We start from the raw sequence: 58,506 nt of genomic DNA, 5'->3' as shown, positions 1-58,506 counted from the left end.
TCAACTAAGTAAAGTTTGCCGTCTAGTACACCCTTAAAAGCTAGTGAACCATCACATCTTCTAAAGACAGACACATCTACATTTGTAAATAAACAATTATATCCCATATTACATAATTGACTAACAGATAGCAAATTATATCCAAGAGACTCTACTAAAAACACATTAGATATAGAGTGCTCATTTGAGATTGCAATTTTACCTAACCCTTTTACCTTGCCTTGATTCCCATCACCGAATATTATTGAATCTTGGGAATCTTTGTTTTTGACGTAGGAGGTGAACATCTTCTTCTCCCCCGTCATATGGTTTGTGCATCCGCTGTCAATGTTCCAGCTTGAACCCCCGGATGCATAAACCTGCAAGGCAAATTTAGGCTTGGGTCTTAGGTACCCAACTCATGTTGGGTCCTACAAGGTTAGTGCAAATATCTTTAGGGACCCAAATGCAAGTTTTGTCTCCCTTGCATCTTGCCCCTAATTTTCTAGCAACTATCTTCCTATCCTTTCTACAAATAGCAAAAGAAGCATTTAAAGCATGATATATTGTAGAAGGTTCATTTACTTTCCTAGGAACATTAACAACATTTCTCCTAGACATATTATGAACAACATTTCTCCTACCAACATTTCTATCATGCACATGAGAAGAACTAGAAGCAAACATGGCATGAGAATCAAAGGCATTATATGCATTACAACTCCTATAAGCATTTCTAGTTTGTCTCCTACCATGGTACATAAAAGCATGGTTCTTTTTAGCACTAGTTGCCATAGGGGCCTTCCCTTTCTCCTTGGCAGAGATGGGAGCCTTATGGCTTGTCAAGTCCTTGGCTTCCCTCTTGTAGCCAAGTCCATCCTTAATTGAGGGGTGTCTACCAATCGTGTAGGCATCCCTTGCAAATTTTAACTTGTCAAATTCATTCTTGCTAGTCTTAAGTTGGGCATTAAGACTAGCCAATTCCTCATTTAATTTTGAAATTGAAACTAAGTGATCACTACAAGCATCAATGTCAAAATCTTTACACCTATTACAGGTTTCAATAATTTCTACACAAGAATTAGATTTACTAGCTACTTCTAGTTTAGCACTTAAATCATCATTAACACTTCTTAAAGTAGCAATGGTTTCATGACAAGAAGATAATTCACTAGAGAGCATTTCATTCCTTTTAATTTCAAGAGCAAGAGATTTTTGTGCACTAACAAATTTATCATGCTCCTCATATAAAAGATCCTCTTGTTTTTCTAGTAATCTATTCTTGTCATTCAAAGCATCAATCAACTCATTAATCTTATCAATTTTAGATCTATCTAATCCCTTGAATAAGCATGAGTAATCTATCTCATCATCATCACTAGACTCATCCTCACTTGAAGAAACATAAGTACTAGTATCATGAGTGCTTACTTTCTTCTCTCTTGCCATGAGGCAAGTGTGACGCTCGTTTGGGAAGAGGGATGACTTGTTGAAGGCGGTGGCGGCGAGTCCCTCATTGTCGGAGTCGGAGGAGGAGCAATCCGAATCCCACTCCTTGCCTAGATGTGCCTCGCCCTTTGCCTTCTTGTATGCCTTCTTCTTCTCCCTCTTGCTCCCTTGGTCCTGTTCACTATCATTGTCGGGACAGTTAGCAATAAAATGACCAAGCTTACCGCATTTGAAGCATGAGCGCTTCCCCTTGGCTTTGGTCTTGCTTGGCTGTCCCTTGTGACCCTTAAGCGCCGTCTTGAATCTTTTGATGATGAGGGCCATCTCTTCATCATTAAGTCCGGCCGCCTCAATTTGTGCCACCTTGCTAGGTAGCGCCTCCTTGCTTCTTGTTGCTTTGAGAGCAAGAGGTTGTGGCTCGTTGATCGGTCCATTCAAGGCGTCGTCCACGTACCTCGCCTCCTTGATCATCATTCGCCCGCTGACGAATTTTCCTAGGACTTCCTCGGGCGACATTTTGGTGTACCTGGGATTCTCACGAATATTATTCACCAAATGAGGATCAAGAACGGTAAAGGACCTTAGCATCAGTCGGACGACGTCGTGGTCCGTCCATCGCGTGCTTCCGTAGCTCCTTATCTTGTTGATAAGGGTCTTGAGCCGGTTGTAAGTTTGAGTTGGCTCCTCGCCCCTGATCATCGCGAACCTTCCAAGCTCGCCCTCCACCAACTCCATTTTGGTGAGCAAGGTGACGTCGTTCCCCTCATGAGAGATCTTGAGGGTGTCCCAGATCTGCTTGGCATTGTCCAAGCCGCTCACCTTGTGATACTCGTCCCTGCACAAAGAGGCTAGCAACACAGTAGTAGCTTGTGCATTTTTATGAATCTGTTCATTAATAAACACAGGGCTATCCGAGCTATCAAATTTCATTCCACTTTCCACAATCTCCCAAATGCTTGGATGGAGAGAAAACAGGTGAGTACGCATTTTGTGGCTCCAAAATCCGTAGTCCTCTCCATCAAAGTGAGGAGGCTTGCCAAGTGGAATGGGGAGCAATTGAGCATTTGAGCTATGCGGAATGCGCGAATAATCGAAAGAAAAGTTTGAGTTAACCGTCTTTCGTCTGTCGTAGTCGTCGTTGTCCTTTTGGGAGGAGGAAGATTCATCGCTGTCGTAGTAGACAATTTCCTTGATGCGCCTTGTCTTCTTCTTCCTCCCGTCTTTTCTTTTGTGGCCCGAGCCTGAGTCGGTGGGCCTGTCATCATTGGGCTCGTTGACGAAGGACTCCTTCTCCTTGTCGTTGATCACCATCCCCTTGCCCTTAGGATCCATCTCTTCGGGCGGTTAGTCCCTTTCTTGAAGAGAACGGCTCTGATACCAATTGAGAGCACCTAGAGGGGGGTGAATAGGTGATCCTGTAACACTTCAAAACTTAAGCCACAAAACTTGGTTAATTGTTAGCACAATAATTGCCAAGTGGCTATAGAGGAATCCTCAACAAAACACAATAACCAACAAAGATCAATCACAGAGATGGCACAGTGGTTATCCCGTGGTTCGGCCAAGACCAACGCTTGCCTACTCCACGTTGTGGCGTCCCAACGGACGAGGGTTGCAATCAACCCCTCTCAAGCGGTCCAAAGACCCACTTGAATACCACGGTGTTTTGCTTGCTTTATCTCAATCCCGTTTGCGAGGAATCTCCACAACTTGGAGCCTCTCGCCCTTACACTTGAAATTCACAAAGAACACGGAGCAAGGGAGGGATTAGCAACACACACAAGACACAAGAATCAAAGTGTCAACACGCACACAAGTCGCAACAAGAGCTCGCAACACGACTCAATGAGTTCACAACTCCACTAGAGCTCTATATGCTATCACAATGAAACGAATGCACGAAATCGATGTCTTGGTGCTTAGAAATGATTAGGAGATGCTTGGTGTACTCCTCCATGCGCCTAGGGGTCCCTTTTATAGCCCCAAGGCAGCTAGGAGCCGTTGGGAGCAATCTGGGAAGGCAATTCTTGCCTTCTGTCGTCTGGCGCACCGGACAGTCCGGTGCACACCGGACATGTCCGGTGCCCGATTTCTTTCCATAAACAGCGCAGTCGACCGTTGGCAGCCTGGGAGCCGTTGGTGCACTTGACATGTCCGGTGCACACCGGACAGTCCGGTGCCATCTTCTAGCCGTTGGCTCGGCCACGTGTCCCGTGCAGATTGCGCGGCCGACCGTTGGCCCGGCCGACCGTTGGCTCACCGGACAGTCCGGTGCACACCGGATAGTCCGGTGAATTTTAGCCGTACGCCGTTGATGGTTTCCCGAGAGCGACGAGTTCGCCTGTGAGCGGCCCACCGGACAGTCCGGTGCACACCGGACAGTCCGGTGAATTTTAGCCGTACACCGCCGTCGAAGTCCCGAGAGCAGCCACTTTGCCCAAGCCAGCCTGGCGCACCGGACACTGTCCGGTGCACCACCGGACAGTCCGGTGCACCCAGACTGGGCAGACTTTGGCTGCTCGAGCCATCTCTTCTCCAACTCGATTTTTTCTGTTTCCAGCACTTAGACACAATACATTAGTCCATAAAACAATGTACTAAGTCTGAGAAACATACCTTTATCCTTGATTTGTACTTTGTCCACCATTTTACAATTAGGCACCTGTGTTGGGCACTAAATCACCAAAATACTTAGAAATGGCCCAAGGGCACATTTCCCTTTCATGTATGTATTGTGTTGATGCGAGTAGACGAGCAAGCCACTGTGGAATCTGAGGTTCAGCAAGTAGAGATAGCTGAGCAGGAGCTCATTGAAGGCAAGTTGTGCCCTTGATCACTTACTTTTCCCAGCCATGTTCTTATTAATTTTAATGATCTGCATAGGTTAATTTTGATGGGATCCTTTAGGTTACCCCAGTTTTGGTATCTTTATACCTTGTTCACCACTGAAATATTTTTGGGTAGTACTTGCTATTGCTTTATGTGAATTGGGTATGGACATACACTATCCATGATTATTCTATTATTATCTTGTTACTAATACTGTTCATGTTAAGATCATTAAATTAATGGGAACATGGAGTGACCACCCGGGAAAACAGTGCTACCACAAGGGTTTAATGGGACGCCCTTGGCTGATTAACTAGGAAAGCTAGTGGAGGTCTACCTTACCCGAAAGGGGCAAGGGCAGTAGGGGAGTGGTCAGTGTAGGGAGGTCCTTGGTTGATTTTGCTGCGATGGCGGTCAGGCAAGAACCCTGCATTGGAGCTTCCTATAAACTATAGCGGGTTTTCTGAAGCTAGTGGAACTTTGTAAAGGCCTCGTAGTGTTACCCTGCCTCGCCTCCTCGGTAGAGGTGTATGAGATTGGCCGTCTCTTGGCAGATGGGTAACATGACTTGTGGGTAAAGATGCGCAACCTCTGCAGAGTGTAAAACTAGTATACTAGCCGTGCTCACGGTCATGAGCGGCTCGGACCCTCACATGATTAATTATGGAACTTAAATTTAATTGGACATTTGCATCGCATTTGGGATTATTTTACTATTACTTTTCTTTATTATTACTAAGGTTTGGTATTTACTTACGCCTAGTAATTGCTAATAAAATTTTGACCAACTTATAAAAGCAATGCTCAGCTTCAGCCTCTATTTTATTGATGAGTCTTACACTTCATGAACTCCCACCTTTGGTGAGTTCATGCCACATTATTCCCCACGACTTGTTGAGCTATGAACGTATGTGAGCTCACTCTTGCTGTCTCACACCCCCCACAGGAGAAGAACAGGTGGTCGAAGAGGAGCCGCGTAACACTGAGGCATTCGATCTGATCTAGGTGGCGTTTCTCAGTTGACATTGGCGCCGACGATCCTTAGTTCATTTTATATTTATTCTTTTATTTTGTAATAAGTCTTCCGCTATGTAATAAATACTCTGATGTTTTGTGACATTTATCTCTATACACTCTGTTATTATATATGTTGTCTTCTTGGCGCATGTATGAGATGCACCCGGCTTTGTTCCTTAAATCCGGGTGTGACACATTTCTTCTCGGCAAGTGCCAGGGCACTCTTTTAATTGACATATCCGTTGATGCAAACAACAAGCTAGTTCCCCTAGCATTTGCTCTGGTTGAGAAAGAGAACAAAGACAGTTGGGGTTGGTTCCTGCGACTGGTCCGGATACATGTGGTTGGCCCAGGACGGGAAGTTGGTGTAATATCAGATCGGCACCAGGGAATACTCAACGCGGTCCGTGAGCAGATCGATGGGTACCCTCCTTTGCATCACAGGTGGTGTACTCGACACCTTGCTGAGAATCTTCTGCGTAAGGATGATGTCAAGGATAACTTTGAGCTTTTCCAGGAGACATGTCGCCAGCTGGAAGACAAGTTCTTTAGAGAAAATTTAGAAAAGCTCAAAGTCACAACAAATGCCGAAGGCAGAGATTGGTTGAATGGATTGATGCCGGATTTGGAGAAGTGGACGAGAGCTCACAACTTAGGTGGATGGAGATATGAGTTCCAGTGTAGTAACATGACCGAGTCATTCAACAAATTATTGTTGGGCATACGTGGTATGCCGGTCACTGCTATAGTAACATTTACCTTTTACAAGCTTGTGGCATGGTTTAATGATAGACACACCCATGCAGTTGGATTGCAGAATGAGGGAGAGAGATGGGCTCCAAAACCTAAGACCTTTCTAGAGAAGGCAAAGGAAAGGGCAAACACACACACTGTTGATTGTTTTGACTTACAGTCAGGGACATATGAGGTATTCCTTCAAGCTGGTACTACTTCCGACGGCGAGTCACAAGAGTCGAGGAAGCATGTGGTTGTCCTTAATGACTTGTCATGTACTTGTGGCGCACCCAGGCAGTACCATTTTCCATGTTCTCATCTAATCGCAGCTGCTCGAGCTCGCAACTTTGACTTAGAGAGGAGGATACCTCAAGAGTTTACTATTGATAAACTAGTGTTGACTTGGATTCCAAGATTTATTCCTTATCGTGACGCCGGTGAGTGGCCTCCGTACGATGGCCCAAAGTATGTCGCCGATCCAAGCAGTCGTTGGACCAATCGTGGATCCAGGAAGAGGACGAGGCACAAGATGGTTATGGATCAGGTTGGTGGTAGGAGTAGAAGGGGAAGGAGAACACCATTTCTTACCGACCCTGAGCAGTATGAGTGTGGCAAGTGCGGTAGACTTGGTCATAATTCACGCACTTGTCGTTGGCAGATTAGCGAGGTTTGTATTGTTTAGTTTAATGATACTACCTTAATTTTATTTAATAAGATTATATTACTTACTAACATTAATTTCATTTTGTAGGATGGCACAATTCCACCTCCTCGACCCGTTCTACGACGAGAGCCACCGGGGGCGCCTTCTGTCGGAAGGCCAGGTATTGAATTGTAATTTTTTTTGTAGAATTGTTGTTGTACAAATGGTGTTTCTAATATAATATTTTTCCGTGTAGGACCTAACAACGCTTCGTTCTAGTACACACAATGGGTTCCTAGACATGGTGTTCGATGACAGGTACACTAATTACCTCAGACAAGCAGGTCTAGATGTAATATCGTACCAGTTACGACGCGGGTTGCCTACTATTGACTCGGCGGCCATTACTGCACTTGTGGACAGGTATTGTTAGGATTTTGTAAAATTATTCTTCAATCATTGAGCTCGTTTACACTATTTTTTTTAATTATGTAGGTGGCGGCCAGAGACACATAGTTTTCATCTTCCTTTTGGTGAGATGACAGTCACATTATATTAGAGGATACACAGAAGATACTTGGACTCGATGTTGGTGGCAGAGCAGTGACAGGCCAATGTGACTCTGACGGTTGGAGGGCTAGAGTTGAGGCTTTTCTTGGTAGAGAGCTTCCTGCTGAGGGCGTTGAAAGGACTGCTGGAGTAGGCATCACATGGCTCCGTCAGTCTTTTGGTGTGTGCCCTGCTGATGCTGATGAGGGTACATTCCAGTTCTATTGTCGAGCTTGGATCCTGCACATGTTTGGTTGTGTTCTCTTCCCAGACGCCACAGGAGACTGCGCGTCATGGATGTACATCCCATGTCTAACCGACTGGGATACAGCTGGACACTACAGTTGGGGCTCCGCTGTGCTTTCTTTTTTGTACCGGCAGCTTTGTGAGGCTTGCCATCGTACATCCTCCTCTTCGTCTATAGGCGGTTGTGTCTACCTCCTGCAGATATGGATGTGGTATGTCTTCAGAATTTTATTTAATAAGGCTATATTACTTACTAACATTAATTTAATTTTATAGGTTTCGCATACCAGTTGGTCGACCACGTGTTTTCCAGCCAAGACCCTGGCCATGGATGATTTATGGACATGTATAAATTGTATGTGTGATGCAAATTATGTTGTACAGGGTAACACATTGCGACGGTCGGTAGAGGACATTGATCGCCAACTTTTGATTGTGGGCGACAACAGCATGCACAGCTTCTTGCAGGTAAGCCCACATGCATCGTTTATAGCCTTTAGCTTGTTATGAATATGTTGTAAACTAATATGTCTTTGGTATGCAGCGTTTATCTAGGCGCCTACGTGGAGCTGCTGCTCGCTGTGGCTGCAGGACTAATGTTGCACATGACGTTCATGTACCATCGTGTACCGACACAGCAACGCCCTCCACAGGTCTTGGTGCTGGATTCGACTACGATCACGACGAGATAGGACCTTCACAGCTTTAGGGGGCTCCTTTGACACAGCCATTACAACCACAAGATCGTAGGCGACACCGCTCTCCACAACGTTACACTCCAGGCACCGACGCTTTAGGCAAGGGTAAGACTAGGAGACGTTGAATTGGTTTGGACTCTATGGACTTTTTATGTAACGTATGAATTATATGGACTTGTAATGGATTTATTTGGCCTCTACGGGCTGGTATGACATTTTAATGGACTTGTATGAATTCTATGGACTTGTAATGCACTTGTTTAGACTTTTATGAGCTTGTTTGGAATTTTTTACAATTGTATGCACTTGTATGTTATGCTTGTCTATGTGTATATGTTGGATTGTCAAAAAACAGAGAAAACTCTGCCGAAATTTTGTAAAATCTGTGATTATGTCATGTAGCCTTTACAGAACTATTACATAGCCTTTTCAGAAGCATCAACTTTCGGACTAGCATCTAAACTTTTCAGATCCATTTCGTAGCCTTTTCAGGACTAGATATAGCCTTTTCAGGACTGCATATATAGCCTTTTCAGAATCAACAATATCCTACATTATCGTAGGACATGTAGCCTTTGAAGATCCAGAACATAGCCTTTTCAAAGTTTTTGTACATATCTGTTATCATAATCCATTACACTACCTTTCCTTTCGCCTATATATACACGATCCTTTGTACATTTGCTTCATTGTGCAATACAATGGCTTTAGGGTCTTCTAGGGGCAAGGGTGCAGGAAATGAGAGACGAAAGGATGGAGGGAAGTTAACTCCAATGTGTTTCGATGGCCCTCTTGGTCCAGATTTTTTTGAAGAGGCGGTTTTTAAATTTCCAGTTCAAAGTAAAAAAAGATTTCAACAAAGAGGTTAGACTTAGGTCCTACGATAATAGGAGAGAAGATTGGCCGAAGTGCATGCATGGTGAGGATTGCTTCGTGCAGATGTTCGTTGAGGGTGGAATTGATGGAGGCCGTCGTTTCTTCAGATGTCCTTATGCATATATAAAAATTAATTTCTAATCCTTTGTTCTAGATACTTTTGTTGTTCAGTGAAACTAACTATAAACATTTATGCAGCATTCATTGGTCAAGGAGAATTGTGGGTTCACTCGTTGGGTAGATCCTCGTCCGATTTTTCCTCATGCGGAATACATATCCTACCTACAGAATAGGATATTTGATCTAGAGAGGGAAGTAAGCAACATAAATGACGAGGATGAAAGAGACAACAACAATGGTGGTGTTTCACAGGAGCAAGTATGCCCAGATCCATATTGTTGCTGCCCTTGTCATAAAAAGAATGTTGGTCCTCCGACGTCTCCATCGCTCCCACAGCAGACAACAAAAATGGGAGGATACTATGGAGAAGGGTCCACACAATTTGGAATGTGGGAGCACTACTAGAAAACTCTTCTGTAACAATTGCTTTTAGCGTGTTGATTATCTTTATCAATTGCTTGAAGTCGCCTTCAACAATTGCTTTAAATGTAGTTTTCATCAATTGCGTATTTATGTCGTTTTCATCAATTTGAAGGTAATTCATTACCAAATATCATTGTTCGACAATACATAATATCGAATAATAAGTTCATTATTACATAACTTCAAATGAAACACCTAGACTACTGAGTGCAACGGGGCCATTTGCCCTTGCGAAATGCATCAGGGTTGTCCTTCATTGCTTCCTTTGCACGACGTGCACGCTCAAGCTTCTTCTCCTTCTCTTCCCTGCATTCAGCAACACGCCTCATTTCTGCTTGTCTTCACGTTGTTGCTCGACAGCAAGCTCCTCTCGTCTTTTCTCAATCCTCTCTTTGTCCTCTGCATCCCACTTTTTAAGATTATCCAACCACTTCTTGTCTTTCTCTGATATTTCTGTGTCAATCCACTGCTCAAAATCACATAGTGGTGGAGGAGTGTACAAAACAGGCAATTATTAGTATGCAAAAAAACATTCACCATTAAATTGTTAACATATTATAAGACTATTCTCACCATTAAATTCATCCGACGTTGAACAATAGTTGGCTCAAATGCAAAGTTAGCACACATCCAATACCTCTGTCGATAAGTCTCATGATCCTCAGACTTATCAACCTTACAAGGATCACCACAAAACACATAGGCACTGGAACACCACTTGGCAAAGGCAGCGGGTCGAAGGCAGTTCCGGTCAAAGGACCCTTCCTAAATTTCCATAAGCTCTATAACAATCACAAATATAATAGACTCACAAAATAAGAGGCGGATCCAAAACTTACCTTTGTTTAGCAGATTTACCACGCCTAGACATCCTATAAATTAGGCTGATATCTCTAGTTTCGAAGAATTGGAATGAGCACACCAACCAGTTAGACGTAGGGTCCTATTTATAGGCACCTACCTCGGCGCCATAGATCTTGGCGTCGAGGTAGCCGGCGTTGACCGGGTGCCTACCTCGGCGCCAAGATCTATGGAGCCGAGGTAGGTGACACGTAGAATCCAACTCATACTTGCATCTGACGTATGCACGCCAAAACTGTTGGCGCCAGCACACCCTAGCTAGGCGCCAATGATGATGGCGCCGATCATAGGGTCCATTTTTTGAAATGAAACTGCCAGGGGCATAATTGTGCAAAAAAACACGAAAAGGGCCAATTTGCAAAAAAGTTGGCAATAGTGAAGGGCTGAAGGCTAGTTTGGAAACCCATTTTGTAAGGGATTTCTATTTTTCCAATTGAAATTAATTTATTTTCTCTTGAAAAAATACAAATCCCTTGAAAAATGAATTTCACAAACTAGCCAGCCATAGGGAAGAGAAAGAAAGAGGAGTGGTCCTCCTAGTGGTAAGCTTTTGAAAAAGTTATTCCGAGCTGTAGATTGTGTTTTTTTGAGATATGGACCATGAAAAAGTCAAAACCCGTTTGGTGACTAATTTGAAGAAACTTTTAAGTGGACTCTATATGTTATCTATGTTTCTCACTACTCAAATATCTCTATCGTCGTGCGAAACCCGCGGACGGTCGTCCAGACCGTCGGCACATGTGAAGCTAAGAGATATGTTGTTGCTGCAAACATCTTTCTTGAATGCAGCTCCGACCACCTATTAGAGCATGGCTAGGTTCCAACCATGCCACCTTAGGGAGGGTGTGCGGTGAGCGAGCTCACTCTGCAGATTCACTACAACAAATGAAACATCAAATTCTGACATGATCACGTGGATCGACTTGTGCTAGTCGCACTAATCGGATCCTTTTGAAGTTGGTTAAAATAGGTAAAACGTGTGTGAAAACAACCAAAAAGAAAATAAACCTGCATAGATCGACGCATGCCACGTGTACGACCAAAGGCGCAGATTGTCGTTAGGACTACCCATATCATATACCGAAACCAGGGCAAAATGAACAGTGATCCATTCATAAAAACATCCTAAATCCGATCTACCGTATGTATCATGCCAGCAACCATAATAACATTTATGATCATGAGCCCAGGATCGCACACGTGAACACGGACCAGGACCTCCAAAGAAGTCCATCTAGAGCAAATAACGCGACTAAGACATGTAAGGCACAGGGTGACAAATGCGTATCATACTCTAGATTTGTTGTGTGCACATGTTGGAGCCGCATGGTGTGGAATGTAGAAACTGATTGAGTCATACACATTTGGTTGTGTAAGATCAATCTAATAACACGAAGTTTAAACGGGAAAAGTAAAATGACGCTATATAGGATAACTAGTAGATCTTGCCAACAACAACGTTTAGTACAAGATCTATTGGGAATAAGTTGATACACCATACTACCCTGGTGCAACCTAGTAGAGACCACATCAGAGCAGCATGACGCTTACCTTGGTAAACCCTTAGAAAAAGTGGCGACGCGTCGAAGAGATGAGAAGCACATGCTACATGGTAAACGTCTGCCCTCCTCTTATCGATAATGGGAAATATACATTTTATAGTCCGTAGATTTGATAAGCACTCCCTTACAAATTCTTATTCGACTAATGTTTATCTATAGATACCAAGTCTATTAGACCGGATTAGCTTTCGATGCTAAGCTCATCGACCAACTACTATTGCACCAATCTGATGAAGATTTGGCGGCAACATTCTCATTCTGATAAGAGAACCTCGCTCATAAACCCCCTTTTATTCTTCCAATAAACAGTGTCAGTCGTTAGCTCCTTCCTCCTCGTACCACCATCGGCGCAGGCCGCGCTGCACTGACCGCTTAGCCAACGAGGCTGGGGCAAGCATCTTAGGGATAGTTTGGGTACTCCATTATTGACCTTAATCCACATGTATTGAATGAATTGGGGTGTAACTTAAAACTAATTTACACCCTAATCCACCTCAACACATGTGAATTGGGGTAAATACTAGAGTATCCAAACAAAACCTTAGGGGTCTATGAGGGTGGATGGGAAAAGTCACACGTAAGAGAAAAGGGAAAAAAAGAAAAATAAACTCATTTTTTTTCATAACTAGTTACCTATGAATAATTTTCATGAATAGCTAAAAGAGTGTGGTTTCATGAATATCTAACTGGATAATTTTCATGAATATCTAACTGGATAATTTTTCATGAATAGCTAACTGAATAATGTTTTATAACCAGCTCCATTAATAAGAGCGTGGTTTCCTAAAAAAAATTTGCCATGGAATTTCATTCAGGCGAGAACATGGCGACGTCCGCGACGCGTGTAGGTAGTTTGGCCAGCTAGTAGGGATCGGATGAGAGGACATGGCTCACATCGATTATTCGTTGTCATTAACGTAACGTGGCTGCCATTAAGCGAGCTGAGCAGTGCCCATGCTACTGCTATATCCATCGTAGAGGATTAGAGCATCGCGGTTGTCCTTGAATCAATGCACTCGATCGATCGGTCTCCTGGCTAACTGGATGTGATGGACAGATGGAGGCTCCATCCATCATCACCTCCCCATCGTCATCAGCGGCGGCAGCCTTTAGGGGCCTCACATGACGCGGCGGTGGATGGTTGGTCGATGGAGCGTGAGAGAGAGAGAGAGAGATGAAGGAAGGAAGGGATCGGCCGCCGCACGAGGTGAGAGAGAGGACACTCAAACGTGAGACAGCAATAAAGAAAGCAAGAGCTCGGCTCTGAGTGGCCCCGCACACCATGAGCGACACCGATCAATCAATCATGTGATGCGTTGCATAGATGCAGAGCAGAGGCAGCCGGGATCGAATGGAGGAGCCTCAGCCGGCCTGCCGGTCCTTTTCCCTTCCAACCACCGCGCGATCTGCCGCAAATCCTCTCCATGCTTTCCCAGCGGAAAAGGAGAGAGACACTAGACACATTATCCTGCTGCTATACTATACCGCCACCGCAACAGCCCACCCGCCGCCGCCGCCGGTGCAAGTTCGTATTTGGAACTTGCATGCCCGCGTCGTCGTCGTCGTCGTCGCCCAACATCCTGAGCTGCTCCGCCCTGGAGGAGGATCCGTGGTCGCCTACAGCAACGATGATGACCGCCGGCGACGACGACGACGACTTGTTGGTGCAGCTGGTGCCGAGGGACGTCTCGGACGGGCTCCTCGGCAAGTTCGCGGACACCAGCGCCTTCGACTTCGACTACGGCCGCAGCGGGCTCTGGTCGCCCCTGCTGCTGCGCCCCGAGGCCATGCTGCTTGCGCAGTCCCCGGCCGCCGGCCGGCGCCCACGACGGCGGCGGCGCCGGAAGCGGAGGAAGGTGCGTACCGCTCGCTCTCTCGCTCTCTCTCTCTCTCCCGGCGTGCCATGCGCTGCTTTTGTTCACCGTGGGCCGTGCCACTCCTGGTCCTGGCCTTGTGCTTGCAGGTGCTCTGCTGCTGCTGGCGATGGTGGTGACGCGACCGCGACGTGCAGTGCAGTGTTCCCTACGGACGAAACATCTGCTCTGCTCTGCTCTGCTCTTAATAATAATGCTGCTGAATCTTGGATTTCTTCATTCTTCAGTACATGCAAAAGAGTCATTCTCTGTATGGACCATGAGAAGCTGAGTATTTATGTATGCGTGCAGTGCAGCGACGTATATAAGGACCAGATTGCAAGACGACATGATTGTTTTTTGGTATTGCTTTTTGGAGCCATCCCCAACATGGATGAATCCTGTAATTACCTTGTTTTGTTGGAAAGTACGTACTACTTTTTGATCCACGTGGTATTAACCCTTGTTTTTTTTTATCAAACGCACATAATAAGTAACACGCGCTAAGCCTCAGCTCCTATCATTTTTGGGGTTCAAGAAAGAGATACACGAACCCCTCATCCATCCGAGAGCCCAGCTGACGAAGCAGAGAGCAGAAGTAGAAGGTTCAGCAGATCGCTTTGGAGTGCCTTGAGAAATACTCCCTCAGTTTTTCTTTACTCGATGTTTTTAGTTAAAAAATGAACTATTCGGCGTCAACTACTTAAAAATGGAGGTAGTATGGATCAGTATTCATTTCTGACGATATATAGATGGGCAAAAGAAAAACTGAGGAATTCGTTAGAGTTGATCTAATAAGCTTTGTATTTTCCCCCAATATTTATTCGTTTCAAATTATAAACCGTTTTATTTCTTGTATAAACAGATTTATTATGTTCTAGATATACACATAATGTTTATATAATAAATTTACCGAAAGAGTCAAAGTAACATATAACTTATAATGAATGGAGTAACGTGTAAAAAAATTCAACAAATAAATAAAGGTTTCCTCACCTACCGCCCTAGATCACACGTTAGCCTTGGCCACAAAGCAGCAAAACCAAAGGTTTCCTCGTGCGCGGTTAGAGGTATCAATCCGGAATTATTTGTCGGGTTTGGACACCTTATACCCATTTTTTTAAAGCTATGCCCATCCCTATCTACATAAATATACCCATCGTCATGGCAGACCTATACATATTCCCCGTTTATTTCTCGGTTGCAGTTAATACAATATAGATTTTCACCATTAGATCCTCTGTTCGGTCTAACTATGTGATGCCCACGACCTGCCTCCCCTTTCCTACTGTATTCTCTCTCCTCTCTTTATTCTCTCAACAATGACCGGCACAAGCAAGGAGGCATCCTTTTACATACTGTCACACCCGGATTTCAGGGGCACTAAGACCCGGGCACGAACATAATCACCAGGTATGCTAGGACCAAGTCTCACACATATGATGAATCATGGCACAGGATCGAATGTCACAACTTTACTATATAATAGGAGTTCTATACAAAATAAATAATTACATATAAGGAGACAACGGTCCAGCAACCCAAAGTTGACTGGGAGACGACGACCTAGATCTCTCACGAACACATCACAGCATCCTTCAAGCGTCTCATCCTGTGGTACCTGTTCTTGACCTGTGGGGGGGTGTGAGACAGCAAGAGTGAGCTCACATACGTTCATCGCTCAACAAGTTGTGGGGAATAATGTGCATGAACTCGCCAAAGATGGGAGCTCACGTGAAGTGTAAGGCTTACCAAAGATGATGGTTAGAGCTGAGCATTGCTTTTAAAGTTGGTCAAAATTTTATTAGCAGTTACTAAGTATGAGTAAATACCAACCCAATTAAATAATAGAACAGAAGTAACAACATCACCTGCGATGCAATGCATATGACAAATTGAATTTAATTCCATAAGTTAATCATGTGAGAGTCCGAGCTGCTCATGACCGTGAGCACGGCTAGTATACCAGTTTTACACTCTGCAGAGGTTGCGCATCTTTACCCACAAGTCATGTTACCCATCTGCCAAGGGATCGCGACTTCCCATACACCTCTACCGAGGAGGCGAGGCAGGGTAACACTACGAGGCCTTTACAAAGTTCCACTAGCTTCAGAAAACCCGCTACAGTTTATAGGAAGCTCCAATGCAGGAATCCCTTGCAGGACCGCCATCGCAGCAAAATCCTCCCGAGGGCCTCCCTACACTGACCACTCCCCTACTGCCCTTGCCCCTTTCGGGTAAGGTAGTCTTCCACTAGCTTTCCTAATTAATCGGCCAAGGGTGTCGCAGAACCTCCCAAGTTATCGGGCCCACATGCAATTGTCCTTGTCTCAAAGACCTCAGACAGCTATGCGTGTGCACCAAACAACTTAACAGGATCTGTCCGAGTGCCCCGAGGACCCCGGATAAACGACTTACCGCCAAGATCGCAGGATTAAGTAAATACAACTCACATACAAACACTTGCAGCGGAAATAAATTCTTTATTACAAAATGATTACAAGTTACAACATTTACAAGTTATAACCATATTACAATATATCATCGGAGTGATTATAAGAGAATTTGATTCAAAAATATTACAATTTGAATGTATAAAACATTTATAAGTTTTAAAATACATGCTAGCTTAAGTGACAGTCCTCAATAAAGAAGCTAAAGATGGGATATACTTATATAAGAAGGCCGAGCCCACCGGCACTTAGCACCATCCACAACAGAACAAACTTATAACCTGAAAAACAACAGGGAATAAAACCCTGAGTACGCAATTACTCAGCAAGACTTACCCGACTAAAGAAAAGACTCTCAAGGGTATGCTGGTTTATTGGGAATCAAGGTAAAGCTTATCAAATTTCAAAGACTCATTTTGCAGAAGAGCTTACTAGTAGTGGATCCTTATGCCAAAATTTTACTTCACAAATTAAGTACTTTTCCTGAATCTAGATTTGCCTAATCTAGAGCATTCACTTGTCCTATACTAGCTTTATTTTAGCATCTTTAGTTTCACTTGTTATCTGCGCTGAAGGTCGAAGATCCAGTCTTCATATCCGAGAAGTTCGGCGATCCGAATCGATTAATACCCATCTGGGGATCTCCAACCACACGGCATATGTAGCACTTAACCCTTGCATATGTCAACTCGCCCACGATTTTCTCAAGACCAGAACAGGTCCCCGCCAACCGAGAGCTCAGTACCCCACCATCCAGCCTCTTGCCAGGTGGATACACGATACTCTCGCCATCTCTCCACTCCCATTGCGGGCCGGCCTTTCTGGTATTGGTCCGACCGAGGCTAAGCTTACCCATGACGAGGCATGTGGCCAGTTAAAGGGTCCTAGATCAGCAGGCCAACAATCGGAACGGTCCTTAAGCGACACAGACGGGCGACCTTTCCTGCTCAACGTCTGGTCTCATTTTATTTAAACCATTTCCCAATCTTTGGTACCTGACAGAGGTACTTTTTCTGGATGTTGAATCCATCATGGCCATATGGATTCACCATCCCAATTTCTTTTTCACAACAATTTCCCATATCCCGTGTAACACGTCATCTTTTTAAAAAGAACAACTTTTAATTATCTAAGCAGGGCTAAGCATCTTTAGTTCTCTTTTATAAACAGGAATCAAGGAATAGTAATCAAATTCCAAGGAATGGTAATGCATCAGTTGTTTCATCACTCAACTCCTATCACCTAATGCAACATATAAGTGATAAAAGTTTTATAACAACAAGGAGGTGGCAAATGCACCGGGGCTTGCCTGGGATAACACTACGTTAGTGTTGTTAGAGACGTCCGGTGGGTGAGCTTCAATATCCTGGCACTCGATCAGATCACCCATCCTTAGGTTCATCCATCAGCATTACTCTGAGATTAATCCAACTCTCGTCCTCTACAGCACGTGAGCAATTAACGTACCTAAATGATATGCATAATGCACAGGAGTAAGGACATGAATAGCACAAGATAGATGACCTGTACCAAAGAGGAGAAACACTTAAAGCAAGGTAACGAACTTTTAATTACTATTCTTAGACTACCATACATAGCATGCCAATCAAACAAGCATTATTCATTCCTAGAATTAACGGATAACTCATTATTGACTAGCATGGTGCTCTATGGAACTGCATTTATCTTAACTGAAAGATCCACAACAGTCATGTGCACTGTTCATCTGCAGACCTCAGGTTCTAAAAGAAGTGGACTTAGCGATAGTGCTCGTTTCATAATGTGTTTGATAGCATCAACATAATTCTAAATTATTTAACTAGTTAATAAACATCTAATGTAGTGAGAATTAAAGTAAAATATCATGATATTGACGGAGCATATCGACTAACTATTCGAGACACTAAACACATCCCTCACAACACTAACTCCAATTCACCACATATACTTTGCATTTTAATCTAAACTTGACCATATGCCGCATGCTTGTTCACCAAAACACTCTTCGTTTACCCGAAAAATAATATTCCGTACACATAAGATTACTTCAGTTACCTTAGGCATACTGACCCACTAAAACATGCTTCACATAAACGACATCTTAAACTTAAGTTTTTATCATACGACGTGACTACATTACAAGTAAGACATAGTTACCACAATACATAACAAGGCATTTTAATAATACTTGATATGCAACTACAGATAAAAGCGAGCACAAAAGCATAGATAAGCTACTACTAAACCATAACAAGCATCATGATCGTTGGATTACCCATTGCTTGAACTAAATTATTTACACCCACAAAAGTGTTTCCCCCTTCTGAATTCATTCAAGTCTAAAGCAAGTATTAAGAAAGAAAATGAACAACCATATGCAACTACAAGACTTCACCAATCAAGAACCAAGAACTAATTAATCCTATCTAAGCAAGCAAGAATGATTCTAAGCAATCAATTTAACACGTGCAGATTTTTTTTAGACAGCATCACTGTAGTCAATTGTTTTGCTCATAATTCACAAAATATCCGTCCAAAAATAGTAAACTAGGACTTTCTGGAAAGCTTATAAAGTCCTCTATAACTTTTGTATTACCATCACAAAGTGATTCAATGCTTAGCAAGGCCAAACAGTATTAAAACAACAGCGCTGTCCAGATAGGGGCAGATTTCGACTACTCACTTCAAAAATCCATAACCAGAGATTTATACATCCAAACATGTGATCCTAGACTTTTTAGAAAGATAATAAAATTGTCTACAACTCATTTATAATCATCTCAAGCTAATTCAATACATATCGAAGTCAGTTAATACAAACAGACTTCTCTGTCCAGATTTGGACAGATTCAGACTCTATAGTTCAAACAGCTGTAACTTGGTCTCTAGACCATCAAAAAGGGTGCTCCAAAATTTGTTGGAAAGCTTAAGAAAAGTACTACAATTCTTCTATAATTACTAAAGACTGATTCTCAGTATAATTTATTCAAACAGGGCAATTTTCGAAATCAGTACAGCGTTTGGACAGATTCTGAAACTGGACTTGGAAAATTCATAACTCCTAAACTATTAGACCTATGTCTGTCAAATTTTAACACCAGCGAGATAATGAAGTTATCTCCAACTTTTATGTATGACATTTCTACAGAAAATATAGTTTAGTTCATTAAACAATCAGCACGGCAAAAACAGTACATGCAGTCTAAAATATCAACTATCTTGTTTTAATTCATACTTAGCTCCTACACATTATTTGACTCGTTCTCTAAATTATCTTATTAGATTAACTTGCTTGACGCCTAAATAAACATCATATAGCATAGAACTCTACAGTACAACTTGAACACCTAAGAACTTAAAGCACTCGCATATATACCTCCTCGAATTATTCTCCGACTTCAACCGAAATCGAAGCATCGACACTACTTGCTTCCAAATAAATTTTTGGACAGCGACGACACTTGTATAGGACCTCTAGCCGATCAACACAACATTTAACCACTCAATGGCATACATATTTATCGACGCACTCTTCACACCATAAACTACATTTTCACTTAATCCTTACTACCGAACGACGCATCTCCTTTATTTTTCTCATCACCCCACACATACAAATACATCATCAACTAAATCAAATGAGTAAAATACACATCAAACAACCTGGCCGATCGGATTTGAGTTGTGTATGTGCTGTCCATGGACTTGGGATTTTCGTCGAACACTCGATGCCCGAAGCACGACATCGACAACGAGCTGCAAGCAACGACATATACTAGTTTTAAAATTTTATCAAACACAAGGGACTTGAGAGCAGCAAGGGCAGCGAGGTTTCACCGGAGTTTGTGACGTCGCGCAGGGGCTGTGCAGATCGAGTTGGAGCTCGCTGCAGTATTTCATCGAACACGTCGAGGGCGCGACACGAAGGAGTGTCGTGGCTGCTGCTGCTCCATGGACTAGGGCGAGAGCAAGCACCAGGGAGGCGCACGATGTATAGGAAGCAGCATCCCGGCGCCCTGAGGAGACCCAGCGAGGCGAGGTTGCAGGGGCGAGCCCCATGTCGACGCCATGGAGAACGAGAAGAGTGGCTCGTGAGAGAGAGATGGGACAGGGAGCCGAGATGTTGAGGAGATGGGGCGCTGACCTGCTGTAGGCAGGAGAGGTCGCCGTCCATGGCTGGAAAGAGAGATGGAGACTGGGCCAAATCCAGGGAGGAGAGGGGCTAGGAGTAGCGGCGAGCGTGGGGAGCTCGACACTGGTACAGCAGGCGACGCTTGAGGAAGACTTGTGCTCGGCCATGAGAACGAGCAAAGGCAAGGGAATTCCTGGTGATAGTGTTGTACGAAGGGGATAAGGCTGAGAGCCTGGGCTGCGGTGGTATGAAGATACTAGAAGAAAGGGACGTGTGGAAGATAAGAAAAAATGGATTTTTCCACTTCTCTCTTTTTTGGAAAAGATAAATACATTTCCCGGTTCTAAAAAAAATCAGGGTTTGACGGATGTATAAATGGGTCAGACTAAAACAAGATCGACGGCAATATTTGAACAAGATTTGATCTAGGGAATACTCCGGAGTCAGATAAACTTTTACCAGTTATTTATATCCAAAGATTTAGAACTGATGAGAAACATACGGACCGAATCAAACGAGATCGACTTTGGTAGTTTAGACTATCTTTAATCCAGTCAAATTTTTATGAGTCTCATCTGCCATCGGTCATTTGACTAAAGAATAATTCGATTACTGAGCTGGCGCGTTGTTTTTCTCGGACAACATGTGGGCTCCAAATTTTACATTAAATCCGACATTTTCTGATTTTCATATTCATTTGCACGCGTAATTTGAACAACACAAATTTCACCAGCAAATGAGATTAGGTAACCCCAAAGTTCATGAAACCTTTTTAATTGTTTAAATTATGGAGATGAATACTACACCGAACTTGAGCTTTTGTGAAATGGTTGAATTCCAAATTCGTATTCGCTTAATCCATGAATTTTAAACAGACACAAGACTCGACATTTCACAAAATAAATATGTGAGATCGAGGTGGCATCGAAATTGTGATCCTTTTGGAATCGACGTCACGCAACTTTCACGTGGGCGAGAGGTTGTGCGCTGTCCAGACACCGCTTACCACCAGCCACGCGCCACGATGCCAGGCCACAGAGAGACACGTGCAACGCAAGCGTGAAAGAATTTCAAATGAAGTTTAAGAAACCAGATCTAATTTCTAGAATTAAAGTTTGGGCAAGACGTCGATGGCTTAATCCAAACGATACTGGATTCGATGTTCCGAAAATTACCAAAGTCTGAATTTTGCAAAATAAATTAGGACAATTTAAACAGATGGAGACAGACACGATATCAAAATCGTGATAAACGAGGATGATTAAAATTTAGTGACCTTTACATTCACAGCTATCACGTGTTATCGTCCGCACTCGTGGTCGAGTAGACGATAAACACCTGGGGTGTTACAACCTTCCCCCTTAAAAGAATCTCGTCCCGAGATTCAGAACGAAAGACTTCTAAGAGTAGAGAAGCGTATAACCCTGTCCATAATAGTGATAGCATAAGCTAATTCCAAGCAAAGACAAGCATCTCAAAATGTTGCTTCTCTAGTGGGTATAGCACATACCACTTTAGTTTAACTAGAGATGTCAACAAACAAGCTATAACTGACAAAAGAACACATAAGGTTCCATGTGTGCAGTTGCCACTGAGATCAAGAGAAAGGAGTCCCCACATGAAAAGGGTGATTTTACCACACGACTAGATACAGATAGGTTTTGATTTTTTTACGAAGACTTCAGAATTGGTAAGAACTTTACTCAAGGAATACATTAGAGTTATATATTATTTTGATCCAATAGTGATGGCATATGTTGTTTGATTGTTTCAGCAAAGAACATAAAAATCGTTTCAAGGGAAAAGTCCACGAAAGATAATATATTAATGTAGTTCCATAATGGATCATGACTAGATACCTCGATACCAGCATGCGCCAAGCAGCATAACCTTGCGTGTACATTCACAAGGGGCTCTCAGTTTCGCTGCGGCACCATAAGTCCTTATTCATGACACCATCACCGAACTGGCACCAATAATGAATCTCACATAGCGTAAAAAGATTGTGCCTAGATAACACATTGATATAGCTTCCTAATGGATTACAACTACTAACCGTGATACCAGCGCGTACCGAGCAACACAACCATGTGTGTATACCCACAGGAGGCCCTCGGTTTCGTCGTGGCACCGTCAGTTTTAGTCATAACGCCATTACCAAGCTCAACCAATGAAAAACCTTATGCGGCACACATAGACCAAGCAAGGATGACAAGATACAAAAGAGACTCCACCTTTAAGAAGGATTACAAACAGAGAGCCAAATAGATCATGGCCGATGAAATGAACAAGAGATGGCCATAACCTAAACTTATTAATGAATGAGTACGATGGGAGACTCTTACTTCAGCCCCAAGCATATTTCTATGCCCATCGCAGAGATTACAAAGTCAAGGATTAGTGTCTGATTAGGTTCAGAGGAAAAATGATCAGAAGATTAAATTGGTATGCCTTCAAGAGATATGAGGAACCCAAAGACATCCAGTTCAAGAAAATGATTGGACATGGCTTTCCCGGGTTAGGTTGATAAAATAACGACATGGTCCCCAAGAAGATACAGAGTGGAATAGAAACATCAGCTTGCACCAAGCGAGCAAAGGCATGATTTTGGATGGAAAAATGACTACAAAAGAGTCACGTATTAAACGACGAGAACATGTACTTGAGATCCTTATTTTAAGTCTGCGTGCATTTTACATCCAATAAAAAGCTTATCTAAGCGGTCATGGAGTAGTAACGAGAAACTCGAATTCATCCCTTCTTGGAGATTTGGATAAATTTTTGGAGGATTGATGACGATTTGGGTTATGGTTCACTAAATGAGGACATGACCTAGCTTTGGGTTTATGCAAACAAACTACCTACATTCTACCCGCACACAAGCACGAAAACAAACCCAAGTTGCACTAGCGGTCAATTGACGAAGAACCACATGCCTCATAAATACATGTCTAAAGGACACAACAAACAAAACTAGAAATTTGCTTATAGGACAATCATGCTTCAAACATTTTCCAATTATTTATTATCGGAATAAAGATGAGAAAAGCATATTCGTTTACAACCACCAATTATTAGAATAAAGGTGAGGGAAGCATTTTTGTGCGCAAACAACAAACACAATGCAACAATTAGGATACATGCTCGTCCTATTCGTCCTCACAAATTTCGCCAACATAAGGTGGCAATAGCGTTCTATATCGGTGGCATATCTACGTTCTCTCTCGATATGTTGCTAGTCGTCAGCTACACATACGAGTTCGAAGTTAGTGTACCTGCAGAAAATTACATCACAGCCCAGTTCCCAATGATGCAATTCACACATGACAGTTTATCTTAGTTTATACTCCATATATTTCTATATGGAGGCCAGCTCCTCATTAAGCGCCGAGCCACGCATAGGCGCCGCTGCCACACTTTAACCATAGGGCAGCTCATTATGGTACATTACACTTTTCAATATTCCCAGAAAAGTAAATACTCCACATCGCAGCCTTCATATATACATATGTAAAACATGTATATAATCAAGCGCTTTTATTAAACTCTCCCCTAGACCGACGTTTGTCCAGTCACGCTCTCACATCTCACCTTACCTTGAGCGTCGATCCATTCAAAATTGAATGGCCTCAAAAATAACATTACACATGTATGCATTACCCTTCCCAGATTGTGGGTTAGTATTTTGATCTAAGCCACCTGATAGTCCTTAATTTAGGGCTTATATTAACAGAGGATGTCGCTAGCATTATAGTTTTTCAAATCTGTTTTTCAAAACCAAACAATGTGTTTAGTTGAAAATAATTTTTTTTTTTCGAAACCAAAACTTTGTTTTAAAAATATGTATGTGATCATATTATACTTAATTCAGCTCCGATACCAGCTGTCGCAGAACCTCCCAAGTTATCGGGCCCACATGCAATTGTCCTTGTCTCAAAGACCTCAGACAGCTATGCGTGTGCACCAAACAACTTAACAGGATCTGTCCGAGTGCCACGAGGACCCCGGATAAACGACTTACCGCCAAGATCGCAGGATTAAGTAAATACAACTCACATACAAACACTTGCAGCGGAAATAAATTCTTTATTACAAAATGATTACAAGTTACAACATTTACAAGTTATAACCATATTACAATATATCATCGGAGTGATTATAAGAGAATTTGATTCAAAAACATTACAATTTGAATGTATAAAACATTTATAAGTTTTAAAATACATGCTAGCTTAAGTGACAGTCCTCAATAAAGAAGCTAAAGATGGGATATACTTATATAAGAAGGCCGAGCCCACCGGCACTTAGCACCATCCACAACAGAACAAACTTATAACCTGAAAAACAACAGGGAATAAAACCCTGAGTACGCAATTACTCAGCAAGACTTACCCGACTAAAGAAAAGACTCTCAAGGGTATGCTGGTTTATTGGGAATCAAGGTAAAGCTTATCAAATTTCAAAGACTCATTTTGCAGAAGAGCTTACTAGTAGTGGATCCTTATGCCAAAATTTTACTTCACAAATTAAGTACTTTTCCTGAATCTAGATTTGCCTAATCTAGAGCATTCACTTGTCCTATACTAGCTTTATTTTAGCATCTTTAGTTTCACTTGTTATCTACGCTGAAGGTCGAAGATCCAGTCTTCATATCCGAGAAGTTCGGCGATCCGAATCGATTAATACCCAGCTGGGGATCTCCAACCACACGACATATGTAGCACTTAACCCTTGCATATGTCAACTCGCCCACGATTTTCTCAAGACCAGAACGGGTCCCCGCCAACCGAGAGCTCAGTACCCCACCATCCAGCCTCTTGCCAGGTGGATACACGATACTCTCGCCATCTCTCCACTCCCATTGCGGGCCGGCCTTTCTGGTATTGGTCCGACCGAGGCTAAGCTTACCCATGACGAGGCATGTGGCCAGTTAAAGGGTCCTAGATCAGCAGGCCAACAATCGGAACGGTCCTTAAGCGACACAGATGGGCGACCTTTCCTGCTCAACGTCTGGTCTCATTTTATTTAAACCATTTCCCAATCTTTGGTACCTGACAGAGGTACTTTTTCTGGATGTTGAATCCATCATGGCCATATGGATTCACCATCCCAATTTCTTTTTCACGACAATTTCCCATATCCCGTGTAACACGTCATCTTTTTAAAAAGAACAACTTTTAATTATCTAAGCAGGGCTAAGCATCTTTAGTTCTCTTTTATAAACAGGAATCAAGGAATAGTAATCAAATTCCAAGGAATGGTAATGCATCAGTTGTTTCATCACTCAACTCCTATCACCTAATGCAACATATAAGTGATAAAAGTTTTATAACAACAAGGAGGTGGCAAATGCACCGGGGCTTGCCTGGGATAACACTACGTTAGTGTTGTTAGAGACGTCCGGTGGGTGAGCTTCAATATCCTGGCACTCGATCAGATCACCCATCCTTAGGTTCATCCATCAGCATTACTCTGAGATTAATCCAACTCTCGTCCTCTACAGCACGTGAGCAATTAACGTACCTAAATGATATGCATAATGCACAGGAGTAAGGACATGAATAGCACAAGATAGATGACCTGTACCAAAGAGGAGAAACACTTAAAGCAAGGTAACGAACTTTTAATTACTATTCTTAGACTACCATACATAGCACGCCAATCAAACAAGCATTATTCATTCCTAGAATTAACGGATAACTCATTATTGACTAGCATGGTGCTCTATGGAACTGCATTTATCTTAACTGAAAGATCCACAACAGTCATGTGCACTGTTCATCTGCAGACCTCAGGTTCTAAAAGAAGTGGACTTAGCGATAGTGCTCGTTTCATAATGTGTTTGATAGCATCAACATAATTCTAAATTATTTAACTAGTTAATAAACATCTAATGTAGTGAGAATTAAAGTAAAATATCATGATATTGACGGAGCATATCGACTAACTATTCGAGACACTAAACACATCCCTCACAACACTAACTCCAATTCACCACATATACTTTGCATTTTAATCTAAACTTGACCATATGCCGCATGCTTGTTCACCAAAACACTCTTCGTTTACCCGAAAAATAATATTCCGTACACATAAGATTACTTCAGTTACCTTAGGCATACTGGCCCACTAAAACATGCTTCACATAAACGACATCTTAAACTTAAGTTTTTATCATACGACGTGACTACATTACAAGTAAGACATAGTTACCACAATACATAACAAGGCATTTTAATAATACTTGATATGCAACTACAGATAAAAGCGAGCACAAAAGCATAGATAAGCTACTACTAAACCATAACAAGCATCATGATCGTTGGATTACCCATTGCTTGAACTAAATTATTTACACCCACAAAAGTGTTTCCCCCTTCTGAATTCATTCAAGTCTAAAGCAAGTATTAAGAAAGAAAATGAACAACCATATGCAACTACAAGACTTCACCAATCAAGAACCAAGAACTAATTAATCCTATCTAAGCAAGCAAGAATGATTCTAAGCAATCAATTTAACACGTGCAGATTTTTTTTAGACAGCAGCACTGTAGTCAATTGTTTTGCTCATAATTCACAAAATATCCGTCCAAAAATAGTAAACTAGGACTTTCTGGAAAGCTTATAAAGTCCTCTATAACTTTTGTATTACCATCACAAAGTGATTCAATGCTTAGCAAGGCCAAACAGTATTAAAACAACAGCGCTGTCCAGATAGGGGCAGATTTCGACTACTCACTTCAAAAATCCATAACCAGAGATTTATACATCCAAACATGTGATCCTAGACTTTTTAGAAAGATAATAAAATTGTCTACAACTCATTTATAATCATCTCAAGCTAATTCAATACATATCGAAGTCAGTTAATACAAACAGACTTCTCTGTCCAGATTTGGACAGATTCAGACTCTATAGTTCAAACAGCTGCAACTTGGTCTCTAGACCATCAAAAAGGGTGTTCCAAAATTTGTTGGAAAGCTTAAGAAAAGTACTACAATTCTTCTATAATTACTAAAGACTGATTCTCAGTATAATTTATTCAAACAGGGCAATTTTCGAAATCAGTACAGCATTTGGACAGATTCTGAAACTGGACTTGGAAAATTCATAACTCCTAAACTATTAGACCTATGTCTGTCAAATTTTAACACCAGCGAGATAATGAAGTTATCTCCAACTTTTATGTATGACATTTCTACAGAAAATATAGTTTAGTTCATTAAACAACCAGCACGGCAAAAACAGTACATGCAGTCTAAAATATCAACTATCTTGTTTTAATTCATACTTAGCTCCTACACATTATTTGACTCGTTCTCTAAATTATCTTATTAGATTAACTTGCTTGACGCCTAAATAAACATCATATAGCATAGAACTCTACAGTACAACTTGAACACCTAAGAACTTAAAGTACTCGCATATATACCTCCTCGAATTATTCTCCGACTTCAACCGAAATCGAAGCATCGACACTACTTGCTTCCAAATAAATTTTTGGACAGCGACGACACTTGTATAGGACCTCTAGCCGATCAACACAACATTTAACCACTCAATGGCATACATATTTATCGACGCACTCTTCACACCATAAACTACATTTTCACTTAATCCTTACTACCGAACGACGCATCTCCTTTATTTTTCTCATCACCCCACACATACAAATACATCATCAACTAAATCAAATGAGTAAAATACACATCAAACAACCTGGCCGATCGGATTTGAGTTGTGTATGTGCTGTCCATGGACTTGGGATTTTCGTCGAACACTCGATGCCCGAAGCACGACATCGACAACGAGCTGCAAGCAACGACATATACTAGTTTTAAAATTTTATCAAACACAAGGGACTTGAGAGCAGCAAGGGCAGCGAGGTTTCACCGGAGTTTGTGACGTCGCGCAGGGGCTGTGCAGATCGAGTTGGAGCTCGCTGCAGTATTTCATCGAACACGTCGAGGGCGCGACACGAAGGAGTGTCGTGGCTGCTGCTGCTCCATGGACTAGGGCGAGAGCAAGCACCAGGGAGGCGCACGATGTATAGGAAGCAGCATCCCGGCGCCCTGAGGAGACCCAGCGAGGCGAGGTTGCAGGGGCGAGCCCCATGTCGACGCCATGGAGAACGAGAAGAGTGGCTCGTGAGAGAGAGATGGGACAGGGAGCCGAGATGTTGAGGAGATGGGGCGCTGACCTGCTGTAGGCAGGAGAGGTCGCCGTCCATGGCTGGAAAGAGAGATGGAGACTGGGCCAAATCCAGGGAGGAGAGGGGCTAGGAGTAGCGGCGAGCGTGGGGAGCTCGACACTGGTACAGCAGGCGACGCTTGAGGAAGACTTGTGCTCGGCCATGAGAACGAGCAAAGGCAAGGGAATTCCTGGTGATAGTGTTGTACGAAGGGGATAAGGCTGAGAGCCTGGGCTGCGGTGGTATGAAGATACTAGAAGAAAGGGACGTGTGGAAGATAAGAAAAAATGGATTTTTCCACTTCTCTCTTTTTTGGAAAAGATAAATACATTTCCCGGTTCTAAAAAAAATCAGGGTTTGACGGATGTATAAATGGGTCAGACTAAAACAAGATCGACGGCAATATTTGAACAAGATTTGATCTAGGGAATACTCCGGAGTCAGATAAACTTTTACCAGTTATTTATATCCAAAGATTTAGAACTGATGAGAAACATACGGACCGAATCAAACGAGATCGACTTTGGTAGTTTAGACTATCTTTAATCCAGTCAAATTTTTATGAGTCTCATCTGCCATCGGTCATTTGACTAAAGAATAATTCGATTACTGAGCTGGCGCGTTGTTTTTCTCGGACAACATGTGGGCTCCAAATTTTACATTAAATCCGACATTTTCTGATTTTCATATTCATTTGCACGCGTAATTTGAACAACACAAATTTCACCAGCAAATGAGATTAGGTAACCCCAAAGTTCATGAAACCTTTTTAATTGTTTAAATTATGGAGATGAATACTACACCGAACTTGAGCTTTTGTGAAATGGTTGAATTCCAAATTCGTATTCGCTTAATCCATGAATTTTAAACAGACACAAGACTCGACATTTCACAAAATAAATATGTGAGATCGAGGTGGCATCGAAATTGTGATCCTTTTGGAATCGACGTCACGCAACTTTCACGTGGGCGAGAGGTTGTGCGCTGTCCAGACACCGCTTACCACCAGCCACGCGCCACGATGCCAGGCCACAGAGAGACACGTGCAACGCAAGTGTGAAAGAATTTCAAATGAAGTTTAAGAAACCAGATCTAATTTCTAGAATTAAAGTTTGGGCAAGACGTCGATGGCTTAATCCAAACGATACTGGATTCGATGTTCCGAAAATTACCAAAGTCTGAATTTTGCAAAATAAATTAGGACAATTTAAACAGATGGAGACAGACACGATATCAAAATCGTGATAAACGAGGATGATTAAAATTTAGTGACCTTTACATTCACAGCTATCACGTGTTATCGTCCGCACTCGTGGTCGAGTAGACGATAAACACCTGGGGTGTTACAAAGGGCGTCCCATTAAACCCTTGTGGTAGCACTGTTTTCCCGGGTGGTTCTCCATGTTCCAATTAACATAATGATCTTATCATGAACAGTAAATAGCAACTGATAACAAAAGTATGAATAATATGTATCTCAATGCCCAAATCCACATATAGCACTAGCAAGTACTACCCAGAAAGTTTAGTGGTAAACAAGGCATAAAGATAGACAAACTAGGGTAACCTATTAGGTCCCATCAAATTAACCTATGCAGATCATTATGATTAATTAGAACATGAGTGGGTAAAAGAAGTGATCAAGGGCACAACTTGCCTGGGACTTGAGATTCCAGGCACCAGGATGATCTTCAGGTGACACGTGTCCTCACTGCTAAACGTAGCAATACAGACAAACATGGTATATACAAAATTAACATCACACCAAACATAAGAATAAACTACGTAATAATAATCTACGCGTTGCTACGAGATCGTAGGAACAAGAATCACTAAATTCGGAGCTACGGTTATTAAGTTATGAATTTCCTAAGGTTTTATGTATTTGATACGAGATTAATTAAGAGATAAATTTTAATACCATTTTCATGTCAAAACAAAGATACAGGGTAATAAACAACATTATTATAGGATTATAGGAATTAGAATGGATTAATTTGGACTTCATATGAATTTCTTATGAATTAAACAAATTCTAGCCTTTATTTTTGCATTAAAAATCATTTTCTAAAACCTTTTATCTGATTTCTTAACTTCCTGGACTGGGCGCACTAATTACATAAAACACAGGGGCTATTCTAGAAGATTCTCCAGACTCAGATTCTACCCGCGGTGGACGGCGGGTTCTAATTCGCCTAAACAGAGGGGTTCAAATGTAAAGGGAACCCACGAAGGGGTATCGGGATCACAGGGCCGTCCGATCAACTCCGGACGCACCAGATTAAATCGCGAGGGGTCTGAATCGGTACGCGCCATGAGCAGTCCGATCGTGATCCGACGGTCCCGGGCGAAACATTACCTAGATCTAATCCTAGCCCTTCAACTGGTTAATCAACGGTCAGGATTCAATCGGTCGAATAGCTCTCTCAGGCGATCTGATCACAGCCACAAGAAAGGGATCCAACGGTCGGTGCCTTTCTTCCACACGACGCAACCAGGCGGCGGCGGTGCACTCCCTTACGGCGGTGCCATTGCCGCCCAAGGCCATCCTTCAGACCGGCGCCCAAACACCACCGTCGACTAATCCTACTCGAAGCTGAGGTCATCGCGAATATGCAGGAGGGGTTCTTACCGACAGGGACGATAGATATGGGGCTTCCCACGACGTTGGGCGGATCCGCGGTAAAGATTCATCAACGGCGAGAAATTCACAGTGCCCCATGGCTTGGAACAGGGTGAGCGGATGGAAGAGGGGCGGGTGCGGATCCGTTCTTATGCACCGAGGTCAGGAAGTCCGCGCGGGGATCACGCCATGGTTCACGGAGCCGTTGGCCGAGCCCCCGCGATTTCCGCGCCCATCTGTTCACGATTGAGTCCGCAGACTTCGCCAGCCGAGCGCGCCGCGAGGATTTCGGGCGGGAGCACATCCATACTGTCGGGGACCATAATTAGGGGTACCCTCAAGACGCCTAACTCTCAGCTGGTAACCCCCATCAGCATAAAGCTGCAAAGGCCTGATGGGTACGATTAAGTCAGGGATCGGTCCACACGAGTGACTCGATCACGCTTCACCCGAGCCTAGCCTCGGCCAAGGGCAGCCGACCTCGAGAGACTTCCGTCTCGCCCGAGGCCCCCCTTTTTACGGCGGACACATCACCGGCTCGCCCGAGGCCTTGGCTTCGCTCAGAAGCAACCCTGACTAAATCGCCACACCGACTGACCAAGTTGCAGGAGCATTTAACGCAAAGGTGGCCTGACACCTTTATCCTGACGCGCGCCCCCCCGGCAGAGCCGAAGTGACCGCCGTCACTCCACCGCTCCACTGACCAGTCTGACAGAAGGACAGCGCCGCCTGCGCCACTCCGACTGCAGTGCCACTCGACAGAGTGAGTCTGACAGGCAGTCGGGCCCTGCCAAAGGCGCCATGGGAAACTCCGCTCCGCCCGACCCCAGGGCTCGGACTCGGGCTAAGACCCGGAAGACGGCGAACTCCGCTCCGCCCGACCCCAGGGCTCGGACTCGGGCTAAGACCCGGAAGACGGCGAACTCCGCTCCGCCCGACCCCAGGGCTCGGACTCGGGCTAAGACCCGGAAGACGGCGAACTCCGCTCCGCCCGACCCCAGGGCTCGGACTCGGGCTAAGACCCGGAAGACGGCGAACTCCGCTCCGCCCGACCCCAGGGCTCGGACTCGGGCTAAGACCCGGAAGACGGCGAATCTCCGCCTCGCCCGACCCCAGGGCTCGGACTCCGCCCTGGCCTCGGCCAAACGATCTCCGCCTCGCCCGACCCCAGGGCTCGGACTCCGCCCTGGCCTCGGCCAAACGATCTCCGCCTCGCCCGACCCCAGGGCTCGGACTCCGCCCTGTCCTCGGCCAAACGATCTCCGCCTCGCCCGACCCGGGGGCTCGGGCTCGGCCTCGGCAACGGAAGGCAGACTCGACCTCGACTTCGGAGGAGCCCCCACGTCGCCCTGCCTAGGGCACAGGTCCGCCACGTCAACAGGAAGCGCCATCACCAACCTACCCCGAGCCGACTTGGGACACGAAGGACAAGACCGACGTCCCATCTGGCCAGCTCCGCCGGATGGGCAATGATGGCGCCCCCCAAGCTCTGTGACGACGGCGGCTCTTAGCTCTCTTACGGCAGCAGAGCGACGTCAGCAAGGACTCGACCGCTCCAACAGCTGTCCCTCCGCCAGGCTCCGTCGCTCCTCCGACAGCCACGACATCACGCCAGCAAGGTGCCAAGACCTCTCCGGCTGCCACATTGGCATGTACCCAGGGCGCTAGCTCTCTCTCTCTCCGCTAGACACGTAGCACTCTGCTACCCCCCATTGTACACCTGGATCCTCTCCTTACGACTATAAAAGGAAGGACCAGAGCCTTCTTAGAGAAGGTTGGCCGCGCGGGACCGAGGACGGGACAGGCGCTCTCTTGGGGCCGCTCGCTTCCCTCACCCGCGTGGACGCTTGTAACCCCCCTACTGCAAGCGCACCTGACCTGGGCGCGGGACGAACACGAAGGCCGCGGGACTTCCACCTCTCTCACGCTCGACTCCGGCCACCTCGCCTCTCCCCCCTTCGCGCTCGCCCACGCGCTCGACCCATCTGGGCTGGGGCACGCAGCACACTCACTCGTCGGCTTAGGGACCCCCCTGTCTCGAAACGCCGACAGTTGGCGCGCCAGGTAGGGGCCTGCTGCGTGCTGACGAACAGCTCCCCGTCAAGCTCCAGATGGGCAGTCTCCAGCAACCTCTCCGGCCCGGGCGGTGCTTCGTTTCGGGACTCTTGAGTTCATGTCCTTCGACGGCAGCTACGACATGATACTTCTTCCACCACCGCACGACGACGACAATGGCGGCCGACAGCCCGCCCGCCGGTGGTGGAATCGACGACATCTTCCCCGCGTGGTGGAAGAGCAACATTCGAGCTCGCTCCGTTCTCTCCCCCGCCAACGGAGGAGGAGGCGGGGCCGTCAAGGCCAGGCGGGAGGCCGCGCTTCGTTGGCCGTCGAGCGAATCGACGCCCCCGACACCCCGACGGAAGGCACGCCGGACGTCGACCTCGCGTTCAAGACGGAGGCAAGCGCCGTCCCCCCGCGACACGCCGACCCCGAACAAGAAGACGACGCCAGCGCGCTCGCGGAAAGCCTGCAGGACGTCGCCCTCGTACCTGAGATGACGGTGCAACCAGTCCCCGATGTGACTACGTCGCTCCTCGTCGACCAAAAGGTACCAACTAACTCCCATCTTGCGTCATTTCGACTCGGCCTCAACCCGCCAAACGATCTCATTTTGGCGGGCGCTCTCATTGAGGCGAGTGCAACCCCACTGGGGTTTCGTATGCGGTCGCCTTGGGACCGGCTGACGGAGGTCTCGACCTACGGGCCCTCTGGGTCCGAGGAAGATGACGATCCCAGCATCTGTTGGGATTTCTCCGGACTTGGCAACCCCAGTGCCGTGCGGGACTTCATGACTGCATGTGACTACTGCCTCTCCGACTGTTCCGACGGAAGCCGCAGCCTTGGCGACGAGAGCTGCAGCCCAAGCCGCGAATGTTTCCACATCGAGCTAGGGGATCCCTCCGAAGGCAACCATCTCGGCATGCCGGAGGACGGTGATCTTCCTAGGCCGGTGCCTCGCGCCGACACCCCACGGGAGCTAGCTGTGGTCCCCGCTCCGGCGGGGGGTTACGACCCACAACTCGAGCAAGTCCGCGAGGCGCAGGCCAGGCTCAACGAGGGAACAGGAGCGCTTGAGCCGATCCGTCGGGACGTCGGACAGGCATGGGCGGGCCAACCCTTGGCCGGAGAAATACGTCACCTGCCCCAAGGTCTCCAGCACCGCGTCGCCAACGATGTCAGGGTCAGGCCGCCGCCCGCATCCAGCGGGGTTGGTCAGAACCTGGCAGCCGCAGCGATGCTCCTCCGCGCGATGCTGGAGCCATCAACCACCGAGGGTCGGCGAATCCAGGGAGAGCTCAAGAATCTCCTGGAAGGCGCTGCGGCCCGACGGGCCGAGAGCACTGCCTCCCGAAGGCAAGGATACCCCTCGGAACCTCACGCCGCGACTTCCCGATTCATGCGGGAAGCCTCGGTCTACACCGGGCGCACGCGCAACACCGCGCCTGCGGCCCCGGGCCACCTCGGCAACGAGCACCATCGACGCGACCATCGGGCTCACCTCGACGAAAGGGTGCGCCGAGGCTACCACCCCAGGCGTGGGGGGCTCTACGACAGCGGGGAGGATCGGAGTCCCTCGCCCGAACCACCCGGTCCGCAGGCCTTCAGTCGGGCCATCCGACGGGCGCCATTCCCGACCCGGTTCCGACCCCCGACTACTATCACGAAGTACTCGGGGGAAACGAGACCGGAACTGTGGCTCGCGGACTACCGCCTTGCCTGCCAACTGGGTGGGACGGACAATGACAACCTCATCATCCGTAACCTCCCCCTGTTCCTCTCCGACACTGCCCGCGCCTGGTTGGAGCACCTGCCTCCGGGGCAGATCTCCAACTGGGACGACTTGGTCCAGGCCTTCGCTGGCAATTTCCAGGGCACATACGTGCGCCCCGGGAATTCCTGGGACCTTCGAAGCTGCCGGCAACAGCCGGGGGAGTCGCTCCGGGACTACAACCGGCGATTCTCGAAACAGCGCACCGAGCTGCCCAACATCACCAACTCGGATGTCATCAGCGCGTTCCTCGCCGGCACCACTTGCCGCGACCTGGTGAGCAAGCTGGGTCGCAAGACCCCCACCAGGGCGAGCGAGCTGATGGACATCGCCACCAAGTTCGCCTCTGGCCAGGAGGCGGTCGAGGCTATCTTCCGAAAGGGCAAGCAGCCCCAGGGCCGCCCATCGGAAGAGGCTCCCGAGGCATCTGCTCCGCGCGGCGCCAAGAAGAAAGGCAAGAAGAAGTCGCAATCGAAACGCGACGCTGCTGACGCGGACCTTGTCGCCGCCGCCGAGTACAAGAACCCTCGGAAGCCCCCCGGAGGTGCAAACCTCTTCGACAAGATGCTCAAGGAGCCGTGCCCTTACCATCAGGGGCCCGTCAAGCACACCCTCGAGGAGTGCGTTATGCTTCGGCGTCACTTCCACAGGGCCGGGCCACCCGCCGAGGGTGGCAGGGCCCGCGACGACGACAAGAACGAAGATCACCAAGCAGGAGAGTTCCCCGAGGTTCGCGACTGCTTCATGATCTATGGAGGGCATGCGGCGAATGCCTCGGCTCGGCATCGCAAGCAAGAGTGCCGGGAGGTCTGCTCGGTGAAGGTGGCAGCGCCAGTCTACCTAGACTGGTCCGACAAGCCCATCACCTTCGACCAGGCCGACCACCCCGACCATGTGCCGAGCCCGGGGAAATACCCGCTCGTCGTCGACCCCGTTGTCGGCAATGTCAGGCTCACCAAGGTCCTGATGGATGGGGGCAGCTGCCTCAACATCATCTACGCCGAGACCCTCAAGCTCCTGCGCGTCGATCTATCCTCCGTCCGAGCAGGCGCTGCGCCCTTCCACGGGATCATCCCTGGGAAGCGCGTCCAGCCCCTCGGGCGACTCAACCTCCCCGTCTGCTTCGGGACGCCCTCCAACTTCCGAAGGGAGACCCTGACGTTCGAGGTGGTCGGGTTCCGAGGAACCTACCACGCCGTACTAGGGAGGCCATGCTACGCGAAGTTCATGGTCGTCCCCAACTACACCTACCTGAAGCTCAAGATGCCGGGCCCCAACGGGGTCATCACCGTCGGCCCCACGTACAAACACGCGTTCGAATGCGACGTGGAGTGCGTGGAGTACGCCGAGGCCCTCGCCGAGTCCGAGGCCCTCATCGCCGACCTGGAGAACCTCTCCAAGGAGGTGCCAGACGTGAAGCGCCATGCCGGCAACTTCGAGCCAGCGGAGACGGTTAAGGCCGTCCCTCTTGACCCCAGTGGCGACACCACCAAGCAGATCCGGATCGGTTCCGGGCTCGACCCCAAATAGGAAGCAGTGCTCGTCGACTTTCTCCGCGCAAACGCCGACGTCTTTGCGTGGAGTCCCTCGGACATGCCCGACATACCGAGGGATGTCGCCGAGCACTCGCTGGATATTCGGGCCGGAGCCCGACCCGTCAGGCAGCCTCTGCGCCGATTCGACGAGGAGAAGCGCAGAGTGATTGGCGAAGAGATCCACAAGCTAATGGCAGCAGGGTTCATCAAAGAGGTATTCCATCCCGAATGGCTTGCCAACCCTGTGCTTGTGAGGAAGAAAGGGGGGAAATGGCGGATGTGTGTAGACTACACTGGTCTCAACAAAGCATGTCCGAAGGTTCCCTACCCTCTGCCTCGCATCGATCAAATCGTGGATTCCACCGCTGGGTGCGAAACCCTGTCCTTCCTCGATGCCTACTCAGGGTATCACCAGATCCGGATGAAAGTGTCCGACCAGCTCGCAACTTCTTTCATCACGCCGTTCGGCATGTACTGCTACGTCACCATGCCGTTCGGTTTGAGGAATGCGGGCGCGACGTACCAGCGGTGCATGAACCATGTGTTCGGCGAACACATCGGTCGCACAGTCGAGGCCTACGTCGATGACATCGTAGTCAAGACAAGGAAGGCTTCCGACCTCCTCTCCGACCTTGAAGTGACATTCCGATGTCTCAAGGCGAAAGGAGTCAAGCTCAATCCTGAGAAGTGTGTCTTCGGGGTGCCCCGAGGCATGCTCCTAGGGTTCATCGTCTCCGAGCGAGGCATCGAAGCCAACCCGGAGAAGATCGCGGCCATCACCAGCATGGGACCCATCAAGGACTTAAAAGGTGTACAGAGGGTCATGGGATGCCTCGCGGCCCTGAGCCGCTTCATCTCGCGCCTCGGCGAAAGAGGTCTGCCTCTGTACCGCCTCTTAAGGAAGGCCGAGTGTTTCGCTTGGACCCCTGAGGCCGAGGAAGCCCTCGGCAACCTGAAGGCGCTCCTTACAAAGGCGCCTGTCTTGGTGCCCCCGGCGGATGGAGAAGCCCTCTTGGTCTACGTCGCCGCGACCACTCAGGTGGTTAGCGCCGCGATCGTGGTCGAGAGGCAAGAGGAAGGGCATGCATTGCCCGTTCAGAGGCCGGTCTACTTCGTCAGCGAAGTGCTGTCCGAGACCAAGATCCGCTACCCACAAGTTCAAAAGCTGCTGTATGCAGTGATCCTGACAAGGCGGAAGCTGCGACACTACTTCGAGTCTCACCCGGTAACTGTGGTGTCATCCTTCCCCTGGGGGAGATCATCCAGTGCCGAGAAGCCTCGGGCAGGATCGCAAAGTGGGCGGTGGAAATCATGGGCGAAACGATCTCGTTCGCCCCTCGGAAGGCCATCAAGTCCCAGGTGTTGGCGGACTTCGTGGCCGAATGGGTCGACACCCAGTTGCCGACAGCTCCAATCCAACCGGAGCTCTGGACCATGTTTTTCGACGGGTCGCTGATGAAGACAGGAGCCGGCGCGGGCCTGCTCTTCATCTCGCCCCTCGGGAAGCACTTGCGCTACGTGCTGCGCCTCCATTTCCTGGCGTCCAACAATGTGGCCGAGTACGAAGCTCTGGTCAACGGGTTGCGGATCGCCATCGAGCTAGGGGTCAGACGCCTCGACGCCCGCGGTGATTCGCAGCTCGTTATCGACCAAGTCATGAAGAACTCCCGCTGCCGCGACCCGAAGATGGAGGCCTACTGCGACGAGGTTCGGCGCCTGGAAGACAAGTTCTTCGGGCTCGAGCTCAACCACATCGCTCGGCGCTACAACGAAACCGCAGACGAGCTGGCTAAAATAGCCTCGGGGCGAACGACGGTTCCCCCGGGCGTCTTCTCCCGGGATCTGCATCAACCCTCTGTCAAGCTCGACGACGCGCCCGAGCCCGAGGTACCCTCGGCTCAGCCCGAGGTACCCTCGGCACAGCCCGAGGTACCCTCGGCCCCCGAGGGCGAGGCACTGGACGTCGAGGAAGAGCAGAGTGGGGCCACGCCAGATCGAGATTGGCAGGCCCCGTACATGCAGTATCTTCGCCGAGGAGAGCTACCCCCCGACCAAGTCGAGGCTCGACGGGTAGCGCGACGCGCCATGTCGTTCGACTTGCTGGGCGATGAAGAGGAGCTCTACCATCGTAGCCCCTCGGGCATCCTCCAGCGATGCATCTCCATCGCCGAAGGTCGGGAACTGCTGCAAGAAATACACTCGGGGGCTTGCGGCCATCACGCAGCACCCCGAGCCCTTGTCGGGAATGCTTTCCGACAAGGCTTCTACTGGCCAACGGCGATGGCTGACGCCACTAGAATTGTCCGCACCTGCGAAGGGTGCCAATTCTATGCGAAGCAGACCCACCTGCCCGCTCAGGCTCTGCAGACAATACCCATCACCTGGCCCTTCGCTGTATGGGGTCTGGACCTCGTCGGTCCCTTGCAGAAGGCGCCCGGGGGCTACACGCACCTGCTGGTCGCCATCGACAAATTCTCCAAGTGGATCGAGGTCCGACCTCTGAACAGCATCAGGTCTGAGCAGGCGGTGGCGTTCTTCACCAACATCATCCATCGCTTCGGGGTCCCGAACTCCATCATCACCGACAACGGTACCCAGTTCACCGGCAAAAAATTCTTGGATTTTTGCGAAGATCACCATATCCGGGTGGACTGGGCCGCCGTGGCTCATCCCATGTAGAATGGGCAAGTAGAGCGTGCCAACGGCATGATTCTACAAGGGCTCAAGCCTCGGATCTACAACGACCTCAACAAGTTCGGCAAGCGGTGGATGAAGGAACTCCCCTCGGTGGTCTGGAGCCTAAGGACGACGCCGAGTCGTGCCACGGGTTTCACGCCGTTTTTCCTGGTCTACGGGGCTGAAGCTATCTTGCCCACCGACCTGGAATACGGCTCCCCGAAGACGAAGGCCTACACCGATCAAAGCAACCAAGCTAGCCAAGAGGAATCGCTGGACCAGCTGGAGGAGGCTCGGGACAGGGCCTTACTACACTCGGCGCGGTACCAGCAGTCCCTGCGACGCTACCACGCCCGAGGGGTCCGGTCCCGAGACCTCCAGGTGGGCGATCTGGTGCTTCGGCTGCGGCAAGACGCCCGAGGGAGGCACAAGCTCACGCCCCCCTGGGAAGGGCCATTCGTCATCGCCAAAGTTCTGAAGCCCGGAACGTACAAGCTGGCCAACAATCAAGGCGAGATCTACGGCAACGCTTGGAACATCAAACAGCTACGTCGCTTCTACCCTTAAGATGTTTCCAAGTTGTCCATATACCTCGCACCTGCGCAAAGTTTAGTCGTCAAGGAAGGGTCGGCCTAGCCTCGGCAAAGCCCGACCCTCCCTCGGGGGCTAAAAGGGGGGAGACCCCCTCTGCGTCGAATTTTTCCTCGAAAAAGGATCTCTTTTTAGCAGGATTTCTTTCGTGCCTCTTGACTACTTCGGAAAGCGGATCCTGGAAACGACGGAGTACACGTAAGCAGCCAAGGCTGACCGAGCCGAGGGACTCCTACGCCTCTGGGATACGGATACCTCACTCATCACCATCTGCGATAAGTAACTCGCGCTCGGATAAAGCGACTCCGTGGGCCGAACAAGTCTTCACGTTCGGAAGCTCTCCTGCCGAAGCGGTCCTTCAAGCTTTCTCGACTAAGTCGAGGACAGGGCCTCATGGACGGGTGAAAGTACGCGTAAGCGGCAAGGCCGACTGAGCCGAGGGATTCCCACGCCTCTGGGATACGGATACCTCACTCGTCCCTTCCGCGAGAAGCAACTCTCGCTCGCACAAACATCCCTATTACCGACAGAAAGTCCAGATGCTCGGAACAAGAGGAAAAAAGACGCAGCTTCGCAAGCACGGCGAGGGTGTGTTTTCTGGCCTCGGCGGCCGCAGAAGGCACACGCTACAAGACGATCTGATCCTGTAGGCTCGGGTCTTCACGCTGAAGGGAGCCGTAGCACCCTCGGCATCGACGGCGTCTTCAGCAAAGTCCAACCCAGCCTCGGACGGCGACGCAGTCCAGGGACTCCCCCGGGAATCCGGCCCGAGCAGGCGGCTCGACCGGTTACCCCTGGGGCCTCGGCCAGCCGGCTTCCAAGGGCGCCAGCCCGACCCGAGGCCTCAGCTGATCGACTTTGGCGTCGGCTCTGCTGACGGACGACACGGCTAGGCTCTGGCCAACCAGGTTCCCATTCTCGAGCCAACTCCGCCTCTGTTCATACTGATATCGCTACCCCTGGCCTCGGCTCATCGAAGGGCGGTCGAGGGGTCTCTTTAACTAAGCTAGAGGAGCCCCGGACAACAAGGCCGAACGGGCCGAGGGATTCCTACGCCTCCGGGATACGGATACCTCACTCGTCACCTTGACACGGGGCGACTCATGCTTGGCAAAGCGGTTCAGATAATCAACAGGCGAGACTTAGTGCTCGAAAATGAGGAAAAAACACGGCTCCGTGCCGAAATTACATACATGTTCAGGCCCCGACAGCCACAATGAACAAAAAACACTGGCATTCGAGATGCCATTACGAACGGAACTCCGGTTCCCCCTCCGCAGGTACGAACAACCCCACTCCATGGGGAAGGCCTGCGGAGCAACAGAAGACCGACGGGCGGCTCGCCGCCGCCCATTCTGACTACGGCGACAGTGGGCCGGCGCTGCTGTGATCTTGCCCTCGCCCCCGCCAGCGCTCGAGGGGCGAGGACAAGCACGCCGGCACGGTGGCCCGGGGCGCGGGTGGTGGCAGTGATCCCGTCGGCGACGAGGACTTCTCGATCCGCCACCGCCTCGGCGCCGATGGCAGGGGACACCAGCCCCCCGGCAGATCCCCACTCCAATCCTCCCAGACGAGTGGGGCACCGGCCTCTGCGCGAGGGCGTCGTCCCAGTGCAAAAGCAGGACCACCCCAGAACACGAACGCCGCCCTAACAGCGCGCGACATCGTGGGTGGTCCTCCCGTGCACACGGCGCGGCGGTCGCCCTCCGGAAGGAGGGGCCGCCGGAAGCCCGGCCGACGACTCCGACACGCTGGAGGTGACGACGCCCGCCGTCGATCAGCCCCACGCTGTCTAAGTCCGCGCCATCCGCAGGGCCAGCGAGCGCCTCCACCCCCAAACGCCGCGGAAAAGGGTGACCGGCGGACCCGCACGGAAGGTAGAGCGCCGGCTCAGCGTGGCCCCCACCCCAGCGAGGATGATGAACATCCTTGAAGCTGAGGGTGGGACCAAGATCGCAGCCCGGCTTGCTCTTCCCCACCCAGAAACTGGTGGTCACCATCCTGGGTGAACGCCGGCGTAGGGGTGCGGCCGGGCTGCCTGATGAAAATCCTTGAAGCCGAACGATGGCTGAGAGGTACCAACTCCCATGGAGTTGCGTTCCTCCAACGAGGAGGCGGAAAGGCGGCGGATACCCCCCATCCGGGGGCTTGGAAGATGGAAAGACACGACGCATAAGGGAGGAAGAAGACATGGTTGCCTTCTGAAAGGAGTCTCCCTCCTTTTAAAGGCAACTCTCCCTACGTGCGCCCCCAGACGCCGCGAGCTAAGTCTTCTACAACACGCTCCAAGGCCCTCCCCTGCGACTCAGGGGCTGGGTCCCGCATGTCATGCAAACCGGCTCAGGGCAGAAGAAGCCAAACCGCCGCGCGTGGTGCGCACGACCGCCCAGCGGTTACAAGCGACCCCCCACTTTTGCCCAGACCAACGGGCGGAGGGGGCGGGCAGCCATGCAGGCGGCATGCAACCGCGCCAGGTGGATGCGCTTCTCCGACTTCTGACACGCCAGCTTGGAAGCCCAGGCCCACGCGTCAAGCAATCGGCGCGCCAGTTGCTGCATGCAAGCAACCGCACCGCCACTCGTGCCACCGTTGCGCCTCTTCGGTTGCGGAGCCTATGCCGCGACTCGAGGCGACCCAGCAGCGCCAGCCTAGCGCGTCGGACAAAGCGACCGAAAGTGGGCCGGCAGTAATGGCGGTGGCAGGCGGGCGGGCGCAGCAGTCACGTCGTTAGCCAGGCTCACGTCTCATCCTGGGACAACAAGAGAGCCTCCTCTCACGGCGTGAAGACGGTGCACCCGTGACCCGTTCCTCGAACGGATCGCGCACGCGCAACGGCCGCCCCGCCAACTACACGCCCCGTCGCATTAACTCCGCGGCGGGACACGCGGCGCCTCTGGCGGGAGAAGCGCGCGACGCTTCGCCTTCGCCGTAATAACCGCGTCAAAAAGAGGTACGCCACGTCGTTCAATTTCGTATCCTTTTCCTTTTCCCTCTTTCTCTATCTCTTGCAACAGGGACTGGGAAAGGGGGATACCCCGAAAAGGACCCTTCTCCGTGAAGGAACCGGGCTCCGAGCCCCCCTACTGATCAGGGGTTTGAAGACTGGCCCTCCAAAGGGTTCAACAGTCGCCTCAGATCGCGTGGGCCCGACACCCACTACTGGTCAGGGGTTCGAAGGCCAGCCCCCCGAAGGGTTCCATGGCCGCCTCAGGCTACTCGGGCTCCGCGCCCATTACTGATCAGGGGTTCGAAGGCTGGCCCTCGAAGGGTTCACAGTCGCCTCAGACACCGAGCGAGGGATGACCAGGGGTACGTTCGATACATAACCGAGGCTCGGGCTGCGCTCCCGAGGTACCCTAGGACATTTCCGAGACCAGCAGGAACGATCTTGTAACGGAATCCCATCGGAGGGAGGCATCGAGCCCTCGGACCCCGTCGCCAGGGGACCGGGTCCGGCAAATCACCCGCAGGTACTTTTGGGCGTGCCTCTGGGCCCCTAGCTGACCCCCAACGAACGGGGCACGAACGTCCACTCGGATTACCCGCTTGCAGCTCACCGGAGACACCATGTTCGGTGCCCATCGAGGGTAACATGGCGCACTCCCCCCCTCCTCCTTGCGGAAAGGCGACGTAGGGGCGTATGTAAAAAGCCGAGTCTGTCCCTGATCGTCCTCTCGCCCTGTGCAGAGGCTCGGGGGCTGCTCTCGCAAAAACCGGCTCCGACCGAACCGTTGACAGCGTCAACATACCAGCCCGAGAGCTTGGGCCCCGACCGTGCACCCGGGCTACGGCCAGTTCGCATGAGGGAACGACCAGACCAGCCGAAGCATTACGCAAGGTATTAAGACCTCGAAGGAGTGTAACCACTCCTCCGAGGCCTCGGGGGCTACACCCGGCGGGTGCGCTCGCGCGCACCCACCGGAACGAAATGCAACCGAGAAAGGCTGGTCCCCTTGCAAAAAAGTGCGACGAAAGCCTCCAAGCGAGTGCTAACACTCCCTTCGAGGCTCGGGGGCTACTGTCGGGGACCATAATTAGGGGTACCCTCAAGACGCCTAACTCTCAGCTGGTAACCCCCATCAGCATAAAGCTGCAAAGGCCTGATGGGTACGATTAAGTCAGGGATCGGTCCACACGAGTGACTCGATCACGCTTCACCCGAGCCTAGCCTCGGCCAAGGGCAGCCGACCTCGAGAGACTTCCGTCTCGCCCGAGGCCCCCCTTTTTACGGCGGACACATCACCGGCTCGCCCGAGGCCTTGGCTTCGCTTAGAAGCAACCCTGACTAAATCGCCACACCGACTGACCAAGTTGCAGGAGCATTTAACGCAAAGGTGGCCTGACACCTTTATCCTGACGCGCGCCCCCCGGCAGAGCCGAAGTGACCGCCGTCACTCCACCGCTCCACTGACCAGTCTGACAGAAGGACAGCGCCGCCTGCGCCACTCCGACTGCAGTGCCACTCGACAGAGTGAGTCTGACAGGCAGTCGGGCCCTGCCAAAGGCGCCATGGGAAACTCCGCTCCGCCCGACCCCAGGGCTCGGACTCGGGCTAAGACCCGGAAGACGGCGAACTCCGCTCCGCCCGACCCCAGGGCTCGGACTCGGGCTAAGACCCGGAAGACGGCAAACTCCGCTCCGCCCGACCCCAGGGCTCGGACTCGGGCTAAGACCCGGAAGACGGCGAACTCCGCTCCGCCCGACCCCAGGGCTCGGACTCGGGCTAAGACCCGGAAGACGGCGAACTCCGCTCCGCCCGACCCCAGGGCTCGGACTCGGGCTAAGACCCGGAAGACGGCGAACTCCGCTCCGCCCGACCCCAGGGCTCGGACTCGGGCTAAGACCCGGAAGACGGCGAACTCCGCTCCGCCCGACCCCAGGGCTCGGACTCGGGCTAAGACCCGGAAGACGGCGAACTCCGCTCCGCCCGACCCCAGGGCTCGGACTCGGGCTAAGACCCGGAAGACGGCGAATCTCCGCCTCGCCCGACCCCAGGGCTCGGACTCCGCCCTGGCCTCGGCCAAACGATCTCCGCCTCGCCCGACCCCAGGGCTCGGACTCCGCCCTGGCCTCGGCCAAACGATCTCCGCCTCGCCCGACCCCAGGGCTCGGACTCCGCCCTGGCCTCGGCCAAACGATCTCCGCCTCGCCCGACCCGGGGGCTCGGGCTCGCCCTCGGCAACGGAAGGCAGACTCGACCTCGACTTCGGAGGAGCCCCCACGTCGCCCTGCCTAGGGCACAGGTCCGCCACGTCAACAGGAAGCGCCATCACCAACCTACCCCGAGCCGACTTGGGACACGAAGGACAAGACCGGCGTCCCATCTGGCCAGCTCCGCCGGATGGGCAATGATGGCGCCCCCCAAGCTCTGTGACGACGGCGGCTCTTAGCTCTCTTACGGCAGCAGAGCGACGTCAGCAAGGACTCGACCGCTCCAACAGCTGTCCCTCCGCCAGGCTCCGTCGCTCCTCCGACAGCCACGACATCACGCCAGCAAGGTGCCAAGACCTCTCCGGCTGCCACATTGGCATGTACCCAGGGCGCTAGCTCTCTCTCTCTCCGCTAGACACGTAGCACTCTGCTACCCCCCATTGTACACCTGGATCCTCTCCTTACGACTATAAAAGGAAGGACCAGGGCCTTCTTAGAGAAGGTTGGCCGCGCGGGACCGAGGACGGGACAGGCGCTCTCTTGGGGCCGCTCGCTTCCCTCACCCGCGTGGACGCTTGTAACCCCCCTACTGCAAGCGCACCTGACCTGGGCGCGGGACGAACACGAAGGCCGCGGGACTTCCACCTCTCTCACGCTCGACTCCGGCCACCTCGCCTCTCCCCCCTTCGCGCTCGCCCACGCGCTCGACCCATCTGGGCTGGGGCACGCAGCACACTCACTCGTCGGCTTAGGGACCCCCCTGTCTCGAAACGCCGACACATACGGTGGATCCGGTCAACGCGGGCGAGCTCCGTGCCGTTGAAGCCGCAGCATCCGGCCAAAGGAGATCACGGCCGATGGGTTCGATGGTGTTTGTTCTTGGCGTGCGTGATTTGGGCGAGCCCGGAGCTACCCGCGAGTTCTGCGGACGGTTGAAGAAGACACGGTCCTGGGTGGCCCACGCGACAGTGCTGCGTGATGAAGAGCTGGCGCGGCATGGCAATGACTGGTAAGTGGGCCCCGCCCGACGGCGACCCAAACGCGCACACGAGAGAGGACAGGGCTGGCGGCTAGGGTTTTTAAGGGGTAGGCGCGGTACGGCGCAACACAGGAAAAAGGAGCGGGCCGTGGGGGGGGAAAGAGAAGAGGCTGGTGGGCCGGGCAAGGGAGAATTCGGCCCATGCGCAGGTTGCTATTCCTTTTCTCTTTTTTTTATTCTATTTTGTTTTCTATTTGAATTTCAAATCAACCCAAGTTTGAAGTTCAAACCCTTAATTTAGATACACATTATAGAATTTCAGCATGATGTGCAAAAACATATTTTTATGTATTTATTTTATTTTAGTTCTTTTAGACAAGCTTCCAATCATATAATAGAGAATAATCTCCACCTTGGATTTTTAACATATTTTTTATGTTATTTTTATATTGTCATAAAATGCACTCATAATAAAAATTCCAGCATGATGCACTTTTCTGCTTTTAATATGATCTCTAACAAATTAGGTGTTACAAATCCTACCCCCCTTAAAAATAATCTCGTCCTCGAGATTTGTAAGGAAAGAGATGTAAAAAAAACTTTATTGATAGTTTAGCCTTTAGTCTTCTGATTAGTTCAAGAATAAGAAGTTTCATGTTAATTAGAAAGTGGCTAGGAAAGCATGGGTATCTAGATGTATAGTCATTTTATTATAAAAGATGGGTAGGTTAGGGCAAGAAGAGCATGTGTTAAGAAAGTTTATGGTGATAAAGAACTCCGTGTTGGGTGGTAATGCATCCGAAGGTCGAGTTTGACTTCTCTTCTTCCTTGACGATGTTGATCTTTTATTTTCCGATCTTGGTCTCAATGATTCAAGGTTAGTGTATACCATCAGAGTGGAGGAATATGGTTAAGATAGGTATGGGTGGGATAGACTACATGATGTAGGTCAAAATCTGGTTTGATTTCAGGTGGTGGTTGACAGATTATGCAATCCATCAAGACTCTATTGGTTGGGTAAGTTATTTAACTTGTTATATATGTCAAGTTGTTGTGTATGGCCAAGTTGATATAAGTCACCAATTTAGGCTTAAGTGAATTAGGAGTATGGCCTTATCCTTTCTACTGGCATTAAGTAACTCACACTAGATTAGAACATATTAAATTAGATATGATCTAGATTAGACTAGTTTAGGTTAGATAGATTTATTAGGGTAGGATATATCTTGTTAGGATATCTTATAATCTTTTGAGACATGATGGGGTATATGGTGTAGGTAGATCATAATCCTTGTTAGGTTAAAATAAAGAGGTTATGCAACTATCGGATGGTTAAGGTAGTTGCATATGGCTAGGTTACTGTATGTGGTCTAGTCTAAATTGGGATCTGAGTCCAACTTGGATTAAAACATATTTATAAGAGTAGGATCCAATCTTATTTTACCAGTATTATCTAACATGTTTGTCTATTAGGTTGGATCTGATCAGATTAGATGAGATCAGAATTTAAATTGGTATAACCAGATTACAATAGATAAGATCTACTTAATTTATTTTAGAATAGATCATGTTTGTTACAATGTCATGAGATAAGCCAAGTGGTGAGGACAAGTATGCTTATTAGGACAAGATGAGTCTATTAAGGTAAGAGAGTATCTTTTAAGATAAGATGAATCATTTAAGATAAGAGAGAGTCTTTTAAGATAAGAGGGATCTCTATGAAGTAGATACATTTTAATGGAGAATGATCTAAGTTATTTAATTATCTTATGAATTCTATTTATGCATATACGTATATGCAGATGTAATTGTGGACATTACTCCACAACTAATCACACTCAATCAAAGATCCAAATCAGACATATATCATAAGAACAAACACTCAAATTCATAGATATATATAAAAATAGTTTTATTTTTGTTCCTAAGAGTAGGTCTCCTATTCCTAAAGGTCACCATAGGTACATGATTTCAAAGTGTGAAATCCACATTTGTCTTTAGAGAGAAAAGGTAAGAATAATCAAAGTAAGCGGAAATAGATGAGAAAGATTAAGAGAAGTTTAGAAAAGAATCAGAGTAGCAAAGGTAAGTAAGTATTGGTTGTCCAGTTCTATCTAGGTTTCGTCCTACAGTCAACATTCCTCTGATACCACTTCTGTCACACCCGGATTTCAGGGGCACTAAGACCCGGGCACGAACATAATCACCAGGTGTGTTAGGACCAAGTCTCACACATATGATGAATCATGGCACAGGATCGAATGTCACAACTTTACTATATAATAGGAGTTCTATACAAAATAAATAATTACATATAAGGAGACAACGGTCCAGCAACCCAAAGTTGACTGGGAGACGACGACCTAGATCTCTCACGAACACATCACAACATCCTTCAAGCGCCTCATACTGCGGTACCTGTTCTTGACCTGTGGGGGGTGTGAGACAGCAAGAGTGAGCTCATATACGTTCATCGCTCAACAAGTTGTGGGGAATAATGTGCATGAACTCGCCAAAGATGGGAGCTCACGTGAAGTGTAAGGCTTACCAAAGATGATGGTTAGAGCTGAGCATTGCTTTTAAAGTTGGTCAAAATTTTATTAGCAGTTACTAAGTATGAGTAAATACCAACCCAATTAAATAGTAGAACAGAAGTAACAACATCACCTGTGATGCAATGCATATGACAAATTGAATTTAGTTCCATAAGTTAATCATGTGAGGGTCCGAGCTGCTCATGACCGTGAGCACGGCTAGTATACCAGTTTTACACTCTGCAGAGGTTGCACATCTTTACCCACAAGTCATGTTACCCATCTGCCAAGGGATCGCGACTTCCCATACACCTCTACCGAGGAGGCGAGGCAGGGTAACACTACGAGGCCTTTACAAAGTTCCACTAGCTTCAGAAAACCCGCTACAGTTTATAGGAAGCTCCAATGCAGGAATCCCTTGCAGGACCGCCATCGCAGCAAAATCCTCCCGAGGGCCTCCCTACACTGACCACTCCCCTACTGCCCTTGCCCCTTTCGGGTAAGGTAGTCTTCCACTAGCTTTCCTAATTAATCGGCCAAGGGCGTCCCATTAAACCCTTATGGTAGCACTGTTTTCCCGGGTGGTTCTCCATGTTCCAATTAACATAATGATCTTATCATGAACAGTAAATAGCAACTGATAACAAAAGTATGAATAATATGTATCTCAATGCCCAAATCCACATATAGCACTAGCAAGTACTACCCAGAAAGTTTAGTGGTAAACAAGGCATAAAGATAGACAAACTAGGGTAACCTATTAGGTCCCATCAAATTAACCTATGCAGATCATTATGATTAATTAGAACATGAGTCCGCAGACTTCGCCAGTCGAGCGCGCCGCGAGGATTTCGGGCGGGAGCACATCCATACGGTGGATCCGGTCAACGCGGGCGAGCTCCGTGCCGTTGAAGCCGCAGCATCCGGCCAAAGGAGATCACGGCCGATGGGTTCGGTGGTGTTTGTTCTTGGCGTGCGTGATTTGGGCGAGTCCGGAGCTACCCGCGAGTTCTGCGGACGGTTGAAGAAGACGCGGTCCTGGGTGGCCCACGCGACAATGCTGCGCGATGAAGAGCTGGCGCGGCATGGCAATGACTGGTAAGTGGGCCCCGCCCGACGGCGACCCAAACGCGCACACGAGAGAGGACAGGGCTGGCGGCTAGGGTTTTTAAGGGGTAGGCGCGGTACGGCGCAACACAGGAAAAAGGAGCGGGCCGTGGGGGGGGGGAAAGAGAAGAGGCTGGTGGGCCGGGCAAGGGAGAATTCGGCCCATGCGCAGGTTGCTATTCCTTTTCTCTTTTTTTATTCTATTTTGTTTTCTATTTGAATTTCAAATCAACCCAAGTTTGAAGTTCAAACCCTTAATTTAGATACACATTATAGAATTTCAGCAAGATGTGCAAAAACATATTTTTATGTATTTATTTTATTTTAGTTCTTTTAGACAAGCTTCCAATCCTTACTACTCATTAAGTTACTAATGTAGGCGTCCACACAGTAGCGGGGGTGCACGGTTCTGCCTGCCTCAACGCCCGCGCTCCTCACCAACGCCGCAATCATCGCCCACGCGCGGATCCCCCACGATCCTCCCCACCACCGCCGCCACAATCATCGCTCACGCGCGGATCCCCCATGATCCTCCCTACCGTCGCCGCAATCAACGCCCACGCGGATCCTCCCCACGATCCCCACCCCGCACACCCCCACCCTTCCATCGCCGGCCGGAATCGATCGATCCAAAGCTCCCTTTAGAGCTCGAGCTCTATCCAACCCACGAACGGGATCCCGATGCCCATGGCGGCCTCGGTTCGTCTCGCCGCACCGGCTGCCTCGCCCCCGCTGACGTGGTGGAGGTGGGCTCCTCTTCTCGCCGCGTCACATCCACGGGCGAACCCGCCGCCTCCCGCACCGCGCCTGCGGGCGCCCGCTCTCTTCTCCGGGCCTCCCCTGTTCCCCGCGATTCCAGCGCCGGAGCCATCGTCCGGAGGACACCGTGTGCGGCGGCGGCAATAGGTGGAGGTGTGGAGGCGGAGTCCACGGAGCGGGAGGCGCCCGATCGGGATACTCTGAAGCGGGTGGCGCTGCTCGCGCTTGGCTGCTGCACTGCAGCCGCCGCTCTCGGCGTGGCGCGGGCAGCGGCGGGGGACTCCATCAAGGCGTCAGGATTCAGGCTATGGGTGGCGGAGTCGCTGCGGAGGCTCGGATGGCCCGATGACACCGTCGTGTTCGCGCTCGCAACGCTGCCGGTGATCGAGCTGCGGGGGGCGATCCCGTTGGGTATTGGCTGTGGGGCCCATCCCCACTGCCCCTCTGTCGCAAACCCCGCGCACGCCGCCTCCACTGCACACCCCCGCCTTCCATCATCGGGCCTCTGCCGCAAACCCCGCACACGTCGCCTCCACCGCACACCTCGCCCTTCCATCGTCGCCACCGCGCACTCACCCTCCACACCATCCTCGCCCCAAATCGCTCAGCCTAAGCATAGATGGAAGTCCCCCCGCATCCGCTCCCGCGCATCCCGACATCAGTGGATTGCGGCAGAGGCCCTTCGTGCACGATCTGTTTCCCCCTCCACGCATGGCGGTTCCGCCTCCACCTACCGTCGCCCCATCCACTCAAGGCCAATTGCATCCAAATGTCACGCAGGCCGCACGTCATCCTCATCCTTGTGGCGTCAACAACCATGTGCGGCAAGCAGCGGATGCGGTAGATGATTGTTTGCGTCCCATATAGCTCAATATATGCCTGCCCCCGATGCCATCTACATGCCTAGAGGCGACGGTCGGACGGGCCAAGTAGGAGCCAAAAAGAAGCAAGCCCCGTCGCCGTCATGGAAGGAGGAGGCCATCCCACCCACGCTGACGAGGAGCCACCAATAGCAGGTGCCACCACCACCCAAGGAGAAAGCCGCCCAAGGAGACCTTTCATTTCAGGTGTTTAGTGATGCTACTTACCCTGAAACCTTTCGATTCTTGTTGTCCTCCGTGGAAGAAATGGGTTGTTTGTGTCTGATATTTTACCTAGGTTGTTTAGATCTACTAGAGCTTAATTTAGTCATCTAAAGTTTATCTGGTGGATCCACGACATTAAAAATGACATCAACCAATAATGCTTCATCTGTGTAGTCCTACTGAAAATCCACAAAAGGAACAGCTCCAATTCCAGATAAAGTTCATAAAAACAATTGTTGCATTATATGAAAGACCAATTAACCATTCAACTTGCAGCCACACAATTAACCATTTAGCTTGCAGCCACAGTTTTGTCGTGCCTGTTTTAGTAAATGAATTATGGGCTTTTTAATTGTTACTCCCTCCATTCATCAAGTTTTGTAACATCGTCCAACACGTAATATTTTATAGAAATATAAAAACAATGATAATGTGTTGAAATGACATAGTTATGCTTTCTTTACATCTCATTCGGAACCATGTCATGCTTACAGAAGTTCATTGGCACGTGTTAAGCTTTTGCTTCGCACATGGAACAACAAAATATGCTTTTTCCCTCTAAGATACCAGACCAGTTTAAAGCCTCCAAGAACCTTGGTTTACAAGCATACTGGACACAACATTAGTGAGGCATTGATATGCTTCAGTTTTTTTTTCACTTTTTGAGAAGATGAAGCATGTAGTAGTTGTTTCAAAAAGGATAGTGACAACTTTGCAGGATGTTCAGTTAAATTCAGTAGTCCTCGTTGTTCACAAAACTATAAAGTAAGATTTGCATGGGCTTCTGAATCAGTCACACAACATGGATCATATGCAACTGAAAAAACATCCAGATGCAGCACCAGAGCTACCTGGAATAGCTGCCTTTTAGCTGATGCTGTCTAACCAAAATAGGCCTCGTATTTGGTTTCTAGGAATGTGCTTCTGCATTGCATTCATTTGCCTAATTTGTAAGATGCCTATCTGGCATTTGATTGTTCACTGATGTCTGGGAACCCATAGAAGAAGGCCTTGTCCCATAAAATTTCTACTCCTTCTAGATTATTTCGTATCTGCGTTTTTGTGTATGCAATCCACATTCCTAACTTTTTAAAGGCTTCCCTGTTTTCAGATTGGAGATGACTCGGCATGTTTCCATGATTTCAATTACACTGTCCCCTAGAGAGCTGGACAAGCACACTCCTGGGTGAGTCAGATGTGTATCTTTTTTCATGTGCTTAGAAGCCGACTTTCTTTTATAAGATATACAAAAGTACTTGTGCACTATATAAATGGTTGTAACATTAATATCTTTATATAGGTACCAAGCTCCAGTGTATGTTGAACAACCAAGGCAACAGCAGGTGCCACCACCACAGCGCCAACCACGCAGACCACCAGCACAATTCCAGCAGCTAGAGTACGAAGGTATGGCGGTGATTATTCACACTGATTGTGGTATTTTTGTTGATTATCTAGCATCTTAATTGTTGCTCTGTTAGATTCTTATGCACGGGGTCGAGGAAGAGGGCGTGGGCGTGGAAGGGGCTGGGGTAGAGGTGGCTACGGTGGCTATGGTGGATATGGAAACAACCAAGGTGGCTATCATCAGGGTGGTGGGTATTATGACAATCAAGGTGGTTATAATGGCTATGATAATCAAGGTGGATATAGTGGCTATGATAATCAAAGTGGATATGGTGGTGGATATGGCTATAAACAAGGCAGATATGGGAACTATCAAGGTACTAAATGATGTCTTGGTACAGATATCCTTGATCTCGTGTGATGTTTTAGGCAATGACACATTTTGATAAGTTGATCCAGAAAATGGTGGATATAACCGAGACCCAGGAAGTGGTATGCGAGGAAGATGCAATTGGGGTTACCAAGGAGGTATGATTATTGCCCTGCATAACATACATGTGTTTTAAAACTGAATACTTCAACTTGAGTCCTCCTTCTCATTGAATTTGCCTTCTCATTCTATTAATTTGTTGATCATAGTCAGTCCTCTTGTTCTGCTGTAGTTTGGACTTTGGCACATTGACAAAATTTGATTGCCCATACATTTTTTTGTAATCTATATAAAAGGGCAGACTCAGTGCTGGATGCTCCCTGGGTCTGGTGAAGGTATAGACTGAGGCTGCTTCCTGTGATCCACTTTGAGATCGACCGGACAAAAGCCCTTGATCTATATAATTCAGAATCATAAGACATCAAGTGTTGTATAATGCAATGGTTCTTGTGTTATCCATTGGTGTTATTTACAGTTGAACTTCATGGCATCGTAGTATGATAGTTATGCCTTTGGACTGGATTCACATATAACTGACAGGCAGAGTATTTGAGAATCCTCTTGGACTAGATTTGTTTCATTTAGAGTAATGCTCTTGGACTGGATTCATTTCATTCAGAGTATTTGAGAATCCTCTTGGACTGGATTTAGATACAACTAATAGACAGACAACAGTGTTGTCCGCGTTAGGACATTCATCTAGCAATTCATTAAAATCAGATGACTGGATTGAACCTACTGCCTATGTTCTTAACTCAACTGCTCTTCTTTCAAGGGAACATAGGAATGTTTTGGATTTTTCCGTCTGTTGCAAAATGATCCAGTTATAATGTTTCAATTGGAGCTACACACAAGAGCGTTTCAAATAACCTCGCTTGGTCTGTATCTACATGCATTTTATTAAAGTTTCTTGTATTGGTTTGCTTTAACTGCTATATGTTTCAGTTTTTTCTATTGCTGCAGTACGTGAAATTGCAAACATGTGGGATGTGTTTGACTGCTACGAATACGGCATTGCTAATCTGTTTTAGTTTTTTCCATTGGCCTCCAGCGCGAACCCCTTGGTGGCCGCCTCCAGCTGCGCGAATGTGAACTCTCCAGGGGGTCCTTGAACGATGACGGTCCGCTCCGCTTCCGCGTCATCACACGCGACAGCTGCCACCGGAATAGGATGCGCGCCCGCGACCCGTACGGTTTGTGACTTCAAAAATAACAGGTGTGTGCCCCCTGGTTGTGACTTCAAAAATAACTGGTTTGTTAACCTTTATCTGACATTGCTGTCTCATCCTTCTCAAAATGTTTCCTCAGCAAGAAGCCTCGAAGACATTCTTTTGGATAAAGTTAGGAAAGTACCATGCATCCCACTTTCAGATGGTTCATTTACCTCTATTTCAGATGGTCGTATATGGTTGCCATATGATGTTGCCAATTCCATTCCTGAATGCAGTAGCATTCCGAATTTTCCAGCTCTATATGGTAATCTTCGAACTGTAAGTCCAAACCTTCTCTCTGCATGCTGCAAAAATAAATATCTCATGGAGGAAGTCAGAATAAATGATCTGGCAGACATGCTCCAAAGGATCGGGGTGCGGAAGTTGTCTGGGCATGACATTGTTAAAAATCACATCATGGTGTCCTTGCGTAACGGTTTAGATGCTAATGTGGCTGATATAGTGATTAGAGAGTATGTGAGCTTTATTATGGTTCATCTTCAGTCTTCTTGCACCAGCTGTAACTTTGAAAGAGGAGAGATAGTGTCAGAACTACGGAAGAGTCCTATATTCCTTACAAACCATGGATACAAGAGCCCAGCTGATGAACCAATTCACTTCAGTAAAGATTATGGAAATTCCGTGGATGCTACTAGACTCTTCAGAATGTAGAAATAAGTTGGATTGAACTTGATAGTACCTATTTGCAGCATCATGGTTCACAGTCGTCATCATTTGCACTGGAAAAATGGAGGCAATTTTTTGAAGAAATGGGTGTGACTGATTTTGTGCAGGTAGTGAAAGTTGAAAAAACTTTATCCCAAGTTGATTCTATTCTAGCAGGAGGACTTTCTCTAGCTGATGTATCTACAAAACAATGTACAGTGTATGACTGGGAGTCACCAGAATTATCTAGAATTTTATCAATATTTTCTTCAAAAAGATGCAAGGAAAAATGTGTATATCTTCTGGAAGTTCTTGATAGATTCTGGGATGATCATTATAGGGCAAAATCTAGGATCTTCACAGATGCTACACATTGTGGTGAAAACAGAGCAGTTGAATCATCATTTATGAAGTGCATTCAAAGCTTCAAATGGATAGCATCAAGAATGGATGAGGATCTTCATTATGCAACAGATTTATTCTATGATTGTGAAAATGTCCGCTCTCTTTTTGGTAGTGTGGCTCCATATGTTGTATCGCAGGTTGGTGAATCTGTCCTTACCAAATTGCTCTGGAATTTACCGGTTACCTCACCTTATTCCTTTCTGGGACAGGTATCTAGCAGTTCACTTAAGAAGGCCATTGGATTCAAAACAGAGGTATCTTACTGTGATGCATTGATGGTCCTGAAGTCTTGGATAACGTCAAAGGTTCCCTTTAGAGCAAGGTAACTACTAGGTCTCTCTGTCTAGATTATACACTTATATTGTGTGTTTGAGAAATATATTTGAGCCACAAATTTGTTGTGCATAACTGAAACATAATCGCTTAGCTGTCCTTTTGTTTTTAATTAATATTTTGGTTAACCTTCCTTTTCTTCAGTATGAGCCAGATGTGGAAATTCTATACCTTATTGTCTGAAGGCGTGGCAGACGCAAAGATTGACATTAAACGGGAGTTCATGTCGTCTCCCTCTATATTTACACCACTACAGCGTCCTCGGGCAAGTGAGTTCATGTCGTCTCCCTCAATATTGCCACTCAAGTTTCTGTTTACAAGATCGACAGTTACTCGTCAGAATAGCCAGAAGTGCTAGCACTTCCTTTTGAGTAATGACAGTAACTCCATTTATATTTGGTGAAAATGTTTAGCGTCACATGATCTGTGTTCTTAGGATATTGAGGTCTAAATGACTACTTCAATCTGTAATCAGATTTAATATGTTGCTGGGTTGATGAGATGAGAAAAAAATGTCCACTATACTGTTTAGCAATATTTTCACTCTTTAAATGGCATGTAAGTCTGTGACAAAGAGCTGCATGGGAGGATTAATGTGATTTTAATAATATCCTCACCCTTCAAGTGTCCTGTGACTAATAGTTGCACATTAGGATTAGCCAGACAGTAGTATGTGATTAATGGAGACATTTGCCATGCCAGTTTAATTGTGCATTACTGAATACATGAACACAATAGTTATTATTCTTGCAACACAATAGCTAGCTGTTCACTGAATTGCATCTTTTGTTCTATGTTGTCTTCATAGGTGGAAGAGACTTTGTTAAAACGAACTAAAGTGTTTCTCTGCTCATATTCCAGTGTTTATTTATAACATGCCTTTGTTTTATTATTTTGGTTTTTTAAATGTCATGCTTATATCCTGGTTTGGATATCCAGTTTAAAGACATCCCATCTATTGGACGCTCCATCACTAGCTGCAATAGACAAAACTTAGAGGCAATTACTTATCTCAATCTTACTTCTACATTTATATTTCCCTCTTGTGTTTTACCTTTTGCTTATATCCTTTGCGTGACATAGGAGCCATTTCCACTATTTCATCTATTAAAACAAGTAAGAAAATAGAAAGGCTTGGAAGCAATGGTGTTCCACCCAGAACAAGCCGACTCAAGGTATGGCATGGTCTTGTCGGCCCCTGTGGCAGCACATGGCCTTCATTGCTAGCTGCACTGATGTGAGTAGCGACTTTTTGTCTACTCTTTGCAAAACAGTGAGGCAACGAGTCAGGAAGCGCACCATGGTCGGATGAACGAAGAAGAAAAATCTGTTGCATGGAATGGATGTATGTTATTAGATTAAAATAACAAAATTTATGTATGGATAGAATCACAAATGAATTCTGAAACATTTTCTCATAACAGTATAACGCACACATGTACATAAGTTATCGTGTTGTTATACGGTTCCGTTGCAACGTACGGGCACTCACCTAGTCATATAATAGAGAATAATCTCCACCTTGGATTTTTAACATATTTTTTATGTTATTTTTATATTGTCATAAAATGCACTCATAATAAAAATTCCAGCATGATGCATAATTTAGTGTCATATATTTTTATTAATTGTTTTTAAAAGGTGGTGTTCACATGTGATGACAAATGGATGGATACACTCATATAAATACTCATATAAATAAAGGAAAACACTTTTCTGCTTTTAATATGATCTCTAACAAATTAGGTGTTCCACATACTTTGGTGGAAGGCTCTCCTTTTTTTCAGGATGATGAGGCGCACACTTAGGGATGCCTTATCCGTGTCGTTCGACAATGCTGGAGAGTCTTAGTCTTAGCATAGGAAGGTCTCCAGAGTAGCTTCGAAAATTTTGGAGCGATCAAGGTTTCGATGCCTTTAGCCGGCAGTATAGATGGCCATATGGCACTAACACGGTGGACCGACCCAGGCACGGCACTAAAAAGCACGGCCAAAGCACGTGTAACACCCCAGATGTTTATATTCCGCTCGACAACGAGTATGAATTTAAGCACGTAATATCAGTGGATAAAACAGATGCTAAATTTTAAACATCTTCGCCTATCGCGATTTTAATATCGCATCTGTTTCGTCTGTCGCGAGTGCGACGTAGTTTTATTTTTATCTGTCTGGGCTTTTCCAAAATTTTCGTGATGTTCGGAACATCGTTGTTCCGAAAATCGGTGCGTCCGGTGATTATTTAAAATTTATCGCTCGCGCGAATACGAATTCGGAAGCCCAACTCACTTTGATGATTTTTGTCCGAAACAAGATTTATTAGAACTCGACGACAACAATATTGATGCAAAATTAAATCGGACCAAGATAGTTAGAGCCGATATTGAGTAGTCGTAATTAATCTGTTTCCCGTTCAGACTTAGTAAAAAAACCAGAACCCGAAATTGTGTGTTTTGGTACAACTTGTGAGCTCTTTTGTGCATGGTCTATAGAATTGCGAGCCATATTCTTTATAGCAAATTTAGATACCAAGTAATAGTAAGTAAGTTTCCTTAAGAAAGCATGGTCTGTTGTTGCTCAGAATTGGGATAAAATATGGTTCGAAGATCAGCTGTCAGGTGGGTTGTGGTCTG

At 47.9% G+C, this 58,506-nt stretch overlaps 3 protein-coding genes and 1 pseudogene across 9 annotated transcripts; 2 read left to right on the top strand and 2 right to left on the bottom strand.

Annotated features, from left to right (window-relative positions):
• Positions 1-13,276: 13,276 nt before the first annotated feature.
• On the top strand, positions 13,277-14,289 carry LOC100277760 (uncharacterized). The gene is made up of 2 exons (NM_001151247.2): positions 13,277-13,843; positions 13,951-14,289. Exons 1-2 carry the CDS (start codon positions 13,312-13,314, stop codon positions 14,130-14,132), a joined length of 714 nt encoding a protein of 237 aa, NP_001144719.2. The 5' UTR covers positions 13,277-13,311; the 3' UTR covers positions 14,133-14,289.
• Positions 14,290-16,311: 2,022 nt separating this feature from the next.
• LOC103629833 (uncharacterized) lies at positions 16,312-23,807 on the bottom strand. Of its 4 annotated transcripts, XR_004849998.1 has the most exons (4): positions 20,131-23,807; positions 19,957-20,049; positions 17,603-17,760; positions 16,312-16,574 (listed from the first exon to the last, which is right to left on the bottom strand). XR_004849998.1 is itself a non-coding variant. In XM_035959824.1 (3 exons), exons 1-3 carry the CDS (start codon positions 20,590-20,592, stop codon positions 16,542-16,544), a joined length of 588 nt encoding a protein of 195 aa, XP_035815717.1. In that variant the 5' UTR covers positions 20,593-23,807; the 3' UTR covers positions 16,312-16,541. The 4 variants fall into 4 exon arrangements, 3 of the variants coding, with proteins under 3 accessions (XP_035815717.1, NP_001351744.1, XP_008649154.1); XM_035959824.1 differs by lacking the exon at positions 17,603-17,760; NM_001364815.1 differs by lacking the exon at positions 16,312-16,574 and having other exon boundaries at positions 17,604-17,760; positions 20,131-20,608.
• A 684-nt stretch (positions 23,808-24,491) lies between these two features.
• LOC103629834 (uncharacterized) lies at positions 24,492-29,659 on the bottom strand. 3 transcript variants are annotated; one of them, XM_008650933.4, is made up of 4 exons: positions 28,319-29,659; positions 28,145-28,237; positions 25,791-26,005; positions 24,492-24,762 (listed from the first exon to the last, which is right to left on the bottom strand). In XM_008650933.4, the coding sequence occupies exons 1-3, from the start codon at positions 28,778-28,780 to the stop codon at positions 25,949-25,951; spliced, it is 612 nt and encodes a 203-aa protein (XP_008649155.2). In that variant the 5' UTR covers positions 28,781-29,659; the 3' UTR covers positions 24,492-24,762; positions 25,791-25,948. The 3 variants fall into 3 exon arrangements, 2 of the variants coding, with proteins under 2 accessions (XP_008649155.2, XP_020395014.1); XM_020539425.3 differs by having other exon boundaries at positions 25,791-25,948; positions 28,319-29,654; XR_004850260.1 differs by lacking the exon at positions 24,492-24,762 and having other exon boundaries at positions 25,792-25,948; positions 28,319-28,497; positions 28,626-29,646.
• Positions 29,660-50,044: 20,385 nt separating this feature from the next.
• On the top strand, positions 50,045-57,409 carry LOC103629832 (uncharacterized; annotated as a pseudogene). The gene is made up of 12 exons (NR_161243.1): positions 50,045-51,467; positions 52,597-52,671; positions 52,786-52,892; positions 52,967-53,209; positions 53,292-53,360; positions 54,314-54,478; positions 54,571-55,681; positions 55,754-55,866; positions 56,022-56,146; positions 56,817-56,876; positions 56,961-57,052; positions 57,123-57,409. The product of NR_161243.1 is annotated as an uncharacterized protein (transcript).
• The last annotated feature ends 1,097 nt before the right edge of the window (positions 57,410-58,506 follow it).

This window comes from Zea mays, chromosome 6 (genome assembly GCF_902167145.1).
Source record: "Zea mays cultivar B73 chromosome 6, Zm-B73-REFERENCE-NAM-5.0, whole genome shotgun sequence".
NCBI lineage: Eukaryota > Viridiplantae > Streptophyta > Magnoliopsida > Poales > Poaceae > Zea > Zea mays.
This window is presented reverse-complemented; position numbering and strand designations above follow the sequence as displayed.

Coding starts and splice junctions, on each gene's coding strand:
- LOC100277760 (NM_001151247.2), top strand. CDS start 13,312: ATGCAGAGCAGAGGCAGCCGGGATCGAATGGAGGAGCCTCAGCCGGCC. Junction 13,844..13,950: donor GGCGCCGGAAGCGGAGGAAG/GTGCGTACCGCT, acceptor TTGTGCTTGCAG/GTGCTCTGCTGCTGCTGGCG.
- LOC103629833 (XM_008650932.4), bottom strand. CDS start 20,592: ATGGCCGAGCACAAGTCTTCCTCAAGCGTCGCCTGCTGTACCAGTGTC. Junction 20,050..20,130: donor GCGCGACGTCACAAACTCCG/GTGAAACCTCGC, acceptor CGTTGCTTGCAG/CTCGTTGTCGATGTCGTGCT. Junction 17,818..19,956: donor ACTCAAATCCGATCGGCCAG/GTTGTTTGATGT, acceptor TCTTTGGTACAG/GTCATCTATCTTGTGCTATT.
- LOC103629834 (XM_008650933.4), bottom strand. CDS start 28,780: ATGGCCGAGCACAAGTCTTCCTCAAGCGTCGCCTGCTGTACCAGTGTC. Junction 28,238..28,318: donor GCGCGACGTCACAAACTCCG/GTGAAACCTCGC, acceptor CGTTGCTTGCAG/CTCGTTGTCGATGTCGTGCT. Junction 26,006..28,144: donor ACTCAAATCCGATCGGCCAG/GTTGTTTGATGT, acceptor TCTTTGGTACAG/GTCATCTATCTTGTGCTATT.